This window comes from Coffea arabica, chromosome 2e (genome assembly GCF_036785885.1).
Source record: "Coffea arabica cultivar ET-39 chromosome 2e, Coffea Arabica ET-39 HiFi, whole genome shotgun sequence".
Lineage (NCBI taxonomy): Eukaryota > Viridiplantae > Streptophyta > Magnoliopsida > Gentianales > Rubiaceae > Coffea > Coffea arabica.
In genome coordinates this window covers 26,454,273-26,505,459 of record NC_092313.1, presented here as the reverse complement: position 1 = coordinate 26,505,459, position 51,187 = coordinate 26,454,273, and the positions used below count along the sequence as shown (strand labels likewise).

Sequence of the window (51,187 nt, the reverse complement as noted above, 5' to 3'; positions counted from 1 at the left end):
CCTTTTTTTTTTGGTTGACAAGAAAACCCGCAACCGCTACTCAGTCCCGTGTAATATGAAAAGTCACTTTGTCTAGCATAAATAGGAAAAGTCACTTTGTCTGAAGTATAATGATAAAATGAGCCTAGTAGAAATGCCTATAAACTCCCTGAGTTCCAATTGTAAAGATGCTTTGTCACGTGACTGCTCCTCCAATGCCAAAGATTTTAACCCAGCTATAATATTTATTATTTGTGGTAAAAATTCTCAGTTTCACAAAATTCCTCAGTCGAGTACTCTACTAACATCGTAGTATAAGCTTAATAAAAAAGGATTAAGCTGGTAATGACTCAAAAGGAAATAAAACAAAAATATATTAAGCCTTGTTTGGATTGCGATTTTTCGTCGGAAAATTACGTCATTTTCCGTGATCACATTTCCCTATTACCTTTTTCCCTCACATACATCAAATCGCTACAGTAATTTTTCCATGAAAAATCATGAAAAATGCAATCCAAATACAACCTTATAAGTATGTCATAGGTTAATGATTTGCTAATGATCTATCTTAATCCATTCAGTTTGAGAAGTACTAATTAACAGACCCCAGTTGCATCCTCAGCAGTAGACATCCAATAATCCATAAATTCCTGCATACAAATCTCGGTTCTTTCATGTGATGAAGTAACAACAAACGGTCCAAATGGGCCATTTGTCTCTGTATAGCCATTAAAGTGAATGACTTTTGTTGCAAGCCTGCAACATTATTCAATGGTTCTCTCATTTAATGTTCTATCCCTTTTGCGTAGCTGGCCTGGTACTTCATCTTGGACGCTGCACATGTTGGAATGCGATCAACAAAGCCATTTTCCTTTCTTCTGTCTTGTATTTACTTTTTACACAAGGTAAGATTAATGCATTTGGGCAATGTATCTCCATTTGAAGGAGTCATCAGTGTAATAGTTGATCGAGATTACAATTGTTATCAAGTAGGCAAATGATATAAGCCATAACTTGGGTTTTTATAGTGAATGCAGTTAAAATGACAAAATTATCTCTATCATGTCCAAATTGCGATTTTGATTTTGGAGGGGCAAGTATGATAGTTTCTTCAAGAATTGATGCATTCAAATTTGAACATTAACATGAGCCTTTCAAGAATACCAATTTTGCATTCAAGTCTCATACATACGAGTAAGATGCAACCCATTGTTGGCTAATTCATACTTTGTTTTATGTTACAAGACGAATTAGACGAGGAATAAGGACATATGAGTAAGGTGCAATTCATTGTTGGCTAATTTATACTTTGTTTTATGTTACAAGACGAATTAGACGAGGAATAAAGATTTGAATCCTGTGCCTGACAACAACTGAGATGGGAACAATTAGGAAACTTTAGCAGCTTCTGTAATTAACTTCATGAATCTTGCACAAACATCTATCACTGTTGGAAGTATAAATTTACTGGTTTAATGATGAGATGAAAAGCCAACATGAATGAGATGAGAAATGCACAGCCAGGGGAGAAACAAGACAGGGCTGTTTTGAATTGAGGAAGCAAGCCAAGGAATGCCCCATGTTCCTTTCATGTGGGCATTGTCCCCTTCCCATGTGCATTTGTGTCCTGCCACTTATGGTTAATGCCCCTCCAGCTTCAATCATATACTATCACTTTTTTATCAATTCGAAGGACTTGGAATTGGGGGCCATTCACTTTATCGAATAATTCTGTCCATTCCCCCCTCCTCTTCAAAAGTTGTGAATATGTTCAAGAGTTTGTCGCATTGTCCAACTGTATATTCAACAAGGAAATTGTCTCGTTTTCTTACTGTTACAACACAAAGGCAGAAGGGCAACTGCTTTGATAGGTGCTGGACAAAATTTCTTAAAAAACCAAAAAAAAAAAGAAAAGAAAATCTGATATGCAATCATATATATAGAAACTGAAACAGCCCTCCGTTGAGATTTTTGATAATTTCAGTTAGTTTCTTGGAGATTTTAAAAATTATACATACCTCCCTTGCCATTTAAATGATAATACTAACCTTAAACATTTTAATGAAATTCCCTTATTTTGTATGTTTATACTAAGAATGGGGTTTAAAATTATTTTTTCGTTCTTATTTCTCTTTTTGATTTTTCGCCAACAAAGCTATAGAACTTCCACTATTGTCTCTACCTTTTATTGTAACCAAATGTTGAGCTAGTGATTTTTTTTTGATGAGTTAACTTCATATGTAATCTAATGTTTCTGCTAATCTTTGATTTCTATTTTCATTGGTACCAAAATCAACAATAAATCAAAAAGAAATGGTGCAAAACCACTACTAAACTATGGTGATCTCACTACTCAAACAAATTCACAAAATCTAAAACAATTATTTTAACAATTTCTTCTCTATCTTATAAATCTAAAGCCATAGTAAAATACCATCAAAAGTATCCTATAATGGTGATAAAATTATTATTATAGTTGTTTATCGAATAGTAGATATGGACATGAAAAATTTGGCACCTTTTGTTTATAATTAGATAATCTTACAATTGTATAGGGAAGTAAATTAAAACTCACTACATGAGAGCATTCTAGGGTATTCATTTGAAAATTGGACCAAGTCAATGTTAGTTTAAGGTTTGGTTACTAAAACTATCAAATCAAGTGAGGTAGGTGTAATTTTACAAATTTCAAGGGAGTTCAGTGAAATTGATAGATACCTCAAGGAGCTTTCTGAAATTATCCCAAAGAAATAATGACTGTCCTACTATTTTGAAACTACTTTTTCTTGTTACAAATATTTGATAAGATAAAAAGGTATGTTGGAAAATATGTTTGTGATGCAAGTAAATAATTTTTTTTTTTTTTTGCAAATATTACCTATCCAAACACAAATGCCTTTTCTTCTTCTCTCCATTATTTTGGTTTTACCTTGGTAATATTCTTCAACTTTGCCAAAGTTGTATAGCCAAATGATGTGTCTCCTCAAAAATAGTTAAAACTTTGAAAGAAATAAAGATGCAAAGTAAAGAAAAGCAAAGTTCTATAAAGCCAAAAAAAAAAAAAAAGTTTTATAAAGTTAAAATTTGCTATAAATGGCCCTTCCGTCCTTAGTTTGGAAACTCAACATTACAAGCATATTATTGGGCTTAAGCATGTGTTCCTATTATGTCAACCATTTTAAATGTTGTACTACACGGTCAAGGAATTGGAGCTTCACAAGAATCAAAAGATTAGTACGGTTCAAAGTTACACTTTAATTGACTCCATTTTACCTTCTTGATGCATATCTGTTATTAAATTCATGTTCATGCTCATGTATATGTCATAATTATTTGCCTCTTCGTATAAAGATTTTAGTTTTCAAACACAGTAGAAAGTATGAACTTTTGTTGGATATCTGTGTGAGTGTTTATTTGTTTATTTTCTCATGCATAGAATGCATGTACTTAAAATTACACCACTTTCAGACCGTTATATGCTCTTGGATATTTGTCCAAAAGCAAGTGCGACAAAATTTTGGAGGATTAGGTGTTTCCTGTCTAACATTTTAGTACAAAAAAAAAGGGTTAATAACACTTCCCCTCTCCCCCTCTCTGCGCCCCTCTATATTTAGGGGTAGTCACACCCTCAACCTTAAATATATACACTTCACCTTCCATGAAGACTAATCAAAGTTAAAAATACAAAAAAAAAAAAAGAGTGAGTGCAATGGCATTATTGTCTATTTATTCATGAAATTATCTATAACTTAATATTATTTCCTTTTGTTGCTATACAACATACATCTTCTCTATTGTATCAACTATACAATAATATCAAACTGAAAAAAGCTAACTAAAGTTTAAATTTAGTTTATATCCTTAAAATTTTTCTTGTTGGTTAGTATTCACTTTTATATATGCTTTCTTCAATTTATTATAATTTAAGTCAAAAAAAGAATAAATAACACAATACTAAAATAAACACAAATACCAAATTTCTTTTTGAAAAAGAGGTAATACTAAATTTTTTTAAGACATAGTTTTTATTATTTTAGTTTTTATGAACTTTTAGGTAATAATATTGTCATTTTTTGTTAGTGTATTTATAGTTTACTATTATTGCTTTTTCTTCTAAAAAATTGATTTAATCTTATTTTCTCTCTATAAGCTTAAAAATGAGGCATATCAACCATTTTTACCAAATTCAATTAAGAATTTCATATTGGACTAATTTGATAAACAAAAAAATGACAGGGATATTAGTCTAAAGTTTAAATAATTTAAAATGATAAAAATTACTTAAAAAATGAGTTTGGTATTACCTTTTTTATATAAGTTTTTGTAATTATATTTATTTTTAGTATTATGCTATTTATCCATTTTGTTTGACTTAAAGTCTAATAAATTGAACAAAATATATATAGAAGTAAACACTAATGCAATAGAAAAAATGTATAGGATATAAACTAAATATTAACTTTCTTTAAATTTTTTTAGTTCGATATTTTTTTATGATTGATACAACAGAGAATATATAAATCTTTTAGTAGTGAAGGGAGATGATATTAAGTTATAAATAATTTAATGAATAACCAAACAATAATATCATTGCACTCACTTTTTTTTTTGGTATTTCTAACTTGGACTAGTCTTCATGAGGGTAAGTTGTATATATTAAAGGTTGATTTTGTGTGTGTGGGGGGGGGGGGATAAAGTGTGACTACCTCCTAAGTTCAGGGGAGAAAATTGTTATTAACCCCAAAAAAAGGGGCACCAACAACTAATAATGCTCAAATAGAGTATATTTAAGCTTTCTATTTTTTGAAAAAAGAAATCCCATTCTATGTAATTCCGTTTTAGGAATCCCATAATCTATAACCTATTAAATGATACATGCGTTTATAGTATGTATGATCTGATAAGACTAATTATCCGCCTTATGGTTGAGATTTCAAAGTTGAATGATACTGTAACACTTTTTTTATGTGCTGTATGTGAGATAAAAAGTAGTTCAAAAATGTATTGATAATGAAAGCAAATAAAACTGTGGAAAAATTTAAAAGAAAAAACTAAAAGTTCAGTTGGAAAAAGGTTTGGACCGGGATCAATTTAACGCATATTTTAAGTAGGCCTGGACCATTCGAAGGTAAACTAGCCTAAAGCTATGGACCGAGATCAATCATGTCGCTAATTTAAATGGGCTATTAAATAGCAGCGTATTTCTTAGGCTTTAGCCACATAGCTGGGCCAGGGCCTAACAGAGCAAGTTCAAACTCATCAGTGAAACGAATGATCTGATCCATTCCCCCCGCCCGCCAAAAAACCATTCGGGGATTTTTATTAAACTACATATTCTACAAAGCTTGTGCTTAATTAGAAGTATATGCAGGGAAAAGATAATTTGAATATCTTATTTGGACAGGAGATTACTTGAAATATTATTTAGAATAATCATTCTGTTGTGGGATGACGTATGTGAGATAAAAAGGTGGTTGAAAAATAAAAAATTGATTAAAAATATGTTTAGATAGCTTGTTGTTTGCACAAATTTATTTGATTTCATGATAAACACATTTTTTAACTACCATTTTATCTTGCATACATCATATCAAAAAAAGTGTTACAGTAGTTTTTTTCAAAACATTATCCCAAATAATCTTCTATCCCAAATAATATTTCTCTTTCGGATTAACAATGCACATGAAATTAGAATTTCAATTGCTATTTTTACCATATTTAAAGTCATGTTTAACATGCAACTATTACTGTGCACTGCATAATTATACACACACAAGCATCTTTATCGAGCAAATGTGTCACCTTTTTTTTTTTTTTTTTTTTTCCTGAATTGACTCATTATGAAGAGATGTTTATACCTATGAGCTAGAAGTGGCAAAATGAATATATGGTTGATAAATGGTTTTAATTAATTGATTCAATCCAATTAAAACCATTTAATAAATAGATCTAAATGGATGCCATATAAATGGATAGTGTAAAACAATGATCCATCCATTTATCCATTTACTCTCCCAAGTCCTAAATTTAAGATCCAAATATTTTTTTTTTCAAAAAAATATAAATACGCAAAGTTCTATCCTTAAATCACCTAAAAACCTTTTGGTAGCAACAAATGCTTGTGCTATTTTTCTATTTCAATTCTTCATAAAGTAGTTTCAAAGTATTTTAGTTGCTAGAAAATCTAATCTGGTCAATTTAGCCTTTTATCATTACTTTAAGTATCATCTTGTAAAGTAATGAACAATTAAGAACTTGGCTACATTATTTTAACTTTTAGGTGAATTGAATACGACTTTATAGTGGAAAAAAGTTTACTTTTCCAATTTTTTACGCTCTTATTTAAGAGGGATGCCTTGAATAGAAATAAAGTTCCAATAAGAGGTCTTATGTTATTTAACAAGTAAAATATTTTCATCACATGAGCACATAATGCCTAGCATGTATGAAAATCCTTATTGTGTACCATTGATATACAAGCTACCTTATATTGACTTAGTAAATTAGGTGTTTTTCTTTTGGAGTACCTTATATTTACTTTGTAAATTAGGTGTTTTTCTTTTGGAGGGTTGGGTTGGATAATAAAGGGAGAGGGATTCCGAGTAGAAGATTTTGGTTTCAAAACCTTCCACTTATTAAAAAAAGAAAAAGGTGTCATTTATGTATCTTAACCAATGTCGTGGGGACACTTGTTAGAAAAACTCTTTTTATAAATAAAAGAATTAAAAAAATAAAAAAATTACTTTGACACTATATGATGCATTCTTTCTTTTTCTTTACTTTACAATGTGCAAGTTTGTGGTCATTACTATATGAGAGTTTAAGTTAAAAAAAGAGTAGAGACTAAAATATAATTTTGAAAAGGATGGAAGAAGTCTAGAAACTAGAAGCAAATAAAATGCAATTAATCCTATTAGCAACCTAGCACATGAGGAAGTTACGAATAAAAGAATAGGTGGTTCCACAATGAGTGTTTTCTCTTTTTTAAATTAAGGGGATATATATGAATGACATAGATAATCCATTTAAATCCATCAACATAATTGGGTTTAGATGATTTTCCATTTAAAACCATTGCATTTATATGGATCATCCAAATCCATTTAAGGCTGGTTTGTATGGATGAATCGGTGGATATTAATCCATTTTGCCGCTTCTACTATGAGCTGTAGAGATGGATTGTGTTATTTGAAACTCTGAAGACTGGAATAAAAGATCTACTAAAACCTTCAATTAGTTTGGTGAAAATTTAGCCTTTTGTATTGGAGACTAGTTTTATCAAAGTGATAGTTGTTGGCAAATGAAATTATTAGGGGTTAGATAATGGATAAAAAGCTTTTGAGAGTAATTAAACTGATACGAATTGAGTCAAATTGAAAGATTTAGTCTACTTAAGCCAAAATATTTGGCATAATTATATACAACAGTAGTACACTCAAGTCAACTGAAGCGAAGGACAGTGGAAATCTCAGTACAAGAACTCTCAATCAGGAGTTGCAATTTTTGGAGAAGACAACTCGAGAGAGAGAGAGAATTTGATGTTATTATAGAATGGAAAATGGTGAATTGAGAGGAATACAACTTTAGAATTATTCAGACTGCTTTCCCTCCCATCCCTCTTTCTATTTATATAGATGCTGCACCGACTTCCTATTTCTGTAACCAACCTCTCTAGCCGCCTTTCCCTTTTGGTAACAATGTAACAAACTGCAGCTGGCCTGACTAATTTTGCAACAATAATTTCCAGCTGCCTAACTAACTCTGACGTGGCCTAACTAACTTCTACTGACATTGATTAACACTACTAATTATTCCATCAGAATTAATCCAGACACAACAATACTCTCCCTCTCAAACAGTTCTTGTCCTCAAGAACTGAAATGAGGATATTGCTGATGAAGATCGAACCTGTACTCTCATGTTGCATCCTCAGGAAAACTATTGCTCCACTGCACAAGAACTTGAGTAGCAGCAGTTCGTCCTCTACGCACCAATCTCCTATCTAGAATAGCAACTGGCTCCATGAGCAAGTGACCCTGATCAGTGACATGTGTAGGAATGTGTTGCTGCACTGGTTGAGTGCCCACGTGTTTCTTTAAAAAGGAAACATGGAAAGTGGGATGTATCCTAACATCTGCAGGAAAATGTAGTTTATAGGCCACAGAACTGATAGGTAGCATTTTTGTCATTAATTCTATGATTATTTTCCTCTTTTATTTTACCAAATATTGTATTAATTGATAGATTCTACATATATTTGATATTTGGTACTAATTGTAGGAAGGTGGAGCAAAAAGTGATAAAAGAGGTGATTTTTCAAGAGTTTTCCAATTCAAAATGGAGTCGACGTGGATTATTGGCGGAAGATTAGGAGGAAATCTATTTGGTTTCAAAAAGCTAAAAATTAGGAAAAAGATAGGATGGCCAGACCCGTGTGATTACTACTCGAAGGAGTCAACAATTACGAGGATTGGGGACTTGGTTTTTGTTTTTGACTTGTAGTAGTTTTCAAAAACAATTCCTTAGCTTTTGAAAGGCGAGGGCGGCAGACGAGTAGTCATATCTTTTTCCTTTCATTCTTTTCGGCCACAAGAGATAAACGGCTTCGGCCTTGATTGTTTGCCTATTATTATTTTTCCCTTCGTTTGCAAAATAAAGAGGATTGTTCATTACTTTCTTTGGGGAGTCTTTGATGATAACGGAAACAATTAATTCGTGCGGGATTACTCCAACGAGGATGAACTAATCACTCACTTCTAGTCAAGGAGACAACTGAAGATTTGATTCACCAACGCCTGTGAGATCTAAATTATTTTAACTATTTCTTTCATTTATTGATATTTGTATATTTTCTGTTTTTAATTGTTGGTATAGCTATCGTATATGATTGAATAAGTGCGCAATATTTAATTATTCACGTAGGCTATTTGCTAGTTGGGGGTAGTCGAATCCGTAATTGTTCGATTACTTTTGCCCTGGTAGCAACTGGTATAATTGGATTTATGTCAGGGAAACATACGATCTAATTTAAACAAACTCTCGTAACGTGTTTGTTAGTTAGGATTGGGTTTTCTAATTATTAATGCAATCTAGAAATTAAATCATACGGTCGTACTTAGGGTTGTTTCCGAGTTAGAGAAATAGTTAACGGTCGTACCTTAACTATTGAAAAATTAAGAAAAGGTTGGTTGTTTATCGCGTGCATGACAATTATAACCAATCTATTAATAAATCTGGAATTACCTATGCATCGATGATCAGTGTATGAACCATTTCTGAAGTGTATTCTTGGCTAGAGTTATCCCAATTATTTCTGTCAATTAATTATGTTCTGCATTTAATTTATTTAGTTAGCATTTAATCCAAAAACCCCCCATGCTTTGAACTATAGAAGAAACGAATTATCTCCAGTCCCTGTGGATTCGACCCTACTCACCGCTATATACAAAATTTGTATTTTTCTCGAGTAGGTATTTATTATTGTACAGGTTCGACACCTGTTAATTTTTGGCTCCGTTGCCAGGGACTGGTGCCTGATTAATTTGTTTCTTTTTGAGTTCATCTTGTTTTCATTTATTTTATTTTATTTTTTTATATATAGTTTATGGCTGTTAACATTCCGTATTTTGGTGATAGATTGAATTTTATTTCTAGAAGAGGTTATAAGACTCGTGTTTTTTCTAATGATCAATGGGCTGTTGCAAATTGTGGAACTTATTTTACCTCAGATCATTTAACTGACATATGCCCTACATTTCAAGATGGTCTAAGTGCTCCAATCGATACTTTGAAGATTTTTCACCTCAATATCAAACGTGGTATGACCCTTATTCAAATGGGTATGATCAAGGATGGTGGGATGATTCCAATTTTAATTATACGACCGGACCAATGGATTTTCAACAACAAAAGTCTCAACAATCATCATTTATGTCAGGTATGTCTTTTGAAGAAATGATAAAATCAATAGCTGCTAATACATATCAACTTCAACAGGAAACAATGAATTTTTATCAGGAGACAACAGATTTTCATCAGGAGACACAAGCGAGCATGCGTAACCTGACAGATCAAATGGATCAATTGACATCTAGGATAACGCAATTGACTTATCGAATGAGTGAAGAGTTGCCCTCACTGACTATTATCGACTATGAGGAAGAAAAGAGTGCAATTATCCTGACAAATGATATGGAACTGCAAAAGTCTCAAGAAGAAAAATCTAAAGATGCAGTTGAAAAGGGAATTGAAGTGCAAGAAATGGGACCCCAATATCAAATTGTTCAAGTGAATGAATCCAGTGAACAATCTCCAAATGCGGTGACATCTCATCCATTCCTTAATCAATATTCTCCTGACTCTTATTTTTTAATTCTTGTTAATGAGATTGATTTTATTATACTAGACGATTTTGAGTTTCATGATAGGAATAAATTAAGAGTTACGATAGCAAAATATCTCGAACCAATAAGTGCTCATGATGGAGGAGTGAGTGAAGAATTAAGGTCATCACTTGTTTGTTTGGCGCCATCTACTAGTCCATGGAAGACCGTAGCTCGTGTGTTCGAGAATTACTCTATTTATGAGGGCTATCAGGATTACATAGAAGATGAAACACTGAAACGAGCTACACGATTTTATCCTCCGTGAATAAATATGGCAATGTCTAGCTAAACACATTAAAAAAAGGCGCTGCTTGGGAGGCAACCCAAGGCCTTTATTTTAGTTTTCTTATGTTTTTAAAGTTTTTGTTAAGTGTTAGTTGCATTTAGTGATTTGTTGCTTTTGTGGCAGGAATCTGGCAGTTAGACGTGCCCACGTGAGGTGGTCACGCCTAAGGAAGGCAATTCACGTCCGCGGGCAGAAGACTCTCCATTAGTTAAGCGTGTCCACGCCTAGTGGTCACGCTTAAGGAACTCAATTTCCTAAAATTGGTCAGAAGACTCTCTAGTAGTTAGGCGTGCCTACGCCAAGTGGTCACGCTTAAGAATCTTAATTTCCGTGAGTTAGTCTGAAGATTCAAGGGCAGTTAGGTGTGCCCAAGTCTAATGCAGTGGTTCCAAAAAAAAAAAGAATTTCCTTTCCTTTCTTTTCTTTTTCTTTCTTTTTCTCTCTATTTTCTTCTTCTCTCCCTTTCCTTTTTATTCTTTTCTTTTCTTTTCCAGCCGCAAGACCGCAACCAAAGGACCTCAAATTCCATCGTCACCGTTGCGCTGTTCATCGTGGGTCGTCAGTTTCTAATTATCGCTACTCATCGCGCGTAATTCTTCCTCATCCATCGTGAACCACCAGACATCCTTAGTTGCCGATCATAGCCTTCATCTTTATCATTTTTGCCATCGAGCTCCACATGTCTTTTGCCTCTCACCTACAGCTGTGCCACAACCCATTTGAGGATCAGAAAAGTTTCGTTGTCCCTTTTTGCTTTGTATTTTATTCTTTATTATTTATATTGGGGACAATGTAATATTTAGGTGTGGGGGGAGTAGTATATTGGTATTTTATTGAAAAGTGCAAGTGTAGGCATTTTTGTTGGAATGTTTTTTGTTTGACTTTGTCGAATTTTATCCAATTTTTGCCTATCTTTGTGTATATTTGTTAGTTAGATGTCTCAAATTTTTCTATTGTTAAGATATTTCACTCTAAGATGTTAAGTATGACATGGTTAAGTTTAAGGGTATCTCTTTGTTGAATATTTGAGATTTTGTGACTTTTACACTTTGTGGTTAACTTTTCTAAGTATTGTAAATATTTGTCTAGCATTTTTTTTATGCAAATTGGTTCAACTATTAATCTTAGTTCTCCATATTTAAGAAATGAAGCGGGTTTGTGTGGTATTTAATTTTATTTTTTGGTGCTTATTTATGAATAGTATTAGGCTATACTCCGCTAGTATCGTTGCCTAGTAACCAGGAGTCTTCACCACAAGTGTCGATATTCGCGTCAAAAAGTGACGGTAACTATGAGTATGTGGTTTTTAAGCGATGATGGCTGAGTAATCGGGCTCCTTCATTTGGCCAATGTCGGAGTTCGCGTCGAAACGCTTGAATGGCTAAAAACTAAGCATTCCCCCTGAAAAAAAAAATCAATCAAGTGTGGGGATATTCAAAAAAAAATGTTAATAGTGAAAAATGTGGAAGTGTTTGAATGAATTGTTAGCCCGTTGATTCATGAATTTTAATGTTGAGATTTTGCTTAATAGTCGAACCATTTGCTTATGGATGCTAGTTGAATATTTTATATTCTTAGATTAGTTAGTCATAAATTGAAAGAGTTTTTGATCTTGAAAGCTAACTGGAGAGATATTTCTTGAAAATTGCCACTAATACTTGACATATGTTTTAATTATATCTTAGTAATAGAAGATTTGAGCAATAGCCATTGTTTGAATTTGATTGCTCGATCTGTTGTTCTCATGCTTGAGAACAAGCATGGTTTAGTTGTGGGGGAAATTGATAGGTTACATTTTTGTCATTAATTCTATGATTATTTTCTTCTTTTATTTTACCAAATATTGTATTAATTGATATATTCTACTTATATTTGATATTTGGTACTAATTATAGGAAGGTAGAGCAAAAAGTAATAAAAGAGGTGATTTTTCAAGAGTTTCTCAATTCAAAATGGAGTCGACGTGGATTATTGGCGAAAGATTAGGAGGAAGTCTATTTGGTTTCAAAAAGTTAAAAATTAGGAAAAAGATAGGATGGCCAGACCCGTGTGATTACTACTCGAAGGAGTCAACAATTACGAGGATTGGGGACTTGGTTTTCGTTTTTGACTTGTAGTAGTTTTCAAAAACAATTCCTTAGCTTTTGAAAGGCGAGGGCGGCAGACGAGTAGTCATATCTTTTTCCTTTCCTTCTTTTCGGCCGCAAGAGACAAACGGCTTCGGCCTTAATTGTTTGCCTATTATTATTTTTCCCTTCGTTTGCAAAATAAAGAGGATTGTTCATTACTTTCTTTGGGGAGTCTTTGATGATAACAGAAACAATTAATTCGCGCGGGATTACTCCAATGAGGATGAACTAATCACTCACTTCTAGTCAAGGAGACAACTGAAGATTTGGTTCATCAACGCCTGTGAGATCTAAATTATTTTAACTATTTCCTTCATTTATTGATATTTGTATATTTTTTGTTTTTAATTGTTGGTATAGCTATCGTGTATGATTGAATAGGTGCGCAATATTTAATTATTCACGTAGGCTATTTGCTAGTTGGGGGTAGTCAAATCCGTAATTGTTCGATTACTTTCACCCCGGTAGCAACTGATATAATTGGATTTATGTCAGGAAAACATACGATCTAATTTAAACAAACTCTCGTAGCGTGTTTGTTAGTTATGATTGGGCCTTTCTAATTATTAATGCAATCTAGAAATTAAATCCTACGGTCGTACCTAGGGTTGTTTCCGGGTTGAGGAAATAGTTAACGGTCGTACCTTAACTATCGAAAAATTAAGGAAAGGTTAGTTGTTTATCGCGTCCATGACAATTATAACCAATCTATTAATAAATGAGGAATTACCTATGCATCGATGATCAGTGCATGAACCATTTCTGAAGTGTATTCTTGGCTAGAGTTCTCCCAATTATTTCTGTCAATTAATTATTTTCTGCATTTAATTTATTTAGTTAGCATTTAATCCAAAAACCCCCCATACTTTGAACTCTAGAAGAAATGAATTATCCCCAGTCCCTGTGGATTCGACCCTACTCACCGCTATATACAAAATTTGTATTTTTCTCGAGTAGGTATTTATTATTGCACAGACTCGACACCTATCAAGAACCAATCTTTTCAATGATCTGAACGGATCCAAAATATCGTGAAGACAATTTCTGAAAAGAATTACTTCTGAGTGAATACTGTCTATATGGTTAGAGTTTAACATATACCCAATCCCCTTGCTCAAAGGCTCTTCCAGACCTGTGCTGGTCAGCCTGTTGCTTCATTTGATGCCGAGTCTTTTGTAGATTATGTTTCAACAAGTGAAGAGCAGCTTCCCTTGCAGCCAAACTCCTATCCACACTATCAACAGTAGAGCTACCAAGAATGTAAGGAATATGTAAGTGAGGTGCTTGTCCATAGATAATCTCATGGGGAGTACTCCTGATAGCTAAGTGAAAGTTGGTGTTATACCAAAATTCTACCAAAGGTAACCATAAACACCATTGTTTTGGGTGATCACTGCATATGCATCTTAGATAATTCTCTAAGCACCTCTTAACAACCTCAGTTTGGCCATCTGACTGAGGATGATAAGCAGTAGACAAGCACAACTGTACATTCAACAGCCGAAACAATTCCTTCCAAAAATGACTGATGATGATTGCATCCCTATCACTGACTATAGTGTTAGGAAGGCCATGGAGCCTATAGACATTATCCAGGAATGCCTGAGCAACTGATAGCGTAGTGTAGGGGTGTTTGAAAGGAATGAAATGAGTGTACTTGCTGAGTCTATCCACCACCACAAAAATAGCATCCTTGCCATTAGATTTAGGCAAGCCTTTCACACAGTCCATAGATATCTCAGACCATACTCGCTCTAAGATATTCAATGGCTGTAGCAGTCCTGGGTATGCTACATTTTTAGCCTTATACCTCTGACAAACATCACATGAGGCCACAAATTGCTCCACATCCTTCTGCATGTTCCTCCAGTACACCACTTCCTTGAGCTTCTTGTAGATCACCTACACTCCTGAGTGTTCCCCAATGGGGGTGTCATGCCATAGCCTGATGAGTTTGTCTTAAGTCAGTGTCGTTCCCTACTACCAATCTCCCTTTTCTTCTCAATTGATGATGTTGATAGGTGTAGTGTGTAGGCTGAGGGTTACTTGTAGGATCCTGCAGCTGTTATATGAGAAGTTGCAACTGAGGATCTTGAGTACAATTGTTTTGGATCTCAGTAATCAGTGATGACTTAATGACTAAAATTGGAGCTAGTATTGCTATATTGGAACTAGGCTGTCTGGACAATGCATCAGCTACCACATTATCGACCCCCTTCTTGTATTGAAACTCATAGTCATGCCCCATAAGCTTAGCTACCCATTTTTGCTGCATAGGTGTAGATACTCTCTGCTCAATCGGGTACTTAAGACTTTAATGATCAGTCTTAATGATAAAGTGCCTGCCCAACAGATAAGGTCTCCATTTTTGAACTGCATTCACACAATAGCTAGCATCTCTCTTTCATACACAGAAATGCCTTTATGTTTGGTAGCCAACGCCTGGCTAAAATAAGCCAGAGGTCTTCTCTTCTGGCTCAAGATTGCCCCAATGCCATCACCTGAAACATCTGTCTCCACTTCAAAAGTCTGTGAAAAGTCTGGTAGAGCTAATACATAAGGTGAACTCATGACCAACTTCAGCTTTGAAAATGCCTCTGTAGCCTGTTTTGTCCATATAAAGTTGTTCTTCTTGAGCAATTCTATCAAAGGTCTGGCCAGCTTCCCAAAATCCTTTATAAACCTTCTGTAATACCCTACTAACCCCAAAAATCCTCTCAATTCCCTCAAATTTGAAGGTACATGCCATTGTTGTATAGCTTGCACCTTTTGAGGGTCTGCCTGCACTTCTTCTCCTGAGATCACATGCCCTAAATAAGCTACTTGTTTTTGGGCAAAAGAGCACTTGCTTTTCTTCACATTCAAGTTGTGTTGTCTCAGAGTCTCCAAGGTGATTTACAGGTGTCTGATGTAGTCAGACCAAGTTGTGCTAAAAACAAGAATGTCATCAAAGAAAACCAGTATAAACTTCCTCAAGTAAGGCCTAAACACAGTGTTCATCAAGCTTTGGAAGGTGGAAGGTGCATTGGTTAAGCCAAATGGCATTACTACAAACTCATAATTCCTTTCATGAGTTCTGAAGGCAGTTTTAGCAATATCATCAGGGCATATCCTTATCTAGTGGTAGCCAGATCTAAGATCCAGTTTAGTGAAAAGTGAGATCCAAACAGCACATCAATCAATTCTTCTACTATTGGTATGGGAAACTTGTCTTTTACAGTTGCTAAATTTAGTTCCCTATAGTCAATACACATCCTCCAAGTTCTATCCTTCTTCTTGACTAACACCACTGGAGATGAAAAAGGACTTGTACTGTGCCTAATAACTCCAGATTGCAATATTTCCTGAATCAATTTCTCTATCTCATTTTTTTGGAAGACAAGATATCTGTAAGGCCTTACATTCACAGGTACTGTATCTTCATTGAGCACAATTTGGTGATCTTGGGTTCAATGTGGGGGAAGTTCAGAAGATTCTTTAAAAACATCCTCAAACTCCATTAACAACTCATTCAATTCACTTGCTTCGGAGTCATGGGTAAAATTTGTCACCTGGAGGTTCTTCTTTGCCTGACAAAGGCTGCCTAGTTGTTCTTCTGCTATTGCCTGCATAGGTACAATGAAACATAGCTGTGCAAAAGCAATCTACTCTGGTTTATGCAGAATCCTCTGCATGGCCCTTCTCTGCACCAATTGAATAGCCTGCTGACCTTTCCCTCTTAACACCACCCTCCTCTTTCCATTTAGAAATTTCATTTTCATTTCTTTGATGTTCCTTTTGATATCACCCAGAGTTGATAGCCATTGGACCCCTAACACTAACTTACAGCCTTTCACAGGTAACACCATGGCATCAGTCTTGAAGACTTGATTCTGCATCTTCCAGGTGAAACCAGTACACAATCTGTTGGTAGTGATCTTGTTGCCATCTGCCACTTCCATCACAAGTGGTGGCACTTCTTGCACTCTCAACCCCAATTTGTTGATTAAATCTGGGTGGATAAAGTTGTGAGAGCTCCCACAGTGTATGAAAATATTCACTGAAGTTTTCCCCACATGACCAGTTACCCTCATTGTTCTGAACTTAGGAACAGCAGTGAGGGTCATCGCATTTAAAGGGATGTGGGCCAAATTGGCCTGTGAGACGTCCCCCTCCTCCTCAGATTCTACCTCCAACTCCTCATCCTCATCTTTTGCACACACTTCCAACTGAAATAGCTGCCTATTCCTGCATCTGCAGCCAACTCCAAATTTTTCATCACACCAGAAACAGAGGCCCTTTGCTCTTTTTTCATCCATTTCAGTGGAAGACAGTCTTTTGAATGGTTTCCTGGTGTGGCCTTCTGCAGCCTTTTCACTCCTATCCTGGCTTGGAGAGGGCAGTAATGCCTTATCATCTCTTCTTTAGGTTTGATAAGGGTTGATCTCATTTTTCCAAGAACATTTAGAGTTCCTTTCCCTTTTCCACCTATTTTTCACATTAGAATGGAAGCCACTTTTGATTACTCCTCTCTTCTGCTGAGTTAGAATCTTGGCTTCCTCCAACGTAGCTAGTGTTCTGGCATGTTACAGTGTTTTAGGCATGAACATCCTCACAGTTAATTGTATTTCTGCCTTCAAACCACTGAGAAAACAGCTCGTGGCATAATCTTCAGGGAGGTCCACCCTGTTCAGTAGTTCCTCAAACTGTTCCTGGTACTCAAGCACCGATCCTTCCTGCTTTAAAGCTTTTAATTCCCCCATTGGATCATTATACAGGCAAACTCCAAATCTTGACGCCATTTCCTTGATGTATTCTTCCCATGCAGGTAAATTTCTGGTTATGCGCGATCTTAGAAAGACTTGGTGCCATTGGACTGCCTTTCCCTCCAAGTTCATAGCAACCATCTTCACCTTCACATGATTAGGTGTCTCATCTACCTCAAAGAATTTTTCAATCTTGAACAACCATCCCTGGAAATCCTCTCCATGGAATCTGGGAAACTCCAAGCGAGAGAAGCGTGTGGGAGTTTTGTAATTCCTTCCCTGAGACACCTCATTGTCAGAAGGTGAATTCCTTGCAGATTGCCCTCTCTGAGAATGTAGTTCCAACACCAAATTTCTGAGAGCTGCCATCTCTTGTTCAAACTGTTCCTCCTAATCTTTCATCATAGCCTTTACGCTCTCTTCTAATCTCCTATTATCCTGAGATCTAGTACCCTTCGCCATTGTTGCGTGAGCTGGTTTGTCCCAGCTCTGATACCACTGATGCGAAAGACAGTGGAAATCTCAATACAAGAACTCTTAATCAGGAGTTGCAATTTTTGGAGAAGACAACTCGAGAGAGAGAATCTGGTGTTATTATAGATTGGAAAATGGTGAATTGAGAGGAATACAACTTCAGAATTATTCAGACTGCTTTCCCTCCTATCCCTCTTGCTATTTATACAGATGCTGCACCAACTTCCTATTTTTGTAACCAATCTCCCTAGCCGCCTTTCCTTTTTGGTAACAATGTAACAAATTGCAGCTGGCCTAACTAACTTTGCAACAATAATTTCCGGTTGGCTAACTAACTCTGACGTGGCCTAACTAACTTCTACTGACATTGGTTAAAAGTACTAATTATTCCATTAGAATTAATCCAGACACAACATGAACGCAAACCCTAAGGCAATTGGTCCCAATTATTTTTCGTAATAGCGCTACATACACCTCCAAATCCACCTTCTTCAATCGTTGAGGCTGGATAGAATAAAGATTCTTAAAAAATTGAATAATATTGTAAAAAATAGAAGTAAAAAAAAATTCAGAAACCTCCCTAAGGTTTTTAACAATTTCACCTAACTCCATTCTAATTTTAGAAATTACACTTACCTCTCTTGGCAAACTGAGTTTTCAAAAAGGGATAATTTTAGAAACCTCCCTTAAGATTTTTGACTATTACAGGTAGCTCCATTCTAATTTTAAAAAATTACACCTACCTCCGCTATTATTAGTATTTGAGTAATAATATAGACCCAACATGCTAAATTTGTCCTCAAAAATCCAAAAATACCCCTTGTTATCCGGGGGGAAAAACTCACTCATGAATTTCTTTCATGCTGCAACCATTGCGAACAGCATAACCGCCACCCTAACTAGCTCAACAAGCCACTTCAACTTAATTCCCACATTTTCAAAATGTTGACAACCTACCTTCGCCGCTCCAAAGCTTCCCATGCAAATCAACTATAACAATTAAAGTTTGCTTCCAACCTAATCTTTAGCCTCATTTTTTTTTCTTTGCTTAGATTCAGCGTTTGAATTGACCAATATCACTATCCAAACTCCAATCCGAATGGCTGCAACCTTCCTGATGCTAAAATAGTCTAATCCACCAAGAATACTAATACAGAGCAACCAAAAGCAACACTAAAGACTATATCCCATATCTCTAGGCAAATTCAATTGCAAGTTTTATATCGCAAAAATCCTTTTTTCACAATCAGTATAATGACGTAAACTTTCTCAATCCATGTTCTTTTTTTAGCCATTACTTTTGTTTTCTTAAATGTACTCTATATTACTGCCATCCTTTGCATATTCATTTAGTTTGACAATAAATCTACTACGCAACTTGTCATTTGACAATTTTAATTCAATAATACTTAAAAAAAAGGAAAAACAAAAAAAAGAAAGGATTTATTTCCATAATAATGAGATTTCGGGATGTATCAGATGATTGTTTGGATGATGACTGTGGAAAAAAGAGTGGATTATGAGAGGCAAAGAGAGAAGGTTAGAGAGAGAGTTAGAGAGAGAGAAAGAGAGAAGAAGAGTTTGTTTTGTGCATTAATTGTTGCTTTAGAATGAAGGATTTGTTGCAGTTGTAGTTTGTTTTCTTTTTTTCTTTGTAGGAATTATCTATAAGTGAAGGATATTATAGTTATTTTACTGCATGAAGGGAGGTTAGTGCAATTATTCAAACTTGAAGGAAGGTAAGTGAAATTGTCAGAAATCTCAGGGGACGTTTTTGAAATTATCCCTATCAAAAATGACATTCACTTTCTTGCTATTTTACATAGAAAAAATTTTGTATTCTCAAAAGGGTAAAAAGGTATCAAAAAAATTTATTGAAAATTTTTGTGACATCTTAGAACAACTGCCAATTGAAAAAGCTTATTTTAGTAGATGCTTTAATTATGAATTTTATTGAAAGTAATTAATATAGAAGTAGATATAAAATTATGGTATATAGAAAGATGTGATTATTTTAAAAGTTCGTAGCCTACAAGATTTGGAATGTTAGAGCATTATTTTTATTTTTATTATTATTTTTTATACTTTTGCCCGACAAGCTGTGTCTTAGGATTAGATGTGTCAAAACAGGTGATTTGGGCGGGTTTGGATTGGTTAAAATGAATAATGGATATAAATGAATCAACCCATTTATATCCATTTAATTAATGGGTATAAATGGATAGTCAAAAAATGAATTAGGTAACCCAATTACTCATTTATAACCCATTTATTTTAATTTTTTGTAAACTTATTTAAATTCATTTTTGCAAACTAAGTTATCAATTTATACCTCTCTTGGCACCTATCATTAATTTTAAATATTTACTTATAATACTTAATAAGCCTAATTACCAATTTTTTTTCATCCGTACTCTATGTCGCAAAATTACATATTATTTAATAATTGAATGATAAGAATATAAAAGTTTGAACTAAGTACTATAAAAGTTAACATAAAAATTTAATCCAAAAATTTCGATCTCCTAGCATTTTTTTCGTGTGTAAATTTAAATTTTCATTTTGGAAAGGTAGGAAAAGAAACTAAAACTTGTCATAAATTGATAATGCTGAAAAATGAACAAATTAACAAACTAAGAGAAAATACAATGATAAGATAAAACCAACAAATAATAATGAAACAAAAGTAGTGTGTTTGGATTGTAAATTATTTGAGATATTTTACTGTAGCACTTTTTGTGATGTGATATATGTAAGATAAAAAGGTAATTGGGAAGATAAAAAGGTGTATTGAAAATTGTAATGGTAATGTAAGCAAATATATTTGGTCAAATAATCTCCTGTCCAAACACACTTTAACATCGTGATAAAATGAAGAATTTAAAAAAAAAAGGTGGGGGAAGAGAGGGGACTTGGGAAAAGACAATTTTAAATAGATTAATTAGGTTTGATGGATTACCCAATAATATCCATTTAAATATGTATTATTGGGTTATTATTGAGTAACTCATTTATACCCATATGCAAAAATTTAAGATATTCATATTCATCTATTTATGGACGGGTATGGGTAAATTTAATTACATGGATTTATTTGACACCTATACTTAAGATTATGATAGTAATAACATAGATGGAATTGTCAGTGTTGACGTGGCTCTAGTGTAGAAACAAAAGAGTGTTAGAGAGTTTTCTATTCTTTTATTCCCCTCTTTGTTAATAGTGATGGACTTGGTGGTTGTTGTTGAGGCAAACAGATGATAGTGTTAGCGGCTTTGGTGGTACAAAGAAGAATGTAAGAGAGTATTTTTCTTTTCTAACAAGGAGGTAATATTGGATTTTCATATAAAATTTGTGTTATCTTGAAGGTCTTATTATCCAAACAATAAATTCGAGTAGATTAGTGTAATTTTTGAAATTAGAGGGGAGTCAAGTGAAATTATTAGAAACCTTAGGAAAGGTTTATGTGACTATCTCAACATAAAATGTAGAATATTTGGTAAGTCCAATAGTAGGATAATCTTGCAATTGGATATATATTTGCACATTCTGATTGCTTCATCCAAAAAGAGGAGAGAAGAAATACTTCTTAAATGCAGTTATGAGAAAAATGTTTTATTCTGAAATGCCCAAACTATGTTTGGATCTACTCCATAAGCGCAGCATATCAACGTAGCAAAATGTTTTTACTTGCGGAGAAATTTCTTGAACCAAAGAGCAGAGCTTTTGGGATATCTTTTCAGTCCATCTTTGTAATCCACATAGCATATGCCGAACCTCACGGTGTAACCGGAGTCCCATTCGAAATTGTCAATAAATGACCAAGGAAAGAAACCCTTTACATTCACTCCCAATCTGCCAAGAGACGTTCGATTTCTTATCAAAATACGCACCTTATAAAGTTACAAAAAACAAAGAAAAAGATGAACAAAAGTACCATTATAACATCACTAGGCAACAAAATAGCTACTTTTTTTTTTTTAAAAAAAAGGATTTAAATTTTGCTAAAATTAGAATTTGTTGAGTACTATTTAGTGGACATCTAATACGGTAGTATGGCTTGGAATAAAATTTTGGCTTGGGTTTTGTTTGATTAGATGTAAAGTTATGTGAGAAATTGAGGTGAAGGAAATCAAGTAAAGAAAAGAAAATTCATTTTCTTACACATGTTTGATTGACAAGCAAATTTTTGAGTGAAAATAGATGGTGGTTGTTATTATGAATAGCACGTATAACTTATTATTTTCTTTTAAAATCTTGCAGATTTTGTAGGAGATAAAATGTACAAAAGTGAGGAAAAGTGTGGGTAAATTTTATAACTTTTCTGCTAATTAAACACACAGAAAGGTACAAAAACCTAATTTTCCTTCACTTTTCCATACTTATAATTGCAAACAACAACAGAAAGCAAGTAAACTCACTTAATGGCTTCTTGAACAGCCAAAAGATGGCGATGGTAGAAATCAACTCGTTGGAAATCCTTGATGCTTTTTATTCGTGTGCTATTATTTGCATCACCAATCCCTGAAAATAATCAGAGCAATCAAGAGAGAACAAAAGGATAAAAGAGAAGCAAAGGCATTAATAATAGATTGTCTTATGTACCATTCTCCGTGATATAAATTGGTGGATTATCGTAGTTTTTCTTGGTGTATTCAAGAAGATCTCGAAGTCCCTTTGGATAGGCATAGAAGGCACTGACTCCAGTCTACAATGAATTTTCAGAAAAATATTAAATATTTTCCATGTAAAACAGGGAATGTGTAGTTGGGATTTGGAAAAATCAAGAAATTATCAGCCAGACTCACCGGATCACCTAGGAACTTTCCATTCCTTTCAGCTGGAAACGAAGAAAATAATCAAGAACTCTTATAGCATAATTCATAAATTGGAAGAATAAAAAATGAGATTATCTGTCATAGAACTTACAAGTGAGCTTGACTAGAGGATCTGTAGAGCTGCTAACGTTGATAGTACTCTGAGAGGCAATATGAACTGCATATTTTGCTGTATAATAATTCAGTCCAAGAAAGTCGAAAGAACCCTTGATTATCTTAGATTGCTCCGGGGTAAATTTGGGCAAACGATTCTTAACAAGTTTATGCATGCTTGCAGGATAATCTCCATATATCAATGGATGTATAAACCTGCGAAACCATCACAAATCCATGACACATTGTCAGCGTGCATCTATAGATGAGATTGCTTAGACAAGATAGATGAAGCACCAAAAGTTTATGTTCTAATTTAACTTATTTTAAGAACTATTATTTCTTGTTTCTTGACAAAATGCGAGCCCTGAATTTTGAATTGTAGAATCATTAGTATTACCACTAATTTGGATGTCTTGTCTTACAGCTATAGTTTTTAGTCTACAACTATAGTTTTTAATCAATGTAAATTTCAGATAAATACTTGTACTACTTTTTGCTTACTAGATAGAAAATGGAAAAGAGCAAACAATAAATCTAGAACAGGAATATAATTCCTATTCCTTGAAGTTGACGAGTGACACAGTTGAACCAGAAAGAATTCAATGTTTGCAAAGAGAATTGTTGTCCAAACTCACCATCCATACATAAAATCAAGAGCTCTTTGTTTTGCAAGAATGTCAAGCTTGCTTCTAGAGTACGGTTCCATCCAGTGAGACACCAACGCAATCCCTATCTGTCCTTTTTGAGTTGCCTGCAAATTGAAGTTTCAATTACACATTTGAAAGTGTATATGCCCTAAAATCAAACAACTTTTAAGGTTTAATATGCATTTGAATTATTTATGTTACAACAAATGACATCTTTATTATATTGATCGCTTATATATTATATAAGGATGATAAAACCCTTAAAATAAATCTAATCGATGAAATTATATGCATTTGAAAGTGTATATGCCCTCAAATCAAACAACTTTTAAGGTTTAATATGCATTTGAATTATTTATGTTACAACAAATGACATCTTTATTTTATTGATTGCTTATATATTATATAAGTATGAAAAAACCCCAAAAATAAATCTAATCGATGAAATTATAAGAGTTATGATAGTGAGATTCATTCAATTATAGATAAGGTTTATTTTTAAATATCTCTAGTCAAAGTATTAATAAGAAAGGGCATTGTTAATAAGGTTAGATTATCATATATTATGATATTTCTATATGAGAAGTAGTAGATCTCATCTACTATGGTGAGACACCTAAATTAGTATATGGGTGCTTGATAACATGATCAAATTCACTAGATTGATCCGTATAGAGATATCCTTCAAGTGTCAAATGGTTAATCTCTAAGTGACATTTGTGTAAGTGATCCTTACACTTAAGGTTATCCTGGTATATTGAGCATGGATGATTATACTTTGTTTGTTATATGATTACTTCCATAACAGGGAATGCTTACATTAGTGGCAGACAGGTATATACTTGAAGTATGAAAAGATAGTGAATAACTTATAAGGATTTACCACCTTATTTGGAAGAGAAATTATCTCATATCTGGTCACTTGTAGAAGTACAACTCAGAATTCTTAGTACTAAATGAAAGAGTCTTAGGAAATGTTTCTAAGTACTTTTTCATCTGAGTTATATTTTGGTACAAAAATGAACATAAATCACATGTTGGAATAGGTACAACTTATTCCAAGATTAATGTGAGATAAGTGTGGTAAAAGGATATTAATTACACAGTGAACGCTCACGGAAAGATGAAATCATTCACTTGACTTTTCTCATTACTTGGATGGTCATGATGCATTGCTAGATATCAATCTTGATTTATAAGTATGAGTTGATTGATTGGTGGAATCAATGATAAATTAAAAGGAGTTTTAATTCATCTAATTAATTCTTATTTATTAAGAATTATAACTCATACTTATTGCTAACATATATGAGAACCCAATGAGTCACACATATTAAGAACTTCTTTAGTTGGATTTAATAAATTTCAACTAGGGACTTGATAGATAAGTTTCTATAACTTATATTTTAATTTACGAGACAAATTAAACTTAAGGGATTCATAGTGCAAATAGGTTTAAGACTTCCAAATATAAGGCTCCGTTTGATAAAACTGAATCTGAATTCTGAATTCTGAATACTGAAACAATTAATTTGCTAAATATTAAGCACTGAAAAGATATATATAAATATCTGAATCTTAATGCTGAACATATTTATACTGTTTGACAAACATTTATAACTTAATGCTTAATAAGTTAAATTGTACAATTTAGCCCTTCTATCTTTTAATCCAAAAAGGAAATAGAACCTATGATTTAATTAACTTAAAATTGTTAGGTATGAAAATGACAATATTTATTTTTAAATCAAAGTACTATAAAAGAAGAAATATATTATGGAAAAGTCCAAATATCGGTGCAAATATATTTTTAAATCAGAGTTTGATAAGAAAAGTCCAAATATAAGCAAAAGGAAGCTGCAATAAACAAGTTTTAAATTCACACCAAATTATATAGAAATTTAATTACTTCAATGGAAAAATGTTGAAGCAAAACAACAAATAATCCATGTCACTTACCTTGGAAATAATGAATTTGAGATCAGTGAGTACGGTAGCAATAAAAAAAATTGGGAGGAAAAAAATGACAAAATTATGAAAGAGTAGAAAGATGGAAAAAGATAAGGAGTAGACAGATGTGAGGAGTATGGAGAAATTGTAAAAAAATCATTAAATAGGGAGAAAATAGAAGTAGAAAGCCATTAGACAGAGAATGTCAGGTTGTTTAATTAGATAAGGATTTTGGATAGAGAATATTAGGTTGTTTAATTAGATAAGTATTTTGAATGTAATTAACAAACAAGGATAGATTTGGAAGATAAGATAAAGTAGTTGAAGTAAATCTCTTGATTCTGATCAAATTAAGCATTCAGTTACGATTCTTGTGTTGAAAAAAATACATACAAATTCAGCACCACTTAATAAATTCGGCAGAAAAATTTTTATTTATCAAACACCCAAAACATCTGAATGTCTGAATGAATTCAGTTTCAACACTTTTTTATGTTATCAAACAGACACTAAGGTTCCGTTTGATAAAACTGAATCTGAATTCTGAAGTCTGAATTCTGAAATCTGAATACTGAAACAATTAATTTGCTGAATTTTAAGCACTGAAAAAAATATATGAATGTCTGAATTTTAATGCTAAACCTATTTATATTGTTTGATAAATATTTATAGCTGAATGCTTAATAAGTTTAATTTGACAATTTTTCCCTTATATCCTTTCATTCAAAAAAATAAAAATAAAATCTATGATTTAATTAGTTTAAATTTGTTAGGTATGAAAATGACAATATTTATTTTTAAATCAAATTAATATAAAAGATGAAATATATTATATGAGGAGTATGGAGAAGATGTGAAAGTCATTAAAAAGGGAGAAAGAGAAACTAAAAATAGTTAGATAGAGAATATTAGGTTATTTAATTAAATAAGAATTTTGAACATAATTAACAAACAAGGGTAGATTTGGTAGATAAGATAAGGTAGTTGAAGTAATTCTATTGATTCTCATCAGAATTAAGCATTCAGTTAGGATTCTTGTGCTGAAAAAAATACACACAGGTTCAACACTGCTTAACAAGTTCAGTAAATTGATTTTCATTTATCAAACACTCAAAACATCTGAATGTCTGAAACAATTCAGATTCAGCACTTTTTTATGTTATCAAACAGACCCTAAGTGTTGTATTAGAATAAGGAATCTGAATCCTCTTAAAACTGATTTCAAGTTTTTATAAGGATATAGACAACTTATTTGTCTATAAATATTCACTAAACTTTTGCTAACAAGACTAATCGATACGCATATTATGTCAAGACTAACTAGGATTTTTACAACCAATTTGTGGGAGGTACCTTAGCATAAGATGGCACTAATCTAACTTAAACTAATTCGAACTAGGGGTTCTAACTAGGGAGGTTCATGTGGATCACTGTTAGAGGTTGGACACTTTTGCGACTACGTGGGTCACTTTGCTTCTCTGTGTCAAATTTCCAGTGGTTCAAGAAAATTTTCATGGATTAAGATAATTTTCTTGAAAAACTCTTTGTCACAAGATTTAATCAAAGGTCAATCTACTAAAGGAATAAAAAAAATTTAAAATTTTCCACCATGCATGTTTCTATGATTCCTTACAACATTTAACATCTACTCATGTATAGAAATAACCTTTCCTAATATGATTTTAGAGTTCATGAGATTAATGCAAAATTGGCGATACATGGTGAAGATTAAAGAACCTAGCTATGTTCATTGAGGGTTAACGAAGAGTCTTAACTTATAACGTAGAGATGCTCTTTTTATGTAAGAAGTCTTTTGGAAACAAAAATCAAATGCGCCAAAATGAACATTAGTTCAAACGAGCCAACAAACAAATTCTAGCATTAAATAGTATCGATGATTTTTAGATAGTTAATTAGCTACGGGAACAAGAAATGACATTGCTGACCTGGTATTTTTCTCTGTATAATTTTACAGCTGCTGCATGACAAAGAAGCATATGGTGTCCGACTATATAAGGCTCAGTTGCTGAATTTCCCGCTGGGCAATCGTGGTTTAGCCAAGCAGAGCAGCGACCGGGAGCCTTAGTTCCCTCATCATAACCTCTATTAACGAAAATATATGGCTCGTTCATGGTAATCCAATGCTTTACTCGATCACCAAATTCCTTGAAACACAGCTCTACAAAATCTAAGTAGTCATCCCTGAAAACAGGATTGAAATTGGGTTTCTTTAATTTGCCATATATATATATATGTATATATATGTGCGTGTGTCTATATATATATATATATATATATATATATAACATATTGTCATAGTTATAGATGCAATTATCAAATAGTGCAAAATGGAATTTTTTATTTTTTTCTTTTTGGATGAAGGCAAAGTATGCTATCTCAGTAGATTGCTCCTAGGGATGGCAATTGGGACAAGTGCCTACTAGGGGCTAATGGGGTAGGGGGGAATTTTTTCTCCCGTTAAAAAAGGGGACTCCACCCATTACAAAAAATATATATATATTTATATATGTATATATAATATTTAATTTAATTAATTACAAACTTATAATAATATTATTATTAGTTGTAAAATTATATAATGTATATTAGTATATGTAATATAATTGATATTATCAATTATACTAATAATTATATATGTCTACTAATAGAAATTATTAATTAGTTATACTAAATTTACTAATACATTTATGCTAGATTCTTAATTACACTTAACACTAACACTTTTTTTCTCAAAAAAATACAATAATCACTTAGTGATTGTATTTATTTCAAAAGTGAAAATTTAACTACTTTAGTTGTATTTGTTTCATCATATTGGATTGTATTCAAATAATTTTTGTTTGATTGTTTTTATGGATTTCAATTGTGAAATTACAATGAATAATAACTTGGTGATGTGTTGATATTTTAGTATTTAATTATTTGCTAAAATTTGACTACAATTAAATAACATGACAAATTTTTATTAACCCCACAAGGAAAGCGGGGCGGGGGCTGGGAGAACTCGCCCGTTGCCATTCCTATTTGCTCCCATTATTAGTTAGAACTTAGAGTCAAAGTGCTTATTGGCGATCATGACATATAGGCTCATGCCAAACATAACCATTTTGTTTAGAAGATTCAACGTGGCTGATATAGGCCATGCTCAAATTCATCTTCCTTATTGTCCTATTTGTGTTCTGGAAAATGTGGATCAAGTTAGGAAGGTCATGTTCTTGAAGTATATGGATGGTCATTTTTCTTCATGAATCTAATGACAAAACTCTTTCCTCAAAGTTAAATAAAAAAAAAAAAAGAAAAGAAAACTGCAACAAGCTATTTCACCCTATTTGTGGTTGTAGGTACAATGGCATCATACAATTAACTCCCTTGATTTGCCACAAGGGTCCGGAATCTAAGTCGTTCACTTAAATTTGACGGCCTAGATTCCGGACTTTTATAGTAAATTTGAGCTGTCAAATGTTGTCTACCGTTGCACCTAAATCTGCCTATCTGAGGTTAAGGTGGGTAAAAGCTAGTGAATGCTGGGAAAAGAAGAAGAAAAAGGGCAAAAAGAAAAAAAAAGAAAAAGAAATGAGCTTAATTGGAATTTAAATAAATAATAAAAAAAAAGAATCCTAATATACGTTGCATATTAGCCATTAGAAATTGTCAAGTCCAAATCCAACCTTGGCCTACTATTGGAAATAAGAAGAGACCATCCTAAAATAGGGAGCAGGCATGAGTTAAAAGATAGAATTTGAGCAATTTTATGAACCAGATTGGAAAAACTCATAGCTACAAATAATTTTTAGATTAAACGGTTTTAATTTAGCTACGACCTCCATTAGCTAAAAAAGAGTTCGAATTTCCATTAAGTTTTACTTACACAATAAGAGGGCTTAGAAAGCTATGGTACTCATCTTCAAGTGTTTGGGGAGTGTCCCAATGGAAGATTGTCACGAAGGGCTTTATACCTAAGTATAATATCAGGAAAAATTGTTAATAAGCAGTTCAATAAAGAAAAAAAGTTTGTTCCACGGAAGTGGTTAAAGAACGGAAGGTTTAGTAAACGAACCATTTGATATGAGTTCGTTGATGAGATTGTTGTAGAAAGCCACGCCTTCCTTATTAACACCTCCGCTAAGCTTCCCACCTAAAAATTTACAAAAATGACGAGTAATAAGAGTGAGACAAAACCATGTTAATTTTGATCAATAGTTTTTATTCGTATATATCTATCTTACACGTAATTTACTATCTAAAATTACAAATATAATGGTCCCCATGTATATAGATACTCAGACAATTTATTAATTTTCAAAAGACTAAAAAACTCCAGGATCTTATTATTCCGTCTGCTTTGAACACACATTAGGCAAACCGCTTAATTATACATCAAATTATTCTGAATATGACTATTGAACTTTGTTATGGTGCGTCAAAAGATAAAGTATGAATGAGTTAGAAAATGAACAAATTCGATTGGCTATTGGCCTATAGCCACGCCAATTTTGAGCAATAGTTTTTGTTGTATGTCTTACGAGGCAATATTCTGGGCCAGGAGATGGAAAATCTGAAAGCATCCAGTCCTATAAACTTCATCAATTTGACATCATCCTGTTGCCAACACATAAAGAAAAGGGAGATAATCAGGCGGCGTACATGTTACTGGTGAATACTGAAAATGATGATGTTTTCTTCTCTTTGTGAAGACCTTTCTTTTTTCCTTCTGCTGTGTTATTTTGCTTTTCCTCTTTCTTTTCATTTTCAATTTCTTCTTCTTTAATGTTATGTGGCGGGGAATTGTTGAGCCATTATTGAGCGGTTGCTAAGAGAGAGGTGAAGGAGAAAACAGCAAAGGAAGTGGGAAAAAAGAAAACTTAGAAGCAGACTAAATTGTTCAACTATTTGAGACTGAAACTTTTCAAATAAGGCATGAAGCATGCTTTTACTAACTTCTGATGTGGTATACATATCTAAAAGCTAATTAGACATAAAAAGGACCCTCTCAGATCAGCAGGGTCGTCTTATCTACGATAAATCAAGTCTAGTCAAGTTTTAATTTAATTGAACTGAGTTTGATTTAATTTCATTAGATTCATTCAAACTTGATCGAGTTTTTAACGTAAAACTCAAGCTCGAATTTGAACTTAGTTTCAAATTTAGTCGAGATCAAAATAAAAGCTGTAATATCTTTTAAAAAGGAAAAAATATATATTTTACTCTAATAAATAATAAAACTATGGGAGACATTTATGTAATTTCAATACTAATAAAACATTAATTAAAAAAAATATAAAATCAAGCAAGTTCAACTAGCCAATATGAGTTGAGTATATTTATACTCGGACATAACTCGATAGTCCCGCTAAATTGACCCGAACTTGAATTAGGGAGCAACATCTCGCGAGAGTCCATCAAAGAACCCAATTTGTAAGTTAGGAATCCAACTCTGATCTAAAAATTTAAATTATTAGATTTCGAACCCTTACTTATATATTTACCGCTCTTTCTTAAGAGTGGAATCGGACCCCCTGCCAAACCCATGACACACTTGATCCAACACCAGCCAAACTCCTTGACATTTAGATCCACCATCAAGAAAGAATTTTCACCAGTTCAACTCTGAAAAGAATCCACTTGTTCATAAGTAGTTTCGCAACCTGAAGTTCTGATATCACTTTTTAGGGAGAAACACCTCAAGAGAGCCCACCAAAAAAGCTAATATGTAAGTTAGAAATCCAATTCTAATCCAAAAATTTAAACTATTAAATCTCGGATCCTTAATTACATATTAACTGCTTTTTCTTCGTCTTTCGAATCAATATGAAAAATAGCTGTTTTCTCATGACTCTAACAACTGGGAATTAATCGAACTCAAATCAAGTTTTAACGGACGCGATTGGTGGCCGGCCAGGCCGAGTTGCTTGCAAGTTGCAGTCGTACTCTTCCCCCTTATCAGTGTCCCGTGTGTTTCCTTCAAACGCTAATGGTGGAACCTCACGTAGATGTTTATTATTCGTTTCCTTGAGAATTAGGCAGATTATGACACATTTGTGTGCTTCGGCTAAAATGAAAAGATCCTGAAATCTACTTTCGTATAAAAAAGGCATTGAAACCTTATTTTTTTAGTTCTTGTTGGTATAGAAATAGACGATCCCATAATAAATTAGTTACATCTGATATGAAGCAAGTCTCTATCAGATAATACGGAAACAACTCGTAACTTATGTACAAAAAGTTTTTTTTTTAAAAATTTTTTGGGTACTAAAAGTTATGCTAATTAGATGCATTTCATTTACATGTAAATTACATAAATGAATAGAAAAAAAATAGCTTATCAAATGTTCATATTTGGAAAATTTTGAAGATATATTTCATATAATCACAAGTTATTTTTTACAGTGTTTTTTCCTCATATATTTAAGTTTTTTTCTAATTCCCTGGAATAAGCTTTTGAGGTGAATAATAAAAGTTTTTCGAGTTTTGCTTAGAAAAATATATTTTCTTTTATGAGACCTGATTTTCTCTAGAATCAAAGAAATGATTATAAAAAAACATTTTGTCATCAAGATTCAAAATTTTTGAAAACGAACTCTTTGGACTGATTGAAAATGCTCGTTTTCTTCAAAACAAAGAATCCAAAAAAAGATTGTTTGGACTGATTTCGTACACCTTCTCCAATAAAATGCAATCATCCAGTTGTGGCCTAGATTGGTTGTAGACCATGTGCCATGTCCCCTTCAGAGGTTACAATCATTGCCCAGCCTTTTATATTGTACAATCATTGTTTGGATTGATATTTTTTAAAAAAAATATATTTTTTAATATGATATTATAATAATACATAAATAAAAATAATTAAAAAATATTCTATACATATAATATATTTTATATTTTTAAAAATTTTTATAATAAAATTTTTTTATATACATCATTACAGTAAAATTTTTTAAAACATTTCAAAAATAGTTTATTCGAACGGAGGATATCACCTATCAATGGAGGACAAAATAACACTGGGCCAGAAGTAACTTACGTCACCACTTGCATATGTTGAAAAACACGGTCTTTGTTTGGAACGTAAGTTATTTGAGATATTTTTTACTGTAGCATTTTTTGTGATGTGATGTATGTGAGATAAAAAGATAATTGAGAACATAAAAAAGTGTATTGAAAATTGTAATGATGATATAAGCAAATATATTTGAAAAAATAATCAGCTGTCCAAACAAACCTATATGATGTGATACCGTGTGTGTGAATTATCTACATGCATGACTTGACCGGCTCTTCAAATTTTGTAAGGGTTATTCTAGCGGCCACTACTTGTTAATATATTTAATATTCATCCAACATATCATATATATATATATACTAATAATTTAGTATTTACATAATCTATCATATATATATATATATATATACTAATAATCTAGCACTCATCTAACTACTATATATATACTAATAATTATTATTCTTTCTTGTATTTATATATATTTTTTATTTAATCCTACCTAACCTCACTTATATTTATTACTTTTTTTAATTAATTTTATATTTTCAAAAATATAACACGTGAAATTTATCTTAACGAGTGTGTTATGGGCACCCATTAGACAGACTGATTTTTATAATTTATAAACAAGTAAAATGCATATTAGATTTAAAGATTCTGAATTTAAATCCTCCCTTCTTCTTGCCGGTTTCTTAAATTCCACATCTTCCTTGCTTAAAAATGTACATCAAGTTGAAAAGTTTTGGGGGGAGGGGGAAAGAAAATGAATAGCATGCAACAACAATTATTGTTGATTACTAGTTAATCAATCAACTCTCCGTCTTGTCTAGTATTAGTCAACATTATGTTCATTCGTTTTTCCGAAAATAATAATATACCTTGTATCGATGATAAAAGTCTTCGGCTACGTCACCATTACTCCCATCCGAGATTTTCCCTGCCAAAAAGTTCTAATGTTTAAGAAAAAGTATGGTTGAGTTGAGATGTCACATGAATTATCGGCATCAGGCAAAGACTCTTAAGCTTGCACATATCACATTGCATTTATTACGGAATTATTTTCTGATAATTCTAATATTCAGGGATTTGGATTCTCAATGCTTTTGCTTATAGCCCATGTATCCTATTAGATGTAATTAAAGCAGATTGGATTAACAAGGGCAGAGAAGCAAGGGCAAAGAAGAGACTCCAAATCTGGCATTTGCTACATTGCGTTGTTACAATTGTTACAAAATTTGTGTTTGAATAGAGTATTATTTAAAATAATTATTATAATATTTTTTATAATATGATGTATGTGAAATAAAAATATGATTGAAAATATAAAAAGTTGGATTAAAAAATGTATTTATGATACAAGTAAAATATTATTTATAAAAATGTATGTGCTTGTATCAATTGTGTGTCCAGATTTGCCATTGCAATCCTCACCAAATTATTTCTTCATAGAGCGAAAAGTCTATTTGGCCCTCATACTTGATGAATTTACATTTTTAATCATCCAACTATTATTTGTATATTTTTAGTCCCTTGAACTATTAAAAACGTGTATTTATAGGCCTTCCATGAATTTGAATTCTTAATCCTAACAGAACTAGCTCAAAATGATGTCATTTTAATCTTCTTCTTCATTAATGAAGTCCATTGACCGCTATAACTATTCATCCCGATCAACGGCTATTGACCGAGGGTTGATAGTTGCTTTATTATTGTCAAAATTTAATCAAATTACACCCTAAGCCTTCGATGATAGCATAGATTTCAAATTTGAGCTTCGTTTTTGTTATATCTAACTCCATAAGACAAGATCTAAAGTCAAACATGGTAGATCTATCATCATTTTACACATCAATCACAAATTCTTTTGAATTTTACACCAAAATGTTTCTTGGGGTTGCTCTCTTCACTATTCCGACAAAAAATCTTTCGATTTGCCTTGTACATCGCGCACAATGGTCTTTCCGTCAACTTTAACACCTCCAGTTAGATTGACGAAAGGGTTACAAATATTTGTTTTCAATAATTCAAAGGCCAAAAGTAGACAACTAATAAACTAAGTGTTAAAAGTTTAAATTCATTAAACTTAGAGGACCAAATAGGCTTTTTGCCCTTTCCTTTCTTCATATTTTTAAGCTGTATGATTACCTTAAAAAGAAAGAGGGTAGATTTAGCATTTCCTTTCATTGTACTTTTTGACCTCATCAAAAAAAAAGGGAAAGTAGCAAGCACTTCTTTTTTTACAGTAAACCACTCAGGTAAATGCAGTACAGATGAAAAAGTAAATGCGTTAATTCGTAAAAAAAATTGTGGTTTCATATTGAATTGAGCATCAGTGTCGTCACACATACAGACCTGGATATTTATGGGTAAATGTATCCCAGATACTTGGACCTTTCCCACCTTCAAATGCTGCACCTTCGTACTGGAACAAGAAAAGATAAACATTCACAGTTTGGATTACCATTAGGATAAATGCACATAAGGAAATAAAAATTTAAAATACATTTTTTTTTTCATTTCAAAAAGAAAAAAATGGCAAAAGTATAGGGACTGCAAAAATGGGACTGGCAAATTTTTTTTTTCTTGAAGTAAACACAAGATGCCAAGTTTAGTGTTCGAACTCCGTGTGTCTGACTACTGGAAGTGAAAAGAATGAAAAAAAAGGGTGGTGAATTAACAAGATCAAGTGTACTTGATAGGCAGCTGAGGAAGCTCCAAATACAAAATCATCGGGAAAGCTGCTTCGATTGAATGAAGTTATGACAGTTCTCGCATTTAGAAGATGAATGGGGAGTAGAAGAAGGGCAACCAGAAAAGTGACTTGCATTGCCATAGCTAAGTGTGGTCTTGGAAGCCTTCGAGGTCCCCCACTTTAAATAGATGAGTTGGCCAATGGTTCCTGAGTCTTCTGTCATCTATTTATGGAACTTTATGACGTAACCTCTCTGTATATTTCTGGATCACAATAAACTTTTAAATGTGTTTAATGCATAAAAGTGGAACTTCATTATATATACAAATGTTTCGAAGAGATTTTTTTTTTTTGGTTGGCAAATCCCGTATATATAGGGAAGCGATGCCAACTCTAAGTAAATTGTTTGTGAAAAGAGGAAAAAATAAACTTTACTTCCAAAAATATGCATGAAATAGGAGTACTACACTTATAAAATAAGAAAAAAAATTAACATTTAAAAAAAAGGAAAAACCTATTCCATCAATTCTGATCTCGCCTCTTGCAAGTCGTGGTCAATGTTTTAAAAACCGGACCGTTAATTGAACCGGTGAAGTGAAAGGATCGAGGTTCAACCGATCGGACCGGTTCAACCTCGGTTCAATGAATTTTTTAAAAAATAATTTATTTAAATATATATATGTACAAAATAAGACATGTAATGGACTAATTTAATATTTTATATGATGAAAAGTTTACTATTTTTTAATAACTTGGATTTTTAAAAATAAATTTTTTAAATTATAAGTTAAAACAAATAAATTTCATCTCAATTTCAATTATATCTAAATTCAACCCCAAAATATCACAATATTTTGAAATTATACAAAATTCATGTCTCTGAGAATTTAGATATTATGAACTTAAATTTTAATTTACGTTTTGGGATTTAGAGATTGCAATTTAAAAAAGAAAATTTGGAGTTCGAAGGAAGTCAAGAAAATCGAAAATAGAAATGTAAACTCAATAAAAAAAAAAAAGATAAAAGTGAGTGGTTGTGGCATTAAATAATTTGGGTTAAAAAAAATTCTTTTTTAACTTTTTTCAATTTAATGGACAAAAACAAAATTAAAAGATGGAAGAAAACATTAATAAATTAAAAATAAAGAGGTTTGATTAAAAAGGGAGTGACAAAAGAAAAGAGGATAGAGAGAGAGAGAGAGTTGAAAATTAAAAAGAAAGAGCCATGAGGAGATGAGATTTTGTAAGAAAAATGGAAAAAAGAAATATGAGTGTTTGCTTTATATAAATAAGTTATCAAAAAAAACTAATAAGATGTGATGGTGCAACGGTTAATACATTGGTCTTTTATTACAAAGGTCTTGGGTTCGAATCTTGAAAGCTGCATTTTGCAAAACTTTAAAAAAAAAAAAAAAAAAAAAAAGAGGGAAAGCTGAAAACCGGAAAACCGCCGGTTCAATCCGGTTCGGCGGTTTTCACGGTTCAACCAGTCTTTGACCGATTTTCTAGCAAAGTCAACAATGTCATTGAACCGGACCGGTGCCATGGCCGGTTCGCGGTTCAACCGGTCGAACCGGCCGGTCCGGTCCAGTTTTCAAAACATTGGTCGTGGTAGGACTAGTTCACCATTATATTCACTTTAATAACTTTAATGATGTCCCACGCTGGATATGATATCAATTACTTTATTTATTGGGATAATTTTGAAACCTTCTCTAAGGTTTAAGGCTATTTTACTAGTCTCTCTTTAGATTTTGAAAATTATAATAACCTCCCTTGAAGTTTATTATCTTGTAACATTTAGATTTAATTAATAATTAAAAAGTAATATTAGGATAGAGAAAATAATAATATGATTCTACCATTGCCTCTCATCTACTAAGTTATTTAATTAATCTAATATCAATCTAAACATTAAAGAAAATACTAGAATTTGCTATTTATTGTCAGGGATTAAATCACATATGGCATTAAAAATAATATATTATTATATATATTTCACTTAATGTAACATCCAAATTGCTCTTTTCAATTATAAACCCATGTCAAATATAATCAATAACAAATAATTAAAAATAATATGTAACTAAAATATTACAAAGAGCGAAATTTAATACCATAAAAATCTCAACAACTAAGATTAATATACCAATACGATGTTTATGATATTAAAGTTTGTTCTCTGTAATATTTTGGTTGCAAATTTTTTGATTATTTGTTGTTAAGCATGTTTAATAATGGGTATGTAATTGAAAAGAGTAATTTGGATCCTATATAAAGTGAAAAATATAAAATGATATACTGTTTTTTGATATTATATATGATTTGATTCCTAATGATGAACAACAAATTTTTAGTATTTCTCTTTAATATTTGGGTTGCTATTAAATTAATTAAATAATATAATAGATGAGGGATAATGATGAAATCATATTATTTTCTCTCTTCTAGTATCACTTTTTAATTGTTAATTGGATCTAAATGTTACAAGATAATTAATCTCAATAAAAATTAGTGTAATTCTTAAAATTTAGAGGAAGGACAATGAAATAGTCAAAAATCTCGGGGAGGTATCTGGAATTATCCCTTATTTATTTGCTCTTCGAACGCAGTGAAAAGCCAAGGATGAACATATAGGACAGACGTGATAGCTCAATCAAATACTTAAAAAAGCTTATGCGGCTGTCATTGTCAGATGCTCTCTCTCTCTCTCTCTATCAAACGTCAACTATTTATGGGATAATTTCAGAAACCTCCATTGAGGTTTCATGAAATATCATCTAGCTCCCCTAAACTTTTCAAAATCTCACTTAGCACCCTTGAAGTGATAGTAGGGCCACATACTAATATCAAAGGTGATGAATTGTCAATAATACCCTCATATTTAAATTTTCTGAACTTGTTTTTCTTTCTCTAAATTTTCTACTTTTCTTTAACAATTTTTATACAAACATATATACATACATACATATATATATGTATATATAATTGAATTGCAAATGTCAATGAAATATAAGATTTAATCAATGAAATATTCAATGCATTTGGAGAAGAATAGCTACAGGTTCTTTTTATTTTTTCCTTTTTTGGTGTTTCACAACTTTATTTATTTATTCCTATTCATGTAGAGTGCAAGAGAAATAAAGAAATTGAAACTCCAAATAGTTTTTCAAATTTGAACTTTTTCTATAATAAATTTTCATATTTTTCACCCATTAAAAAAGTCTGTCTATTTTGAGTAAATTTTTTGTATGATATTAAAGTTAAATTTCATCTATTACTAAGTTTGTTTTGCTCAAATGTATGATTTTACATGCTAATTACCTTCAACGCTATGAAGGGTTCTATTTATAAAAATGGTTTAAAAAATAGTATTTGTTTTTACTATCTCTTCCTATTACAGAAGTGACTATTGGCTGTAACATAAAATCTTACAAATTTTCATCTCCTCACTTTTAAGATGGTTCCAATTTAGTACTTTTTTTCTTTGGTTTGTAAAATGTTCATTTTTTTTATAGCCTAAGGGTATTAAAGGCACTAAAATAATCTCTCTCCTCAAACATGAATTTTTTAATATTACTTTTGGTTAGAAAGGCTTCCAATGTTACCAAAATGTCAATTCAAAGGGTGCTAAGTGAGATTTTGAAAACCTCAAGGGTGCTAGGTGATATTTCATAAAACCTCAGGGGAGGTTTATGAAATTATCCTACAATTTATATCTATTCATACTTCTATTTTTTTTTTTTGGTTAAAAACTCAAACTTCTTTTCTTACACTGTCATAAGTTCCCGTTTGGCAAGTGAATTTTTTGGATATTTGTCTAAAACTTTATTGTAACTTACTGTAAAAGTTTTTTTAAATTTTTTTGAAATGTGTAAATTTTTGAATATTTTGAAGTATATAATTTAAAAATTTTAAAAAGTTTTTCAAGATTACTATAGTTAAAGTTTTTAAAAAACTTGTAACAAATAAACTTGATAAAAAACTCAAGTGCTAAACAGGGCTTTTAAATTTCCGGTGTTGTGTTGCACACCGTCACACATATACATTTTTAGTGAAGAAATCATACGTTTCACGGTATATTCCTTTCACCATTATATCACCTCCTGCGTCTGCGTGGAATGAAAACGTGGACTGATGAGGTGTTGTATTTTTATTTTTTATTATTTTAATAAGGATTAATTTTGTAAATATTAATAGTATAGCTTTTGATATATGCTACATCATCCCAATTTAAAATGGCATTCTAAATTTCACGCATGTAGATCCAAACTTGTTAATGCATATGTGGATAAAAGATTTGCTCTTGTCATAGCCTGCTAAACTGAAACTCTTATTTTCGTTGCCTAAAGATTTGCTCTTTTAATAACCCACTAAACAGAAACTCTTATTTTTCTTGCCTTTCGTCTACGACAGTACAATCAGACTCGATCACTGGACAATCCAGTACCTACACCATTCTCTTAAGCCTCTCAAGACTCTCTCCTGCCTTGTCTCCTTTTTCTTCATCCCTATTTCAACTTCGCCTCACCCTTTCTTCCCCTTCTTCCCTTCAAATTTTAAGAGCACAAAAACATTGATGAACAAATTGTAATCATAGGATAAAGTCGAAAGACTACATAATCAATCCTTAGACGAAAAATTGATGATTTTTTTAATTAGTGGTTTTAGGTGTTAAGATTGTAAAGATCACAGGAGAAGGAGACTTTATTGGATGGATTTGGTGGACAGGTTGCGGGTGCTGGATGATCAGGCTGAAGAAACTACTGAAGAGTGAAGACAAAGAAGCAATTGAGACCTTAATTGGAAATGTCTTAAGGGATAATTTCACAAACCTCCCCTAAGGTTTCTGACACTTGCACTGAGACCCCTCTAGGTTTTAAAAATTTCACCTAGCTCCCTTGCTTTTCAAATTTGGTAACAATTCAGTCCAATTAGGATTAAAATATTACTATCATGATAGAGATGACATTTATATTCCATGAATACTCTCTTCCTCACTATATTAGTACAAGATTGCTTGTTAATAAAAATCTACTAGTTTTCCTTTCGTAATAATTTTGGTGTAACACTTTTTGAATTTAACTTATAAACATTTATGTATTTAATATAAATTAAATGATTCAAAGTAAAATACTCATAAATAGCTAGTACTTTATTTATATAATGGAAGAAACTCGTAAAGAACTGGTATGTTATGGACAATTTTTTTTTCTACTTTCAAATACTTCATTTATATTAAATACAAAACATACTATTTTTCCTTTCGTAAAAATATTTGTGTTACGGCTTTTGAATTTTATTTGCAAATATTTATGTATTTAATATAAATTAAATGATTCAGAATAAAATGCCCATAAAAATCTGGTACTTGGTTCATATAATAGACAAAGGCCATAAAGAGTTGGTACTTTATGGGATATTTCTTTTTGCTCATAAATAGCTATTACTTTGTTCGTATAATAGAGGAAACCCATAAAGAGCTGATGTGTTATAGGCAATTTTTTTTTTAGTTTTACGTATTTAATTTATGTTAAATACAAAATCTACTAGTTTTCCTTTCGTAAAAATATTAGTATATCACTTTTTAAATTTTACTTACAAACATTTATATATTTAACATAAATTATATGATTCAGAGTAAAATGCCTATAAATAGCTAGTATTTTATTCATATAATAGAAGAAACCCGTAAAGAGGTGGTAAAAAGTGGGTAATTTCTTTTTTTACTTTCACGTATTTAATTTATTTTAAATACAAAACCTACTAGTTTTCCTTTCGTAATAATATTAGTGTAACACTTTTTAAATTTCACTTATAAACATTTATGTATTTAATATAAATTAAATGATTCAAAGTAAAATACTCATAAATAGCTAGTACTTTATTCATATAATAGAAGAAACTCGTAAAGAACTGGTATGTTATGGACTTTTTTTTTTACTTTCAAATACTTCATTTATATTAAATACAAAACATGCTAGTTTTCCTTTCATAAAAATATTTGTGTAACTTTTTTTGAATTTTATTTGCAAATATTTATGTATTTAACATAAATTAAATGATTCAGAATAAAAATCCATAATCATCTCTACCTTTTTATTAACAAGCAATCTTGTACTAATATAGGGAGGAAGAGGGTATTCATGAAATATAAATATCATCTCTATCATGATAGTAATATTTTAATCCTAATTGGACTGAATTGTTACCAAATTTGAAAAGCAAGGGAGCTAGGTGAAATTTTTAAAATCTGGAGGGGTCTCAGTGCAAGTGTCAGAAACCTCAGGGGAGGTTTGTGAAATTATCCCATGTCTTAATTATAGGAAATATTGTAGGTGGCATTTCACGTCAATGAACAGTGTTATTAGAAATGATTTTAATTGGCATTTCACATCAGATGTCCATGTAGGAAGTGATGTTTAATTTGTAAAGTCCATCAATGCTTAATTTATTTCCCCTTTGAAGGAAAGGGATGCCAATAGCCTTAATTCTTTGGGATAATTTCAGAAACCTCCCCTGAGGTTTTTGACATTTACACTTACCTCCCCTGTGGTTTGAACAATTACACTGACCTCCCCTGAGGTTACTAATCCTTTACAAATTCAGTCCAAATGATTAAAATATTATTTTAGAGAGTGAAATTAGAATTTTGTACCTGATTTGTCCTTTGTACCACATGTCCAATGAATGGCAAAGTATTACAAATTAATTAACAATTAATAAACTTTAACGAGCGTAGTTTATAGGCAAATACGTATTGCCTATTTAAAGTACCAGCTCTTTACATGTATTTTACTTTCAAATATTTACTTTATCACAAATATTTATTCTCAAATACAGATTTATATTTACTCTCAAATATTTAATTTTTGTTAAATACAAAACCTACCAGTTTTTCTTCCGTAGAAATATTAATATAACATTTTTTCAATTTTAGTTACAAATATTTATGTATTTAACATAAATTAAATGATTCAGAATAAAATACTCATAAAGAGCTAATACTTTACTCATGTAATGGATGAAAGCCATAAAAAATTAACATTTTATAGGCCATTTCTTTTTTTTTAAGGGTTAATCACATTTTATCCCCTTAAAGAATACCCCATTTCTCAGTTTACCCCCTAACATTTAATTTTACTCACTTAACCCCCTTTAGGACAAAATTGCCCTTGCATTATTTTGACTTTTCATTTACCTTATTTTCCTTTCTTTTATTTCTTTTTCTCTTTCTTCTTTATTTAATTCTTTCTTTTTCCCACAAAAATCTTCACCTTAATGATTGAAATTAAAAAAGAGGAATTGCAGAGATCTATCTTCTCCTTAAATAATTAAAAAAATATTCAAATCACTTTCCTAAAATACAATTTTTTTAGTCTTTCAATTCTTTTAATTTTGGATTTTCCTCTTTCCTTTCTAGTTTCTCATTTTATTCTCAAGAAAATATCATAAGATGAAATTGTTTTCCTTTCTTTTATTTCTTTTTCTCTTTCATCCTTCCCAATAGAAATTTCATTTCAACGAAAATTTTTGTTTTGAGTTTGTAATTGCATATTTCTGGATGAAGATTTAAAAGGAATCAAAAACTAATTTTGATTTTTTGTATGATGCAACGTGTCACAAATTTCAATTGATGATTATTAATCAGGTCACAATTTCATCTTAAGATATTTTCTTGGGAATAAAATGAGAAACTAGAAAGGAAAGAAGAAAATCCAAAATTAAAAGAATTGAAAGGATACAAAAATTGTATTTTAGGAAAGTGATTTGAATATTTTTTTAATCATTTAAGGAGAAGATAGATCTCTGCAATTCCTCTTTTTTAATTTCAATCATTAAGGTGAAAATTTTTGTGGAAAAGAGGAAGAATTAAATAAAGAAAAAAGAGAAAAAGAAAGGAAAACAAGATAAATGAAAAGTCAAAATAATGCAAGGGCAATTTTGTCCTAAAGGGGGTTAAGTGAGCAAAATTAAAGGTTAGGGGGTAAACTGAAAAATGGAATATTCTTTAAGGGGATAAAATGTGATTAACCCTTTTTTTAATTTTAATTTATATTAAATAGATAACCTATCGATTTTATTTTTGCAAGAATATTATTGTAACACCTTTTAATTTTTAATTACAAATATTTATATATTTATTATAAATTAAATATTTAAAAATAAAATACCTGTAAAGAGACGGTACTTTAAATAAGTTATGCATATTTGCCTATAAACTACACTCATTACTTAAATCAATAAACTACACTCCTTAACTTAAATCAATAAACTATACTCCTTACTTTAAATAGTGTAGTTTATAGGCAAATACGCATATCCTATTTAAAGTATCGGCTCTTTACAGATATTTTATTTTCAAATATTTAATTTATGATAATTATATTAACATTTGTAATTAAAAATTAAAAAGTGTTACAGTAATATTCTTGCAAAAAAAATCAGTAGATTATCTATTTAATATAAATTAAATATTTTTTAAAAAATAAATGGCCTCATAAAATATTAATTTTTTATGGCTTTCATCCATTACATGAGTAAAGTATTGGCTCTTTATGGATATTTTATCCTGAATCATTTAATTTATGTTAAATACATAAATATTTATAACTAAAATTGAAAAAGTGTTATATTAATATTTCTACGGAAGAAAAACTGGTAGGTTTTGTGTTTAACAAAAATTAAATATTTGAGAGTAAATACAAATATGTATTTGAGAATAAATATTTGTAATAAAGTAAATATTTGAAAGTAAAATACCCGTAAAGAGTTGATACTTTAAATATGTAATACGTATTTACATATAAACTACGCTTCTTAAAGTTTATTAATTGTTAATTAATTTGTAACACTTTATCATTAATTGGACATGTAACACAAAGCACAAATCAGGTACAAAATTCTAATTTCACTCTCTAAAATAATATTTTAATTATTTGGACTGAATTTGTAAAGGATTAGTAACCTCAGGGGAGGTCAGTGTAATTGTTTAAACCATAGGGGAGGTAAGTGTAAATGTCAGAAACCTCAGGGGAGGTTTCTGAAATTATCCCTAATTCTTTTGCCCACCGCTAGAGTACCCAATCGAATGAAATGAAGCGTCAGGAAGATCGGGTGCAAGTATATAATATCTAACAATCTAAAAGGAGAGTTGCCCGGATGAACAGTAAGAGAGTGTTTGCGTTGGTATTGGTTGAAATGTTCAGGTTATTGCGGTCTATTTGCATCACTCTCTTTGCAGCTCCTCGCGTCACTAGGGTTAGCCTTAGTAGTTCTTCATTTTTTGCTAATGCTATTTCCTGTTTCTCCCTTACTCAGGAGACTCCCTTGCTCAGGAGACCAGAAGATGCATGCTATAGTTGTGTGGTTCCTTTATAATTTATTTGACTAATTGCTTAGATTATTATTCTAAAAAAAATAATAAGATTCTGACAAGGTTCTGATATGAAACTATAGTTATCGAGCTTAGCAAAATTTTTTTTTTTTTAATTTCTGGGCTGCCGGGCTAACATGCAACTTTTTTTAAAAAAATAAGATGGCTGCCGCCCTGTGCCATCATGAAAGGCGGGAAAAAAGAAAGACTGCGGCAATGTGTCGGATATTGGAAGTTTACAAACTCCATGACTAATTGTTTTGCTTCCATTATTACTCTTGACGCATTCTTGCGATTTTTTTTAACAGTAATCTGAGCAATTAGCCAATTTATTTGTTCTTTGTTTCACTTTTATTTGTGTCATTCTTGCCTCTTGTGATCTGCAGAGATGACCCACCCTGGCTGTTCATGAGTATTAGTTTAGCCTTAGGTGTTGTCTTATTTTCCAGTTATGCCATTTCTTTTTCCCTTCGTTCAAGTTGTACGCTGTAGTTGCTTGGTTACTTTGTAATTTTGTTGTTTTCTGACCCAATTTTTTGTTGACTTATTGTTGTCTTTTGTGGATGCCTCAGTTTTTGTTTCCATGTGTTTCTTTGAAACTCGCTTTTTCTTCATTGGAAACTTGCCATTTTGATTTTGTTCTTCTTTGCTTCCCAATAATAATGTTGCTTTTCCTCTAGCATTAAATGGTGATTGTCCTTTCAAACAATACTTCTGTTTGAGCTATCTACTCTTTTGTATTTTTGATTTGTTTTTGTCATTTGGAAATCTATCACAGAGATGACAGTTCCCACATTTTCCTTCCTCTTAACCACGATGCTTGTTGATTTTTTATCCATTTTTACTTTTATTTATTTATGCTTATTTATATCCTTTTATTTTACTAAATACCGGATGCCTTTTAAGTTCTTTGCTGCCTTCACTCTTTACATTTATATTAATAGATATTGGTTTCTGTTGTGCTCTGCTTGTTGCTCCTACGGTTTTCTTTCCTTTGCAAAAGCTTGTTCTTAGGTCAGTTGCTCCTTCTTTACATTTATATTAATATTGGTTTCTGTTGCGCTCTGTTTCTTCCTCCTATTGTTTTCTTTCTTTTGCAAAAGTTTGTTCCTCAGGTCAGTTGCATTTGTATTGTATATATATATCCGTAAGGATTTTAGACCATTTATTACGCTTATTTCTTTAGATTTTGATTCTTTTATTCATGCCTTTCATTAGATTTTGCTTCTTTTATTCACGCCTTGTTGCTTATATGCATTTTCTCTGTAAGCCCCGATGCAACCAAATACAACCAAAATACTCAACCAGACAAGTAGTCAAGCAAATACAATGACAAAGAATATAAGCAATTTTAAAGCACAAAAATAGAGTAACAATAAAGTAAAAGAAATTCAAACCAATCAAACTCCCAAGCTTCTTCCAAACTTGGAGTTGAATCAACCAAATAGCTTCTTCAATTGATGGTAGTGCTAACCAACTTGTACAAGTGAAGGCTCACTCCTTCCTCACCCCAAACATACTTTGGTTGAGCAAAGGAATTTTACTACTATCCAAGTAAACCCTCAACTAGCTACAATTGAAAGCTTACCCACTCAATTAAGAACTACTTTATACAAGTGAGGCAACCTTTATCAAGGTTTTACCACTCCAAGTGATAGGTTCACCTTCACCAAGGTTTTACTCCTCCTAGAGAGTAACCTTCACTTGAGCAACCTCACAACTCAACTTTCCCAACCCCTTATACAACCAACAAAGAATATTTCTACTCAAAGATCTCACTTGTAAGCTTGTATTTAGTGTTGGCAAAAGTCTGCGTCTTCTTGTGTTTTGGGGTATTTATAGAATGTGAGAAATGGCTCCAAAAGGCTCTCCAACGGTCAAATATTAAATGCTGTCGAAACTAGCCGTTGGCCTGTCGGACGTCCGAACCATTTGCTCTGCGTCCGAACCATGCGTCCGAACTACCTATCGGACGTCCTAACCATTTATTCTGCGTCCGAACCCTGCGTCCGATAGAAGTCAGAATGTTCAACTTTCATTCTTTTTGTGTCGGACGGCCGAAGCAATGAATGAGCGTCGGATCCAAGCGTCCGAAGAGTATCGTCGTCTGTCGGACGTCCGATCCTCTATCGAGCGTCCGACCTCTACGTCCGAACCTTCATATTTCTTAACTTCTCTTTGATTCAAATCTTTTCGATTCTCTTTTGGATCAATGACCTGTTCTAACAAATTTCTCACATAAAAACATTAGTCCAAATCTATATTTTGGTTTGTTAATCATCAAAACCAAGGACTGATCAACCAAGGTCAACATTCTCCAATCAATGCATTCTTGACACAATATGATGGACCAGAAACAGATACATTGGTATTAAATTTATAAAATTTCTCAAATTTATGTATTTTTTCTCCAAAACGTATACAACGCATATTTAAATCTAAATTGCAGGTCATACCTGCAAAATTTATGCATTACTTGGAACCACACGTAAGAAGCACAACAGTATTTAAAGTTGGAAATAAAATATGGTTTCTAAAACTAGATGAAAATCTTCAAAATTTTGGTTGAAAAAAATTCATCGAAGATCACAATCTGCAGCCAAATTCACTGCTTCATTTTTGGCACATTGGAGTGATGACATTTAGAGTTCAAATTTTTAATCCAAATCACTGCACTAGTTTCTACAAATGGAATGTCAACCCTATTGAACCACATATGCACAAGGAATATGGTAACACATTTACTAATACAAGTGTGTTTGGATTGTAAATTATTTGAGATATTTTTACTGTAGCACTTTTTGTAATGTGATGTATGTGAGATAAAAAGGTAATTGAAAAGATAAAAAGGTGTATTGAAAATTGTAATGGTGATGTAAGCAAATATATTTGGGCAAATAATCTCCTGTCCAAATGCAAATGAACAATGCAGCTTCCTATTTATCTATTTAAAAATTACAAGCATTTTTTCTGCAAGAGAAACTTTCCTCACAAAGTTCGCATTTTATGTAGTTGTCATAACCATACACATGGAAATCTTGGTAAGCCAAAATTTTCTAACCTATATTAACCCATCCACATAAAAAAAATACACAAGTTTACTTTAATCATCTATTTTATTCTGCAGGAACTGCATCTAGAAGATACTGCTCATATATTGCCAAATAAAATTAGCATAATCATCTTTTACTGTCAACACAAATGTTGGGACATCAAAGTTGAAGATAATCTTTTAACCTATGGCTGAAAAAAAAATACTGTGATACCATGTTATTAGACCAGGCTATATTCTCATAATTTCCCATTTAAGAATGAACGAATATTGGATGCACATATTCGATGACGAACTTGTAGAAGTTTTTCCAATATAAAATAACTATAAAAATTATAGTTTCACCATTCATTGCTTTTCTCATATTCTGCTACTTCACAGCACATATATACCAAATTTTTATTTGACATTAAACAACATTTTATACAATAACCTACCAATAATCCTTTCCAATTATCCTCATTTAATAAAAAATAACTAGCTCACAATTATTTTACATATTATAAAATAATTTCCTACATCAATACTTACAAAACAAAATACACTATTATAGCACAGGTCACATATGCCCACTCGGTGCATAGTGCAGGGCCACTGGACTAGTATTGATAAATGAAATGGTGCCAATTCCCCCGCCCCATCCCCTGCCCCCCGTCTCGTTTCCTCTGCGGTTCCTTGCAGGGAAAGAAATCAACTATTATATTTAACAATCTGCTCATCTACATAACAATTTTATCATTCATTTCATCTCAAAATATTCAATAAAAACATGTTCAAGTACTCAATCTTAGTTCATTCAATGAGTTGTAAATACTAATAACTAAAGAAGATTAACAACCTGTCAATACTATGAAAATGACATTAAAACATCTGATTGAGATGTAATAGAATCAAGTCACAATTGTACGTTCACTTACAATAATACAATTGTAAACAACACTAAATAAAATTAACAAATTATCAAGATGGAAACAAAATACAAGAAGTCAAGTTACATTCCCGTATTCAACAAATTTAGTCGAGTTGATTTCTCATATTCAACAAATTAAAGGCACTCAACAATAAGTCCAGTTTTTCTCTTCATCAACCTAGCTCAACAACTTCAGAACATTTGCTCTTCATCAACCTCGAGATGTGATAACTCGTTTGATAAAGTAGCCCTGACATTTGATGCCAAAATAATAGAAGAAACTTGTCACCAGTCTATCATGTATAACAAACAATTGGATTATAACTAAATTATTATATTGTGTATATAAATGTATTATATATATTTATAAATTTAAATAAATAATAAATAAATATATAATTTTTTTGTATGCAGGGCCTGCCTCATTTCTACCCTTGCTCCCATTGCCACTCTTAGATAAATGTTTATTTGGGGTATCTACTTTTCTTCACAAGTGATATTTTTTAGTCCTTGGACCCCCAAATCGAACATTTTATTTATCTGTTGAATTTTTGTAACAATAATCTCTTTCCCTAAAAAAGGAAAATCTCTTATGCTTAGAAATTAAATAATGCTTCTTTCCACCATATGTTATGTAAATGACTCCACACTCCAAGTATTACACAAGTTCCTATTTAGTCCTTAATCATAAAATAGTTAATGTAGGCATTTTCTTTTAAATGATTCTTGTCCCTAATTTTGGCCACCTTTTTTCCCCTGGTAAAAGCCATAATGTTAACAATGCACAATTAGAACATTACAAATTTACAATAATTTTGTGCCCACTTGAATTTAAATGATTCTTGTCCCCAATTTTGGTCACTTTTTTCCCCGATAAAAGACAAATGCAAGATTAGAGTATTACAATAAGTTTGAGCCCAATTCAATACATATATATGTGTGTGTACATATTGTTTTTTTTTGTTACCTTTCCATCCTACTTTATATCCTTCCCATTTTTTCCCATTTTTAACTAAGTATAGAATTCGAATACTAAATCTAACAGTAGAGAAGATTTTAAATGTTGTTGCCTGACCGCTAGATCGAATCTGAACAGGCTAGTGCTTCTGCTTGAGTTGGTGAAAGTGCAAAGACTGTTAATTGAGTGCGCTCCTGTATTAGGTTGCCACGAGAATCATGCACTACCAAATCAATCACTGCTCTCTTCATTGTCTATTATTGGAAAGATCAAGGAGGGTGCGTTAAAGACAACGAGAGGTAGATTTGCAGCCATTGTGAGAAACGTGCAGAGTAGCTTTATGATCGTGAAACTTGATTTTATTATTACTAGGTAAAAGTGAACCAGAACAAGTGGCTTTCAGAAATGATAGTAAAGAAGACTTCAAAATTTCTTGCCTGACTACTAGATCGAATCTAAACAGGCTAGTGCTTCTGCTTGAGTAACTTCTTCATTGTCTATTATTGGAAAGATCGAGAAGGGTGCATTAAAGACAACAGGAGGTAGATTTGCAGCCAATGTGAGAAACGCGTAGAGTAGCTTTTTGAACATTAGCGAGATTTGGATTGTTAGCAATGTTTTGAAACTCGAACTGTTAATTGAACCGGTGATATGTTCAGATCAAGATTCAACTAGTCGAACTCATTCAATCATGATTCAATGAATTAAAAAAAATTTGTATGAATATATATGCATGCAATAAGACATGCAATGGACTGATTTAAGACTTTATGTGATGAAAAGTTTAATATTTTGAAAAATAAAAAATTTAAATTATAAGTTGAAACAAATAAATTTCATCTCAATCATATCTACGAAAAAATAATCTTAAATCCAACCCAAAAATATCACAATATTTTGAAATTATACAAAATTCAAGTCTATGGGAATTAGACATTATGAATTTAAATTTAAATTCATATTTTTGGAATTTAGAGATTGTAGCTTAAAAAAAAAAGAAAAGAAACTTGGGGTTTGGAAGAAGTCAGAAAAATTGAAAATAAAGATGTAAACTTGATAAGAAAGTGAGTGGTTGATTTTCTTGATTTTCTTTAGGGTTAAAGAAAATCAATTCTTTTTTTTTCAATTTAATAGGAAAAAACAAAAAAATTGCCGATCTACACAATTTACGAGATATACTATTAATGGTTAGATCTGATAGAGTTAAAAAATTTTTTAGATTGTAATTTCTTCAAACAAGACAAAATGAGAAGAAACCCTCAAACAAACAAAAAAAATTTGCAAATCAAGAAAAGAAACTTCAATCCATCCAAATAAAAAGAGGACAACTTATAAAAAATAGAGAAAAAAATATTAAAAACCATAACAAATACACACAAGCAGGAAAGAAAACTTCAAAAGATTGAACTAAAAAAGTGGAAGAAAACATTAATAAATTAAAACTAAAGAGGTTAGATTAGAAAGGGGTGACAAAAGAAAAAAGGAGAGAGAGAGAGAGAGAGAGAGAGTTGAAGTTTAGAAAGAAAGAGTCATGAGAGAATGATATTTTGTAGAGGAAACGGAGGAAAGAAAGATAAAGGTTTGAAGGGGCAGCTCATGGTTTCAAGGTATAGAGACTTTTTTTTTTTTTTTTTGCTTTTTTGTGCCTT

General features: G+C 31.9%; 2 protein-coding genes across 2 annotated transcripts; both read right to left on the bottom strand.

The window, feature by feature from the left end:
• Positions 1–14,844: 14,844 nt before the first annotated feature.
• On the bottom strand, positions 14,845–17,893 carry LOC140036178 (uncharacterized). Its single transcript, XM_072077482.1, has 6 exons — positions 17,349–17,893; positions 16,469–17,012; positions 16,331–16,384; positions 15,738–15,896; positions 15,165–15,632; positions 14,845–15,069 (listed from the first exon to the last, which is right to left on the bottom strand). Exons 1-6 carry the CDS (start codon positions 17,891–17,893, stop codon positions 14,845–14,847), a joined length of 1,995 nt encoding a protein of 664 aa, XP_071933583.1.
• A 3,617-nt stretch (positions 17,894–21,510) lies between these two features.
• On the bottom strand, positions 21,511–35,427 carry LOC113732194 (beta-glucosidase 12-like). The gene is made up of 13 exons (XM_027257849.2): positions 35,243–35,427; positions 34,903–34,972; positions 33,429–33,487; positions 30,074–30,149; positions 29,608–29,685; positions 29,419–29,506; positions 27,476–27,731; positions 23,568–23,683; positions 22,928–23,145; positions 22,807–22,838; positions 22,604–22,706; positions 22,420–22,522; positions 21,511–21,853 (listed from the first exon to the last, which is right to left on the bottom strand). Exons 1-13 carry the CDS (start codon positions 35,381–35,383, stop codon positions 21,685–21,687), a joined length of 1,509 nt encoding a protein of 502 aa, XP_027113650.1. The 5' UTR covers positions 35,384–35,427; the 3' UTR covers positions 21,511–21,684.
• Positions 35,428–51,187: the final 15,760 nt, after the last annotated feature.

What these genes read in the sequence shown, in the direction of transcription:
- LOC140036178 (XM_072077482.1), bottom strand. Translation starts at nt 17,893, where the DNA reads ATGGCAGCTCTCAGAAATTTGGTGTTGGAACTACATTCTCAGAGAGGG. An exon ending in ACTTGAGGAAGTTTATACTG is followed by an intron (nt 15,633 to 15,737) that starts GTTTTCTTTGAT and finishes TTGAATGTGAAG; the next exon opens with AAAAGCAAGTGCTCTTTTGC. An exon ending in AAAGAGAGATGCTAGCTATT is followed by an intron (nt 15,070 to 15,164) that starts GTGTGAATGCAG and finishes CCGATTGAGCAG; the next exon opens with AGAGTATCTACACCTATGCA.
- LOC113732194 (XM_027257849.2), bottom strand. Translation starts at nt 35,383, where the DNA reads ATGGCAATGCAAGTCACTTTTCTGGTTGCCCTTCTTCTACTCCCCATT. An exon ending in CTTCCTCAGCTGCCTATCAA is followed by an intron (nt 34,973 to 35,242) that starts GTACACTTGATC and finishes TTCTTGTTCCAG; the next exon opens with TACGAAGGTGCAGCATTTGA. An exon ending in CTGGCCCAGAATATTGCCTC is followed by an intron (nt 29,686 to 30,073) that starts GTAAGACATACA and finishes GTAAATTTTTAG; the next exon opens with GTGGGAAGCTTAGCGGAGGT.